General features: G+C 42.4%; 2 protein-coding genes across 5 annotated transcripts; both read left to right on the top strand.

Moving 5' to 3' along the window:
- Nucleotides 1–14,320: 14,320 nt before the first annotated feature.
- On the top strand, nt 14,321–25,851 carry LOC121287362 (perilipin-3-like). 4 transcript variants are annotated; one of them, XM_041205165.1, is made up of 8 exons: nt 14,321–14,423; nt 14,772–14,859; nt 16,073–16,268; nt 17,707–17,789; nt 18,319–18,604; nt 20,006–20,193; nt 22,782–22,919; nt 24,385–25,851. In XM_041205165.1, the coding sequence occupies exons 2-8, from the start codon at nt 14,788–14,790 to the stop codon at nt 24,745–24,747; spliced, it is 1,326 nt and encodes a 441-aa protein (XP_041061099.1). In that variant the 5' UTR covers nt 14,321–14,423; nt 14,772–14,787; the 3' UTR covers nt 24,748–25,851. The 4 variants fall into 4 exon arrangements, with proteins under 4 accessions (XP_041061099.1, XP_041061102.1, XP_041061101.1 ...); XM_041205167.1 differs by having other exon boundaries at nt 14,384–14,402; XM_041205166.1 differs by lacking the exon at nt 14,321–14,423 and adding an exon at nt 14,432–14,617.
- Nucleotides 25,852–44,201: 18,350 nt separating this feature from the next.
- LOC121287579 (perilipin-2-like) lies at nt 44,202–48,571 on the top strand. Its single transcript, XM_041205508.1, has 7 exons — nt 44,202–44,261; nt 45,129–45,330; nt 45,956–46,029; nt 46,421–46,655; nt 46,912–47,099; nt 47,413–47,541; nt 48,215–48,571. Exons 1-7 carry the CDS (start codon nt 44,202–44,204, stop codon nt 48,569–48,571), a joined length of 1,245 nt encoding a protein of 414 aa, XP_041061442.1.
- The last annotated feature ends 23,518 nt before the right edge of the window (nt 48,572–72,089 follow it).

The following is a 72,089-nucleotide window of genomic DNA, read 5'->3' as shown; positions in this document are numbered from 1 at the left end:
CTTGGGATGTGGCGGGAGCTTGGGATGTGGCGGGAGCTTGGGATGTGGCGGGAGCTTGGGATGTGGCGGGAGCTTGGGATGTGGCGGGAGCTTGGGATGTGGCGGGAGCTTGGGATGTGGCGGGAGCTTGGGATGTGGCGGGAGCTTGGGATGTGGCGGGAGCTTGGGATGTGGCGGGAGCTTGGGATGTGGCGGGAGCTTGGGATGTGGCGGGAGCTTGGGATGTGGCGGGAGCTTGGGATGTGGCGGGAGCTTGGGATGTGGCGGGAGCTTGGGATGTGGCGGGAGCTTGGGATGTGGCGGGAGCTTGGGATGTGGCGGGAGCTTGGGATGTGGCGGGAGCTTGGGATGTGGCGGGAGCTTGGGATGTGGCGGGAGCTTGGGATGTGGCGGGAGCTTGGGATGTGGCGGGAGCTTGGGATGTGGCGGGAGCTTGGGATGTGGCGGGAGCTTGGGATGTGGCGGGAGCTTGGGATGTGGCGGGAGCTTGGGATGTGGCGGGAGCTTGGGATGTGGCGGGAGCTTGGGATGTGGCGGGAGCTTGGGATGTGGCGGGAGCTTGGGATGTGGCGGGAGCTTGGGATGTGGCGGGAGCTTGGGATGTGGCGGGAGCTTGGGATGTGGCGGGAGCTTGGGATGTGGCGGGAGCTTGGGATGTGGCGGGAGCTTGGGATGTGGCGGGAGCTTGGGATGTGGCGGGAGCTTGGGATGTGGCGGGAGCTTGGGATGTGGCGGGAGCTTGGGATGTGGCGGGAGCTTGGGATGTGGCGGGAGCTTGGGATGTGGCGGGAGCTTGGGATGTGGCGGGAGCTTGGGATGTGGCGGGGAGCTTGGGATGTGGCGGGAGCTTGGGATGTGGCGGGAGCTTGGGATGTGGCGGGAGCTTGGGATGTGGCGGGAGCTTGGGATGTGGCGGGAGCTTGGGATGTGGCGGGAGCTTGGGATGTGGCGGGAGCTTGGGATGTGGCGGGAGCTTGGGATGTGGCGGGAGCTTGGGATGTGGCGGGAGCTTGGGATGTGGCGGGAGCTTGGGATGTGGCGGGAGCTTGGGATGTGGCGGGAGCTTGGGATGTGGCGGGAGCTTGGGATGTGGCGGGAGCTTGGGATGTGGCGGGAGCTTGGGATGTGGCGGGAGCTTGGGATGTGGCGGGAGCTTGGGATGTGGCGGGAGCTTGGGATGTGGCGGGAGCTTGGGATGTGGCGGGAGCTTGGGATGTGGCGGGAGCTTGGGATGTGGCGGGAGCTTGGGATGTGGCGGGAGCTTGGGATGTGGCGGGAGCTTGGGATGTGGCGGGAGCTTGGGATGTGGCGGGAGCTTGGGATGTGGCGGGAGCTTGGGATGTGGCGGGAGCTTGGGATGTGGCGGGAGCTTGGGATGTGGCGGGAGCTTGGGATGTGGCGGGAGCTTGGGATGTGGCGGGAGCTTGGGATGTGGCGGGAGCTTGGGATGTGGCGGGAGCTTGGGATGTGGCGGGAGCTTGGGATGTGGCGGGAGCTTGGGATGTGGCGGGAGCTTGGGATGTGGCGGGAGCTTGGGATGTGGCGGGAGCTTGGGATGTGGCGGGAGCTTGGGATGTGGCCTCTCATTCCAAAACTCAGTACATGATCTTGGGAGGCAGATCCAGAAATTTAAGTAATTTCTGGATATGGATGACCATTCTGACAGTATGTGACCTAAAGTAGGTCATGTGGTGATTTCAGAAGCTCATCTGTTGCAACCTTTGTCATTTTAACTGTCTGGTTCAGTCTTTGGTTGAACAGGGAATGCTTTGTGGTGGGGATCCTAAACAATAGCTTCAGCCTTTCTCCTGTAGCTGGATAAGAACATTCCTCTGGTACTGGAGGGCAGATGGTCTCCAACATGACTTAAAGGGGTTGAGAGGTAGTAATCAGATGGAACTGGGTGGTTCCAATGTACATGTGGAATTAGATATTTATTGGATGATGTAGCATGTACAATTGGAGATGGCAAGAATACATTTTGGATTCCAGAAGTGCATTGAAAGAGAAGCCATTGCAGATTTTTCTGGCTCCGGCTAGATAAGAATGAAACCAAGCAAGTTTCACCTGAGGAAAGATGTTGTAGAATAATGGGGGTTAATCTGGTTCATTTTAGGGGTGGGGAACTCAAACATGGGAGGTGAGAGCAAGATCAGCACATTAGGAACTGACAACATCCTCTGACTTAAGGCAATTGCAGTTAGAGATGAGGCTATGGTTTGAGGGGTCAAGGGTGGGGCTTTAGTAAGGAATTATAACTAGAGATGCTCTGGAGAAAGCAAAGCAAACCAGTTTTGAGGTTCAGAATTTTTAATGTGAATCAACTTGATTTGACAGCTCTCTTCCTGATCCTGTAATTTGAAATGTGCTTTTTTTTTATTCCTAAATAGTCTTCCCTAAACTGGCTCTCATTATTAAACTGGCTGTAGCAAATAATTTGCAAGTACTTTCTCCCTGTCTTCAAAGGAAAGTTTATAGGATAAAACTAAATGTTTTTAAATATTGCAGCATCTTGAATCTCAGTCACTGGCCATGACTCAGAATTTCTCTGACCAGCTCCAAACCATCTGCCGAACCCTGGCTTCAAATGTTCGTGGTCTGCCTCAGAGTATTGAGGATCAAATGCAGCACGTCAGTAAGTTAGCAGAAGAGATCTATGGCTCACTTTCATCAGCAACCGCCTTCCAAGATCTGTCAACACAATTCCTGACCCAGAGTAAAGAGCAAATGCAGAAGATCCAAGAGGCAATGGATGGGGTGATGGACTATCTGTGTCACAACACCCCCCTTAACTGGCTAGTAGGACCCTTTATCCCACAGCTGACTGAAAATCAGGAGGCTGTGGTCAACTTGAAATGAAGCAATCTGAGGTGTCCCAATAAATTTGGGTTTTCCTTCCATATGGACATTTATTGAATTGTATATTTGTTTTTCCAATTTTCTGGGTATGAATATACTTACAATATCTGCTGTCTTGAATAAGGATAGTTCTGATTAGGAATAGTTTAAGACTAATTTGAATTCTGTCATAACAACAGGATTATTACCACTATAATGCTGCTTGACTTGAATACTTCTATGTACTTTCCAGTTATAATAAACAAATGCATACAGAACAAATTAGTCTAAGCCATTCCGTATCAGTCAATTTTTCCTAATTCCCCTGCTCATATTTTCTGGTTACATGCTGCTGCAAGTAAAATCATTTGCCTTGTATTAATCTTTCCTCCCTTCAATCCTGGACCTATCCTTTCACAAGGACTGAGTCTTCGGCAACTGTTTCTCTATTTCGAGATCATGGTGATCAGGATATAAACGTTTTTGTTCTTTAAGCTAAGTTTGACCAACCCAGCTCTTGCAGATACATTAAATGTTAGTTTCAATGTCAGGTTTTATGAACTGACCATCACTCGAGTAATGACCATAACTAGCTTGCTAGTGTGCATCTGGAGTACCGGCAATAGCATTCCAAGTGTCAGGTAATCCTTGACTGGGCTTATTGATTCATTTGGTATTGAACAAATTGAGATCAGGATGCCACCCTGATGACTAATGCTCTCTTAAAACAATCTGCCTTTCTCACTTCAGCCATTTGTTATATTCTTTTAAAATTTCCTAGGATATTTGAACCCCTTTGTTTCCATTTAATTGTCTTTCAAATGTAGATGAATTCATGCCATAGTCTTGGAAATGGCAACAAGTGTCATTATTCCCATTGTCCCTGTGCTGGTGCTTAGTTCAATGCCTTTTTTTTTTTTTGCTACCTTGCAGGTTCCTCAATTATCTGCCCAATCCCTTTAAAATTAATAATGGAATCAGTTTCCTCCACTCCTGGTACAGCATCCAAATCCTGGAAAGATTTCTCCTCATCCACTCCAGCTCCTTCGCTAAGCATTTTAAAACTAACTTCTAGGTTCTATTTTCTGTGACCAGTGAGTCAATAACCAATGTTAAACTGTCTATTAGTTCCCCTCTAACTACTTCATTACAGAAGACTCTCATTCCCTAGTCAGATTTCCCTGTGCTGTTTTGAGGCTTTACATCTTTTTCTGAAGTGTTTCCCCAGATTCACTCAATATTCCAGCCAAGGCCTAACTAGTGATTTTAATCGGTTCTCTGATTTCTGCTTTTATATGCATCCCTCTTAGTCCATGTTAACTTTAGCCACATCAAACTTAACTATGCCACCTTTTTCAAGGATGTGTATATGGACACTAAGAGCTTTGATCATCTAGCTTTTAAGTTGTGCTGTGTTAAGTCCATGCAAACTGCATCATTTCCCACATTTCCAATTTCCATTGACTTTGTCTCTACTTTGTTTTCACCATCCTGTCTAATTATCCTCATCATTCTCCACCCACATTGCTAAGTTTCATAACTCCTCCTGTAGGTACTATCTGAGAGGGTGTTGGTGACATGGAACTCCATTGGATTGGTCCATGATTATGCTTGGCAATATACTGCTGTGGTTTGCTATTGCCTTCTCCAGTTTAGCTAGCCAGGAAACACTTACTCTTACTATCTGCTATCAGGTGTGTTGTAAGGATTTATGACTCATAATGTGACCAAACAGGTTGATTATGAGCATGTCTTTTGTGCCCATCAACTCCTGCAATGGGACTTGAACCTGGAGCTTCTGGCCCAGAAGTAGGGACTGCCACCATTGTGCCACATGACCTCTACCATCTCATCACCTGCAATCTTTATAATACTAGGTCACTTATTTTAAAAAATCAAATATAATGGAACCAAAGCTGACTCTTGGGATACTCCACTCCAAAACATCTCCCAGCCTGGAAAGCATCCATCCTCCACTGTAGAAACATGCGCTGGGAGGCTTGTTAGTCAAACGAAACAAATTTTATTTACACAAGATCTTCTGTGGCTGCTTCTATCTAACCTGCCCCCCTCAACCATTTTCTAGGGATATTAATTAGCACATTCATTTAGATAATATCACCAACTTTAACACCTGTGGTCTTTTGTTCTATTGTTGTTGACATCTTTTGATATATGCTTCTATCACTGCTTGTTTGTCCCTACAACCACAGCCCCCTCCACTTCTCTCTCTCTCTCCGCACACACCCCCCCCACCCCCACACACACCTTAAACCAGCTTATATTTCAACTTTCTTGGACTCGAACTCAAGTTCTGTCGAAGGGTCATGAGGACTCGAAACGTCAACTCTTCTTCTCCGCTGATGCTGCCAGACCTGCTGAGTTTTTCCAGGTAATTCTGTTTTTGTTTTGGATGTCCTCCCCTAGAATTCATTCCACAATGCTAGTAACACATTGGTTGAACAAATCATATTCCTACTCGGTCAAATTGATCTTCGTGACAGTCATCACAACCACCATCCTCTGCTCCCTATCAATGAACCATTTCCTTTCCATTCTGCCACTTCCCCTTAATTCCATTGCCTTCCATTTCTTTAATGAATCTCCTGTGTGGCACTTTCCAAAAATTCATTCATACATACAACATCTACGGTACCTTGATCAACTTTCTTTTTACCACATCAAAGAATTAATTCAAGTTTGTCACAGAATTTTTTGTTAACAAATCTATGCTGGCTTTCCTTGATTAATACCCTGTCTTAGCAATGTCCCTCCATGAAGGTATTCCTTTGGGTCCTTAATTGGCCCAATGTTTTCCTAGTTAACTGCATGTTATCTATTTATAAATTCTTTAGGGTTCAATTTAGTGTTGTCCAATAATCTTTTCTCATAACCTCTTTTTGTCTTCCATTTTAATCTTTTCAATGCCCTGTCTTAGCCTCAACTGTTCAATTTGTACATTAATGACATGCCTCCAACCCAGTCCTGGAAGTTTATCTATGCAGGTGACACCTGTAGTGGCATACAGACTCGGACTCTTCCTGAGCTAGAATACACACTAAATGACAGCATTGCAAAGCTGGCTGACTCCTGCAAGACATGGTTCCTAAAGCCGAATACCAGTAAACAGCCTCTAGCATTTTCTGCCTTCACAAGAAAAATCACCCTGAATGGCTATATGCCCATGCTGTTTATCCAGACATCACCCTTGATGGAAGCCTCATATACAGACAGCACCTCATCAAGACTGCAGGAAAAATTTGTGTGTGTATGTGTGTGTGTCATAAGAGGCTAAGCCAAACAGCGTGTTTATTTTTCCCAAAGGTTACTGATAATTCATGTACTAAAGTTTTATAATATGAGAAAAGTAAAGTTGCTAAGACATCTTGGAACAATGAAATTACGTTAAAAAGGGTGAAACGTCTTTAAAGGTTATGTGTGAGGCAAGAAGGAATTCTAAGGTCTAACAAATATGAAAAGGCTCAACCTCTAGGTATCAAGTTGCTTTCTACAAGAACCAAAGCTAAGAAAACTCACTGTGACTATTACTGTCCAGGATATTGTCTGCTTTGCCTGGGTCTGTTGAAATCCATTTTGTTTTACTGTTGCCTTAACAGAGGTGTAACTGGAAGTCAGATTAATTAGGGGAGTTATGAGTTATCATAGTAGTAATTTGTAGGCCAATGTTATGTGCTTAAAATCCTTCCTTCTATTAATAAATGTTTAACTTATTTTTGTAAAAAGGCCTCAAAGACTCAGTGGACTTATTACTACTGAATTCAAGGCACACATCTCAAAGTACAAATTGCAAAAACAGTTGTGGCAGTTGTTTCAAGTTTCCCTCTGGGATTTGAGCAGTTCAGCATTTACCATCCACTGTGCCATAACACCACCTTGGTAATTAACTGGCTGGTATCTCAGGGGGAATCACAAGCCCAGATCAAAAGACCTCTGTTCTTGCCATCACAAACTCAACTACAGAATGCTACATCCCAGTGTGGTACCAATCCACCCAGACCAAATTTATTGATGTGCAGTTCACTCAACAATGCGCACCATCATAGGTACTCTTCAGCCAACTCACCCCCTCTGGCTCTAAGTCCTGACCAACATTGTCCCCCCACCCACATCAGGAGGGTAATTGTGGTGTATCCACACCACAGGGACTGCAGCAGTTCAAGGAGGCAACTCACCACCATCTTCTCAAGGACAATTAGGGATGGGCAATAAATGCTGGCCTGGCCAGTGATGCCCACATCCCATAAATGAATAAAAAAAAACACCTGCCCTTATTCAATGACCTTCTCAACCCACCAAGCTTCCCTCATAGCACCCAATATGTTTATATCCACCATGATGAGTAACAGCTGAGGACCTATGACAGGAGGATTCGCAGGAGAAAACATCCACCAGAAACCATTCTCTCATCATAGACCCCACAGCTCGTCCAACCAGCTTTGATCTCCCATGTCAACAATGGGCCCTTTTAAACCATTTCCAGGCTGGCCAAGGCCTCTGTGCAACCACCTAACATCACTGGGGTCACCAAGACCAACCAGGCTGCAGCTGTGGTGCAGTCCAAACAATGACTCACATTGTCAAGGAGTGTCCACTGACCAAAATTGAAGTTGGGCTTAAAGAATTCTATATAGCCACTGACAAAGCTATTGTCTGGCTCTGCAAAGATGCACACACTAAATAAAAGTAAATAAACGCCCTCCTGTACTTTCTGTAATGTTCCAGGTTATTAATTGAATCCTACTCCAGACTTTTGTCTTAAATTTCCTTCTTCTGTTTTATCTTTAATTTCCTTTACATCCAGGGACACTTTACCTTTTCCCTTCTGAGGGTTATACCTAGTTTGTACCCAAACCATCTCTTCCTTGAAAGCCCTTTACTTCATTATTGCTTTAACCTGCAATCACCTTTTCCAATCTACCTTATTAGGGACCTTCTTAAGTTAGCTCTTCCCCTCTTGAACATTTTTACCTTCAATATTTTCTGGCTTCTTTCTGTTTTGACTTTAACCTGAATTATGTTATGGTTATTGTTAGCTAGGTGATCTCCTACTGTAACATACAACAGTACACTTTCCAACATATTCCAATTTCCCTACTTCATTTCCCAGAACCAGATTCAACACTGCTTCCTTTCATAATAAAAACAGAAAATGCTAGAAAAACTCAGCAGTTCTGGCAGCATCTGTAGAGAAAGAAACAGAGTTAACATTTCGCGTCCATATGACTTCTTCAGAGCTCTGTTTTTATTTCAGATTTCCAACATCCACAATATTTTGCATTTATTTTACTGCTTCCTTCCTTGTTGGATTGTTGGTAAATTGATTTAGAGAAAGTTCATCTGTACACAAATCAGAATTTCCTCTCCTTCCTTAATCTTAGTGCTATGTTTTTCCCAGTCTATATAGGGAAATTAAAGCTTCCTAATGTTACTAATCTAATTTTTAATACATGCCTTTAAAGTTTATTAACAAATTTGTGCATTGATCTCTTTCTCACTGTTTGGGAGTCCTATAAAAAACTTCTCAACAATGTAACTGTTCCTTTTCTGTTCCTCAACTCAAGCCTGTTCAGACCTAGAACCATTTAGTAAATCATTTCTATTCTTCACAAAAACAGCTTTCTGATTAATACTGGGGGCATTGTTGCTATTGAAGATTCTATTCAGAATGCACCTCATTACCATTATTGTCACAGACACCAACACAGCAGCTTTGGGTGCACATCCGCAATATAGGCCAGAAATTATTGTGGTGATAATAGATGAATGCTCTACACCTTCTACTGATTTTTCTTTGTTGACTTTTTTAAACAAGTTAACCCATCTGTTAGAATAACAGATGGAGAAAGGTAATACCAGTGCATTAAGCAATCATCTATTGCTAACAGTATCAACTACGGTTGAAATGCTGATCCGCATCTGAGAAGTAAAATCAGGTGAAAATTTGGGTGTGGCCCTTCATGAGAATTCAGTTCTAAGGTTTTGTTTTAGTGATATTGACTCATCCTTATCCCTTCTGAAGCCACTGAAAAATTCAAGTTACTTATTTAAAACAGTCAATTCAGCATTTCTCTAACTTGTCTAATCACAATTATGGGCTGCCATGAGGTCAGCGACAGGAGCTCATGCAACAGTGAGGCAGTTTTGTTTTGTGTATAAAGAATGCAATACAGTTCATAACTACACATCTGTCCCAAAAGATATCCGTTTAAAAATTATAATGGCATATCTGGGGTTAGATTTGCTGGGCCCAGTGAAGTTGTACTTTAGGTCCCTACATCTCCTTTCACTTTCAACATATCTGCATCTTTTCCAGGAGAAATTATATTTGGCTTGAAAGGTGGAATCACCATATGCTCTAAAATGTCTGAAAATACACCAAATAAAATATGAAAATCACAATTTTATGAAGATGCCATCAGCACTCAAATTTCAGATTCTAAATCTGTCAATATCACAAATAGCAATTTCTCAGGTACTTTATTTGTTTCCTTCTTCAATAAAATTATGGAATATTGGTATATTGGATTATTGGTATATTGTAATATTGGTATACCTGCAACTACAAGCCTGTGTCCCATTGCACTTTTAGTCTGACTTCATGTTTCCATGAATCACTGTTTTTGGACTGTCAGCTTTTGTCATTTTTCTAGATTGACATTATTTTTGGACTGCTGAGTCCTGGTCTGCTTTGTCAGTTTGTCATGCTTCCCTTTCACCTATCTATTGTGAGCATAGGAAATAAGAGCAGGAACAGAGCAAACAGAGCCTTGAGCCATGTCACCATTCAATAAGAACATGGCTGATCTTCTACCTCAACGCCTCTGTCCTGCTCTATCCCCATATCTGATATTTTCCCTATTCTTTTAGCCTTTCACACACTGTGGGCGGTATTTAATTGAAGTGATGGGAGGGGAGATCTCTGGCTGGAGAGCCATCAAGAGCCCACGTTGCCTCTTTTCGGAAGGCCTGCTTCATGAAGTACCAATAAGGCACTTAACTGGACAGCAGCCGGCCTTCCCCCAATGCAATGACCCTTGAAGCAGAGGTCCCACCTGCTGAAAGCTGCCAGCCAATCAGAGGCTGGCACTATGCCCACCCAAGGCCTTGGTTAGCCAAGGGACACAGGAATATGCGACTGATGGCACAAGGGGTTTTGCAGGATGGAGGTCACAGGTTGGGGTTCACAGGGGGAGGAGGGTCAGCAACAAGGGCAGGAGGTGGCTGTCAGCAGGCTCCATCCCCACCCACCCCCTACCACCACCATCCTGATGCTGGATCCGCTGATCAGGCAGGCATTGAGTGCTTGACAATAAGGATCAACTCCCCAGCACCCCCACCCCAGTGCCCTCACACTTTTTGGGTGTTTCCCACTCAATGCCGGCTGAGGTAGGCTAGGGCATTGTGCAGGAGCAGAGCATACAGAGCCTTGAGCCTTGTGCAAGTGGGCATTGAACTAGTACTTTACAGCCTTCCGGACTGAATATTGAATTCAACAACTTTAGGTCTTGAGCTCCCACCCCCTTTCTGTTTCTTCCCCCTTCCTTTTGTTTTTTCCAATAATTTATATAGATTTTTCTTTTCCCACCTATTTCCATTATTTTTAAATATTTTTAAATCCTTTATGCTCCCCCCACCCCCACTAGATCTATACCTTGAGTGCCCTACCATCCATTCTTAATTAGCACATTCGTTTAGATAATATCACCAACTTTAACACCTAAGTGTTCTTTTGTTCTGTTGTCTGTGACATCTTTTGATGATCTGCTTCTATTACTGCTTGTTTGTCCCTACAGCCACACCAACCCCCTCCACTTCTCTCCCCCCACCCAAACCCCACCCCCACCCCCCAAAACACCTTAAACCAGCTTATATTTCACCCCTTTCTTGGATTCACTCAAGTTCTATCGAAGGGTCATGAGGACTCGAAACGTCAACTCTTTTCTTCTCCGCCAATGCTGCCAGACCTGCTGAGTTTTTCCAGGTAATTCTGTTTTCATTGAACTAGTTTGTTATCTCTCTAGGTGCTGCTGGACTTGCTGAGTTTTTCCAGCATTTTGTGATCTTGTTTCAGGTTTCCAGCAACTGCAGTATTTTGTTTTTAGACAGTTAAAAAGCAATTTTAGGACTAATATTTGGAAGTTCTTCACACAGAATGGTCAACACATCAACAGACTCCCACTCCAGTCAAATACACTGGAATATGTTAAGAAGTCAGTTACTGCAGTAAGGAAAGATGATATCTTGGAGGGGGCATCGAATGAAGCTCTGTTGGTAGAGCTTAGGAATAAAAAAGGGGCAGCCACATTGTTAGGTGTTTATTATAGACCCCCAGACAGTCAGCGGGAAATTGAGGAGCAAATATGTGCATGATTTGCAGAGGTATATAAAAACAATAACAATAGGGTAATTATATTAGGTGATTTCAACTTTCCCAACATTAATTGGGATAGACATGGAGTGGATTTCTTGAAACTTTTGAAACTTGAGGATTTTTTAAGTCAATATGTAGAGGGTCCAACAAAGGACGGCGCAGTGCTGGACCTAATTCTGGGGACAGGTGGCTGAGATGGTGGTGGGAGAGCATTTTAGTGATAGCGACCACAACATGGTATATCACCACCGTCAACACCCCTTTGCACTTTTGTCTATGAAATTTTTGGCAGTCCCTTCTTGGCCTCCACCTATCACTGGCCCCCTATTGAGCTCTCCTGTCCCACCCTCTTCTATCAGCTTATATTTCATCTCATTTCTATATGTCTTAGTTCTGATGAAGGGTCATACAGACTCGAAACGTCAACTGTATCCCTCTCCGCAGATGCTGTCAGACCTGCTGAGTTTTTCCAGGTGTTTTTGTTTTTGTTCTAGATTTCCAGCATCCATAGTATTTTGCTTTTATATTATGGTACAATTTAAGCTTCTTATGGACAAAGAAATAGACAAGTTGCAAAAAAATGTTTTGGATTGGGGGAGAGCGGATTTTAGTAAAATAAGGCAGGATCTGGCCAAGGTAGACTGGGTACAGCTATTTGTGGGGAAATCTACAGAAGAGCAGTGCGGGGAGTTCAAAAAGGAAATGGGGAGGGTACAGGATCAACATGTTCCCTCTAGGATGATAGGGAGGAGTAACAAGCCCAGAGAACCATGGATGACCAGAGAAGGAAAAAAGAGGCTTTCAGCAGGTACAAGGGAAGCAAATTAGTGGAGTACAGGAAGTGCAGGGTGGAGCTTAAGAAAGCAATTAGGAGAGCAAAGAGGGGATATGAGAAAGCTCTGGCTGGTAAAAGTAAGGAAAATCCCAAGATATGCCAATGGGAAGAGGATAACCAGGGAAAGAGTAGGGCCCATAAGGGACCAAGGGGGCAATCTACGGTTGGAGCCAGAGGACATCAGTAGAGTATTGAACAAATACTTCGCATCCGTCTTCATCCAAGAAAATGAGGATGAAGGTTTCAAACTCAGGGAGAGAGACTGTGAAGTTCTTGAGTAAATTGATATAGGGAATGACAAGGTATATTGGTAGGCTTAAAAGTGGACAAATCTCCAGGTCCCGATGATTTGTGTCCCACACTGCTGAGAGAGGCAAGGGAGGAGATCGTAGGGGCTCTGACCCAAATTTTTAATTTCTCTCTGGCTACGGGGGAGGTGCCAGAAGATTGGAGAACAGCTAATGTGGTTCCGCTGTTTAAGAAGGGTTGCAGAGATAAGCCTGGGAACTACAGGCCAGTGAGTCTCACATCAGTGGTAGGGAAACTATTGGAGAAAATTCTGCAGGAGAGAATCTATCTCCACTTGGAGAGGCAAGGTTTGATCAGGGATAGTCAACATGGCTTTGTCAGAAGGAGGTCATGCCTAACAAATTTGATTGACCTTTTTGAGGAGGTGACCAGGTGTGTAGATGAGGGTAGTGCAGTTGATGTAGTTTATATGGATTTCAGCAAAGCCTTTGACAAGGTCCCACATGGGAGACTTATAAAGAAGGCAAATGCATATGGGATACAGGGTAATTTGATAAGTTGGATTCAAAATTGGCTTAGTTGTAGGAGGCAGAGGGTGATGACAGAAGGATGCTTTAGTGACTGGAAGCCAGTGTCCAGTGGCGTACCACAGGGATCTGTGCTCGGTCCCCTATTATTTGTCATTTATATAAACAACATAGATGACTATGTGGGGGGTAGGATTAGTAAGTTTGCGGATGACACAAAGATTCGCCGGGTGGTTAACAGTGAGGTTGAGTGTCTTGGGCTGCAGGAAGATATAGACGGGATGGTCAAATGGGCAGATAAGTGGCAGATGGAATTTAACCCCGAAAAGTGTGATACACTTTGGAAGGAGTAATTTGACAAGGAAGTATTCAATGAATGGCATGACACTAGGAAGTTCTGAGGAACAAAGGGACCTTGGTGTGTGAAGGTGGAGGGGCATGTTAGTGGGGTGGTGAAAAAGGCAATCAATCAAGGTATTGATTACAAAAGTAGGGAGGTCATGCTGGAGTTGTGTGGAACCTTGGTGAGGCAATAGCTGGAATACAAGGTGCAGTTCTGGTCGCCACATTATAGGAAGGATGTGATTGCACTGGAGGGGGTGCAGAGGAGATTCACCAGGATGTTGCCTGGGATGAAACATTTAAGTTATGAAGAGAGGTTGGATAGACTTGGGTTGTTTTCGTTGGAGCCGAGAAGACTGAGGGGTGACCTGATCAGTGTGTACAAAATTATTTGGGGCATGGACAGGATGGATAGGGAGCAGCTGTTCCCCTTAGTTGAAGGGTCAGTCACAAGGGGACATAAGTTCAAGGTGAGGGGCAGGAGGTTTAGGGGGGATATGAGGAAAAACTTTTTTACCCAGAGGGTGGTGACGGTCTGGAATGCACTGCCTGGGAGTGTGGTGGAGGCAGGTTGCCTCACATCCTTTAAAAAGTACCTGGATGAGCACTTGGCACGTCATATCTTTCAAGGCTATAGGCCAAGTGCTGGTAAATGGGATTAGGTAGGTAGGTCAGGGTTTCTCACGTGTCGGTGCAGACTCGATGGGCCGAAGGGCCTTTTCAGTACACTGTGATTCTGTGAATATTTTAAGAACCAATTGGATGGTGCCGATTAAGGACAGACTAAATGAGTGAACTGAGTCAAATAGTCTTCTTTGGTCCATCATTATCTTGCGATCTTACGACTGTGCACTTGTGGTCAGCTGATTAAAAACATTACTGTTTAGTTATACTTTAATATTTTACATAACCACAATATTTCATCAAACTCTTCCAGGGTCATTTGAAGTAATCTCGCCCCGCCCCGCCCCGCCCCGCCCTCACCCCGCACTCCTGTCACATCCAGACTCGGCTCAGCCCTTGACATGGTTGAAATGAACCAAACTCCGCCTCTGAAGTCTTTGATTTGTCCATGCCTCAATCAATTTCATTCTTTCAATGTTGATTGCTCAGAGCTTTTGACAAGCATTCAGTGTGCCCCGCCCGGATAGCGTCAAAAGGGGTTTAGAATTTACCATCCCGTACTAGGAACTAAACTGTAGAGGGTGTAAAGAGCAGTGTAAGGTTTTGAGCGAAGTTGGTAAGTTAAGATTAAACTTTTTGCCTATTTTCCAAAACTTTGATTATTTTATTTAGTAGGTTTCTGATGCGTTTTTGTTCGAAAGTGTTTCAAAGTAACCTCCACTGTTGTAAGAATCTTCTCTGGTGTGTTTTGACGCAGGCAGACTTTTAAACGTTCTACTGAAGAGTTTCTGGGATTCCGCCCAACTTTTAGAAAGCTGGTCAATGAACTCGTCACTGTAAAAGTTGTTCAGAATCTGTCCTTGGTCTCTCTTTTACTCGGGCATTATCCCAGCCTCGGCAGCCCTGGATATCAGCCCGTGAGAGTTAAACTAACTGATTTTTATTCCTAATTTCTTTCCACCAGACTTGGTCGATTTGTTATGGCGTCAGAAGTAGCCGAAAATGTTGAGGTCTCCAACCCACCGGAGCACCAGGAGAACGGAGAACAACAGGTACTTTAACTATTCCCTGTGGCAGCAAGTATGGATGGGTGTGTTTCTAGCTTTCTAACTTGGTAACTAATACTCTATAGTTACTAACTACCGCAATCTAAAGAGAAATCCTCCCATTGTGCAGTGTAAGATGATGACCTGTTTAGCACGAGTTTAGGGCCTGTGGTCGGGGAATTACTTTCTGTTCTAATGGGAAATATTACTCACCGACTCAAGCACTCGGTGTTGTGACCTTTGGCCTATTTTGCAACAAACTTAACTTTCATTGCCTTGAAATAGCTGCAAAATTCGAGTCAGAGCTTCTATTGCAAAAGGGAAACTATATATTTTTTTTAAAAACTAAGCAGCCGCGCATTTATAACTTAATGTTCATTTAAAAGGGGCCAATTTACACCCCCCCCCCCCCCCCAACTCGATTCACCAAAACACTTGGCCCTCTCCCAACTGTTCAGTTCTTTTATCCTTGTTTATTCCTGGTGCTTTAACAGGCCAAAAGAACCATTTTTTATTAAGGTTATTTATTGTTGTAACTATTAATGATTCAAAACGGACGGATGAGGGAAGCTGATGTTGTCTAGTGTTCCATTTTGGGATTGCAGCTCTAGACAGAAGCTACACCCTATCAAAATTAGATGGGGATAGGACAGGAGTAGGATAAGATATGTGAAACAGGATGGATATTTGATTGGAATGATGACTTGCTCGTAATTGGCAAGTACTGACCCATAATGAAATCTCGAAGCTTATTGCTGAAAATGCTCAGTATGTCTGGCAGCATCTGTGGTGAGAGATTTTAAAAAGTTGATGTTTTGAGGTCAGTAACCTTTTTCTGCCTGAACTAACCCAAAGTAGTTGGGCTGAATGGCCAGTTTCCATATTGTAACTTTTATTTCTTATCTGGTCTAACAAGAGATACTGAACAGTACCTAAAGTGGTTGCTGTAAGTTATGGATAGAACTATGCTGAACTAGACAAAGTATCTGAGATGCTCACTAAACATACAAATTGATATACTAAAATCCTTGCATAATCTTTTAGGATGATTGTGCAATCTTTCTATTTTGTAAGCATTTCCTTACACTGGGTATGGGAAGTTGCTATAGAAGTCCAGCTATTCTTTCTGGAACTATACTGGGAAGTTTCTTTTGTCCCTTGCTTCATTGGAATTTTTTTACTGTGCAATGATCTGGTGATTCCATGACTTGTGTTTCAGAATGTGGTGGACAGGGTGACCAATCTGCCTCTTGTGAGCTCCGCCTATGACATGGTATCAGCTGCATACAACAGCACCAAGGAGAACCATCCATATGTGAAGACTGTTTGTGATGTTGCTGAGCAGGGAGTGAAGACCATCTCTGCTGTGGCTGTCAGTGGTGCCAAACCAATTATAGACAAGCTGGAGCCTCAAAGTAAGATTGGAGCATACAGTAGTTTAGTTGCCTGAAATTTAAAGGCTAAGATTTGCCTCAATGGTGCCTGTACATTAAAAATAAAATAATTGAATATTTTGCTTTGGGACCCCCTGGACACAAGGAACCTTTTTTCTGAAATGTAAGCTTGTTCATCAAGCCTACCTATTCAGCAAATGAAAGTTAAGCTTGGTGCCTGGTGATAATTAAAAGGAACTAGAATTCTCCTAAATAAGTGCAAAATCATTTTTAAAGTTTTTCAAAATCAGGTAAAGAATCAGTTAGTTGCCAGGTATTATTAAGCTACAATTTCTAACTGTCACATGGCTCCACCCAAATAGAGGATTAAGTATTCATGTGTGAATTCTGCTCTAATCTGAAGTCTGCCCTGAAGCAATTGTTTTATATTGTATTCTACCTGCCCTTCAGAAGATTGAAATGAAGGCATGTTCAGGTATGCATCCCTAACTTTCAGATGAAAACATTAATCTGAGGACCCAGACCTATTGGGTGGCTGTAAAAGATTTTTTTTTTAAAAGCAAGATGCCCAGTAGTTATCCCTCAACTAACATCGCTAAACTGATTTAGTCACCTTGGGACTTTATACAGGTTTGTTGCTGTATTTCCCTATATTACAAGTGACTATTTTTGTTGTTCTGCCAAGAATACTAAAGTAGCATATCATATCTGCTGCTAAAGACTAGGAATTATTGCATCATAAAGGAAAAGTGGGAAGTTATTTTCTCAATCTCTAGAAGGTACAAACTGACAGGTTTTCATATTGAAGATTCAGTTTCACAAATGGTAAATAAAAGCTACAGAATTCTTGTGCATTACCAGTAGTTGTACTAATGAACTGAGCTTTATTCAGAAGCTCTGCCTTCCTGCTTTAAAGATCCTTCTAGTAGTTGAGAATGTTTACATCCAGGGACTCCTGTACTATATATTTAAAGCTAGCATTCAAAAGAATCCTGGGCACTTTAAGCTTTGCTTAGTACAGCCCTTGCTGTGGATAGTCTCACAACTTAAGCTCAACAAGGAGTTGTTGTGGCCCTCTTGGCTCTAATGCACTTGGGAGTGAAGCCTGCATTTTGATTCCCAAATTTGGCTACTTTTGCACTTTGTCACTACAGCCTTGTTTAAGTAGTGTGACGTTTATCAAAGCAAATAGAGGTAATTGATTGTAGGTATTTACTATTGTGGATTAGTATAGTAAAATATGAACATGTAATACTATTTTTGATAAGCAAACAAAGGTTAAAAATCTCTACAATTTTTATTAAACTATTTATTTAAAGTGTAAAATAAATACTGAGACTCAAGTTCTCAGCCTTTCAATAACTTTGTGGCTAAAGCTAAACTTCTAGGATGGGCCAATTGGCTCAATGTGGCCAATTTACAATTGTTTGCCTCTAAGCAAAGGTTCTTTTGTGCTCAGTTGCAGCAGCTAATGAATATGCCTGTAAAGGCTTGGATAAACTGGAAGAGAAGCTTCCAATCCTTCAACAGTCCACACCCCAGGTAAGGAAATCATCTATAAAATAACCCTGCAGATGGTATCTAGCTTTCAAAAAGGATTGTAATTTACCAATAGGAATACTGCACTTCCAATCTACTGAAGCCATCTTTTACTATAGTGGCTAGTGAAACCACTAAGTTGTAACTTCATATTTAATTGCCTGTTTAGATGGTGTCTCAAACTATTTTTTTAGAAAGCCCTATTTTTTAAATTTCCCCTTGCCTTAACTTTTTTGAACACAACCTAATAGTAACTATTGGATTCTCTACAAATTGAAATAATGGCTGACAATTCCATAATTTTGTTAATGTCTGGGCTTGTGTGTGGAGGAAATTAATTCTAGAAGTCAATTTGACAGATTCACCAGCTGCATCTGTGTGCACGTTTTTGAAATCGCCTCATCTATGGATTAGAGAGCTAGACAATGAGAATGCAAGTGCTCGTCCAGAACCTGATGTTTGTGCTGTTTGGTTTGACTAGTATTACAAAAAAAATGTACTGAGTTGTCATCTTTTCCCTTTATAAATACAGGTTGTTGCTGATACCAGAGAACTGGTTTCATCCACAATAACAGGAGCCAAAGATGCAGTCTCCAACACAGTGACTGGAGCTAAAAATACAGTGACTGGGGTAGTGGACATGGCGAAGGGGGCAGTGCATGGTGGCATTGAAAAGACCAAGACAGTGATGGTTGAAGGAGTTAACACTGTCATGGCATCCAGAGTAGGGCAGATGGTTGTCACTGGTGTGGACAGTGCACTCAATAAATCTGAAGAGATGGTTGATCATTATCTTCCAATGACTGAGGAAGAACTAGGTGAGAGGATCTAATTTACTGCCTCCTCCTTAGTAATGGGATGTTTTTGTATCAGCTTTAATGCCATAAACCTTAAGAGGTCAAGTTGGATCTTGCATGTCAGTGATCATTCTATATACTGTCAACCTTGAGCATGTATGCCATTGAAATTTTAAAGATATGTTCTGCAGACTTCTACTCTTGAGAAAAAAGTTCATTAGTGTTCAGAACATGGCTTGTAAGCAGTACTTGTAAACAAAAGCAATACATCGCTTGTTAACATTTATCCCACTAACCATTCATTTCTTGCTTTCCCCCTACTCTATGCTCTAGTCAAATGGTTTAATGCTGAACTGTCCAAAAGGAAAATGGGTGTTATAAAGCTCAGTTACATTCACTTTTGCATGGGGAAAGTTTGTGCTTACTTTGGGAATAAGTGACTCTCGTCCTCACAATGTCCTTTAATGGCCAGGAGCACAGTCTTCTGTATAGGCGGTTTGACACTGCAAAGTATTCAATGGTTCCAACAGTGGTTAATTCTACCTTCAGAAGTTGTCATTGTAAATGCAGGTTTGACTAAGTACATAAGAACATACGAACTAGGAGCAGGAGTAGGCAATTCAGCCCCTCGAGCCTGCCCTGCCATTCATTACAATCATGGCTGATCTCATTTCAGCCTCAACTCCTCCAATTTCCTGCCCTCTCCCCATAACCTTTCAACCCGTTACTAATTAAAAATCTGTGTCTCTCCTCCAATTTATTCACCGTCTCAGCATCCACTGCGCTGAGGTAGTGAATTGCACAGATTCAGACCCTTTTGAGAAAAGTAATTCCTCCTCATCTCTGATTTAAATCTACCACCCCTTAGCCTAAAACTATGGCCTCCCGTTCTAGAATGTCCCAGAAGGGGAAACATCTGCTCCACGTCTATTTTGTCTATCCCCTTTAGCATCTTGTATACCTCAACTAGATCTCTCATCCTTCTAAACCCTAGCAAGTATAGGCCTAAACTGCTCGATCTCTCCTTATAAGACAAGCCCCACATCTCTGGAATCAATCTAATGAACCTCCCCTGAACCACTTCCCAGTGCAACTACATCCTTCCTCAAGTAAGGGGACCAAAACTGCACAGTACTTCAGGTGTGGTCTCACCAATGCCTTGTACAGTTGCAACAGCACTTCACTATTTTTATACTCCCGTCCTTTAGAAATAAATGCCAAAATTCCATTTGCCTTCCTTTATTACCTGCTTTCAGCGATTCATGCACGAGGACACCCAGATCCTTCTGCACTGAAGCTTTATGCAAACTGTTTGATTTGAGAACCTTGAATCAGATCTGAGGGTGAAAGGAAGTTGATCAAACTTGAATGTAAAACCTGTCTTGAGTAATAGCCTTGATTGGAAATCCTCATGTGTTTCAGCAAAACTGGCTACTTCTGTTGAGGGCTTTGAAGTGGCCCCAGCACAAGAGCAGAGTTACTACGTGCGCCTGGGATCTTTATCTTCAAAAATTCGTCATAGAGCATATCAACACTCCATATCCAAGATGCAGAAGGCCAGAAAAAACAGCCAAGACACCATGGCTCAGCTTCACAACACGATGGATCTGGTAAGAATACATGCTACTGGTGATCCTTGTGTTGCTGGGTGGTTTTGACATGGACTGGAGCCTATTCTTTGTCTCTGCAAGAATCTGCAATCAGTCCAAATGTGTCCTGTAGTTTTTAATCTACATGGATATCTTCAGTATGACCAGTCTCTTGTATCATGGACATTGTCCCCCTTTTTAACATGCGCAAGAGATGATGGCTGGACTAAGACTTATTAAGGGCTCCTTCACCTACCTCTAAGGAAGGAATGTGCCCCTCTTACAAAGTTGATGCCAACTTTGAAGGAATGTGCTCCTCTTACAAAGTTAATGCCAACTTTGATTCAATGTGATATTTTTGTCAATAGACAGCTGAATGGAGTGTCAATAGCACTTCTGTACACAATACATCAACTTTAAAACTTGACTTACTTGTATGGCAATTGTCCAATCTAGTCCCTCCGCCAGCTAAGATTCTTATTATCAACATCCAGGTCCAAACTGGCCACTGACTTGATTAGTAAATGCTCCAATTGATGGCCCTGTTGCCACTTGATGTCTCCAGCTGTAAGTCAAAGCTACTACCCCAGGTTCTGAATTATCCTTTGAGCTGTGGCTTGGAGCATATCAGTGCACTCCATACACTATGCAGAAGACCAGATAAAGTGGTTAAGGCATGTCTCTGCTTCAACATGATGCATTTGGTAATAATGCTATGTCGTTTTGAATCATTATATGAAATGGGCATGATTCCATCCCAAGAAGCATTCTTCATTTGCAGCAAACTTGTTTATTTTTATATACAAGAGATCACTGGCTGCTCTAGCAGAATGTGCCTCCCTCCATCTAGAATGTCCCTGATCATAATAACTAGGTTCATAGGGCAAGCTATTGAGCTCAGCGGCAGGGGGTGGGGGGGGGGGGGCGGTGGCGCACGACCCCAACCCAGCTAAGCTTAAAATGACATGTGATGACATCAGGTGAGTGTCCTAACATTATCACTTAATACCGCAAAATTTTGTTCGGCCGGTGTGCTGCCGACTCTGGTGCACACCCACCACCAATTAAAAGGCCTATTAAAGTAATTAAATTCAAATTTACACTGCCCATCCAATCTTGCAGTTGGCAGACAGGCAAACACACCAAGCAGCCTTGCACTTTAGTAAATCTTATCCATGGGCAGGATGAACTTTTCTAAAGCCAATAGAAATAAAAGATTTTACACCTGAATTAAAAACAGTGTCCCTGCTCATGTGACAGTCACGTGAGGGAACATGTTTTATGACATTTTTATTTTGGTTATTTTTTAAACAGTGCTTCATTTCCCCCAAGGCAGCTCTGTGCCTCTTTCGCGCATGTGCATAAAAATCATGCCAGGCCCACTCACCACCCTCCCCTGTCTGCACAGGTAGCGCTGAGCACTGCCACTCTCATTCCACGCTGGGCAGGCCTTAATTGGCCCGCCTGCATAAAATCAGTGCGTTGTCAATTGCAGGTGGTGGTCAGCTTCCTGACCACCCCTGTCGAGCATCCCAGCCAAAGGCAATATCCTGGCCGTGGTGTGTAACATAATTAAATAGGAGCTGGGGTCTAGCAACTTCTGGAGAGAGTTTAACTGTAAACATCTCAAGTCAATGACTTTTTCATCTTTTCTAATAAAGTCATTGACCTGAACACTTCTTTCTCTCATCCAAATTGGCTACACTAATTCTAACATATATGGACTGAATTTTCCAGCCCCCCTTAGTTTGGTGGAGGGGTGCCTGGGTATCAAAGCTGCGCCCTAATGCAGATCTGTCACCAGGGAAGTCTCTGAAGGGTGAGTGGGGATGTAGATCAGCTGCCTGCTAGATGAATGAAGGCAAGCAGCCAATTTTAAAATACTTAAACCCCAGGCTTGCCAATGTTTTTTTTATTTCTGGCAGTGGAGCAGCACCTCATTGCCACCACTAACCCCCACCCCATGGGGGGGTGGTTGTCAATGCAATGGAAGCAGCCTCCTGCTGCAGGTGGGGTAGTGGGTGTTACATCTGGGGGAAATTGAGACTCCTGCTCAGAAGTGGACTGGCAGCACCAACGGCCCAATGCTGCTCCTGGAGGGGTTCTCCTCATCAATGAGGCCTACTAGTTGGGCCCCTCTGAATTGCTTGTTTATGCCTCCTGAGGGTATCCCTTTTTTCTCTTGAGGCCTCCTCTGTCGCCAACCTGTCTCGGCAGTACCCATCTCTTCCCTTCGGGGCTGCTGAAGCTCTGGAGCAGCTGTCGCTATGATTTTTAACCAGCAGCATCAGGGCCCACCTGCCATCTTTAAGGCAACAAGTGCAAAGGTGGCCTCCAGCTGCCACAGGGGGGAAATAATGCTGATCAAGCTGGCTCCCAGCAAGTGCAAGCTCAGGGCCCAGTGTCGGAGTCCTGAAGCAATGGGATAAATCCTGCCCAATATTTTTTAACTTGTTAGCCTTCAATTCTAAAAGACTGGCTGGCAATGCACTTCAAGAAAAGCTCAATTTGCACTGAAATGGATAATGGAGAGATTGCACTGGGAGCTTTTAGTCTGCCGGTCAGTTCAATTTTTCAGCATTTTATCACTGGCTATATTTTTTCATCAGATTGAATTGGCAAAGAAAGGAGTAGATACAGCAAATCAGAAGTTGCATGAGGTTCAGGCCAAACTGCATCAGACCTGGGTTGACTGGCAAAAGAAACAGCCAAAAGAGCAAGTGGAAGAAGAGGCTCAGAAACCAGAGGTAAAGATTAATTTTTACTCTGGGGTCAGCAGGTGGAGGTTTGGGCAGCTATTGTACAGAACTTTGCTGCCAAGGGAGGGAAATTAGTTCAGGCTCTTTTGATTCATATAGTCACTGCTTTGCAATCCCTGTGTTATACTCAAAAGGATAAATCTCTTCACTTCAAAGCTATTAAAATTTAAAGAATGCTTATATCTTCCAGGCTAGTTCAGTAATGGAGTGACGGTGCAATACTTGAACTGCCATAATGTGAGCCTTAGGAGACACAGTCCCTGTAAGTGTTGCTCTGACAGATAGCAAAACTTGGCTTCGTGCTAAGCCCAAGAGGTATTTCTCCTAAGCTGGTGGCATATTGAGATATACAGCCACTCTGGTATCCTAATTTGTGAATAGGTTATTGAACATCTGAATTTTTTTTTGACACTTCTCTTTTAAACTTTCAATCTCTCCCCTCCTGAAAATAGACGGTCAGCCAGCACACCTTGTCCAAGAAGCCACTTGTGCTTGGACGGTCCAGCCAGTGGGCTTTTTGACCTAATGGGAAGGGCCTTGTAGCTGGATTTAACAGACCTATGTGACTTTTGATAAAATTATGGATGTTTACCACTGGCAAGAGTATTGCAGATCCTTTTTATGCCTCCAAGTTGGGTGGGTGATGGGCTGCTGCCACCTTGAACTGCTGCAGCCCTTTGTAGGGATGGTGTGACTTGGAGGTGATGTTCATGACATTGCTGCTCTTGTTGTTCTTGCTGGTGGAGGGGATGGGTGGTTCTACCAGAGTAAGTTTGGTGGAAATGCTGCTGTATATTGGAGATGGATATTAATCCATGGCAGGAAATGCATAAGTTACTCCTCTGGCCTAGAAGTTGTTTACTTTTCTTGGCTGCCTGATTGAATGGAATATCCAATTGGTTGCACTAGCTCCTGCTTTCTTCGTAGGTGGCACAGGGGACCCAATCTCTTGGCTTCTTATAGCCAGGTGTTTATTACTAGGCCAGTTTAGTCATTATTACTGTTGTCTCACATCTCAAGGTGATTTTGATAGGAAAATTCATCAATGATGGAGGTAGCCCAGTTTTTTTCTTGTCATGGAGGTGGCCGTCCCCTGCTCCTTCTAAAGTATGATCTACTTGCCTCTTGTCAGGCAAAGCCTGGATATTTTTTAGACAAGAAACCTAGATAGTGATCATGATTGGAACACCAGCTTTTCTTCCAGTTTCCTCCTGCACCGACCCCACCCCTAAATAAGCTGCTGAGTCAAATTGTTACTGAGACAACCACAAGTGTAGCAAAGACAAGTAACCTAACCAGGCAACTTTTGTAATGTGAATTAACAAACAAGATTGTATTGTATTTGGTAGAAATGCTGTTCTGCAGTTTGAGTTTTACTCTAGAAAGCTTGAGACCTAAATGGTCTTTAGACAACACCAAAAGGTGACCAAATTCTAATTTTTTTATGTTGCAGCAATTTGAATCCCAAACCCTAACCATGACTCGCAGTCTCACCCAGCAACTACAGACTACCTGCCTGACCTTGGCTTCAAATGTACACGGCCTCCCTCAGCACATTCAAGACAAAGTACAGCAGATCCGCAAAACAGCAGAGACCATCCACACCTCTTTCTCCTCTGCCAGTTCATTTGGTGACCTCTCTGGGCAGCTCCTGGCGCAAAGCAGAGAGCAAATGCTGAAGATCCGGGAATCCATGGATGGGGTAATGGACTATGTGCTTCACAACACTCCTCTCAACTGGATGGTGGGTCCCTTTGCCCCACAGTTGACTGAACACCCTCAATCAGAGCAGATGATTGAAATGGATAAAGAATAGATGCGGCCTTTCTGTAGCTATATACTGAGTTGTTACTCTGCAGGGTCAAACTTGTATTAGGTTTGGTATTTGAGCCTTAAATTAACCTTGCTGTTTTGACTAAATTTTATATTTGTCTTGCATAACCTTCCTCAAACAGTAACTTTTTGTCTTTGCCTGATATCTCTAATACATCTAATTACATAATCCCATCAGGACCACACAAGTAACTTGTAATCTAGCTCTCTTGACTGGAGATGAATACTGAAGGAAAATGCTCAGTGGACCAAGTCGCATCTCTGGGGTGGGGGGAGAATGGTGAAAAATGTCAAGTCCAATACCTTGAACTATTTTCATTTAGAACTGGTTCTATGTGGGTCTGCACAACTTAATCATGAAAGGTGAAATTCCAGTTGGAATCCACTTTAAGATTAATTATGCAGACATGACATCTACAACCTAAAATCTTCAGTTTCTCTCTCCAGTTGCTATCTGTTATATTGTTTTATTTCTGCTACATTAATGCTGTAAACTCCTGGTGCTGCTGAGTCCTAAATTTGCACATTCAGGAAATTTTGGCTTTCGGTATCGTGCCAAACTTCAGTTAATCTTCTACCCAATAGTATAATTTTATTCTAGTCCTGAACCTGCGTGAGAATGGACAATGTTAGTCTAGGATTAATGTTGATCAGATTAATGTTTTGGAACAGTTACCTGCATCCTCCAGGCTATGCAAGATTCAAGACTTGTTAAATACTTCAAACAATTAGTGACAGTACTGGTTGGAAAATTTGACCATTTGTATTGGAGTAGCATTATGTAAAAGAGCTTGACTTTTTTTTGCAGTTTTTCTTCTTGTGATCCATGACTGAAGCTTTCTAAAGTGGAATGAAAAGAGGCTGTTTTGATTGATGCCCTACTTTTGTATAGATACAATTAATCTGATTTTTAAAACATGCTTTCATTTCTAATTGAGCATACATGTGGTTGTGATACTTTCCCATAGTGTCACCAATCTAAAATGGGCACAGGAAGGATTAAATAATATCACAAAGTTTGTTTATAGCAAGTGGAACAGATCTGCATTGTTTGTATGATTCTTTGCAATAAAACTTTGTAATTCAACCTTTGGTTTATTCTGATATTCTTGTCATGTGGTGATGCTACAGTTAAGTGCATGCTTAGTTACAAAATCCAAAAGTTTAGATACTATGTAAATGCTAGATCTTTCTTCAGTATAGTTTCTTTTGGATGTTGGATATCATCAATATACTTCATAGTCATGTTTGGTGTAATCACTAATGTAGGAAATATGGATCATACCAATGTGTGGTGAGATCCTGCAATGTCATAGCGATGAGACCAATCTGTTACTGTTGGTTGAATACTCTTCCAAATAGTGCCATGGAACTTTATTTTTAAAACACCTTTGGCTTAAACATAATTCAAAAGATGACAGCCAGTGTAGTACAGTACTCCACATCAGACAAGTTGTTTCCATTTCTGGAATGGTTCTTGAATCCACAACCTTCTAACTCCCAAAGCTGCAAACAGAGCTACAACTGCCCTTGTATTTTCTGCTTGGATTTCAGTGTCCAAGAAACATAACTGCATTGTAAAACATAATTAAATTACTAATTGTGATCAAAATTTACAAATTTGATTTCCTTTGCTACAGGTTTTTATTTGTTGCTGGTTAATAAACATGCAGATTTCATTTTTATTCATTTCGTGGGATGTGGGTGTCACTGGCTAGGCCAGCATTTGTTGTCCATCCCTAATTTCCCTTGAAGGCAGTGGTGAGCCATCCTCATGAGCTGCTGTAGTCTATATGGTGTTATGATATGGCAGGTGGTATTTGCCAGGCTGACTAAATCCCAAAGGGAAACTTGCCCATGCTGTCTCAATTGTATTTAATATGAAAAGGCTTGTGCAGTGAAATCAGAAATAAAGAGTCCTTTACCACCTTTAGAGATTTTTAAAGATTAAAATAAAACATTTTTTCTTAAATGATAAAGGTAAAGTTACATTTAGTTTTATAACCATTGTCACCAGATTCCTACTTAACTAAATCCCAACTACATAGCCCTTTCAGCAACAGCCCAGATAGATTCTTAATCTATAAAACATCCAGCAATATTATCACAAGCACCCACTGTTGCTGTAAGGGAGGTTTTCAGTGATTTCTCCCTCTTGCTTGAAATGGAATTGCATAGCTTTTAATAAAACCTTGTTTTCTGGAACAGCAAATTTCTCCAGGATGGATAGGGGGTTTCCCCCACCCCGCCTACCCCCCCCCCCCCCCCCCCCCCCCCCCCCCCCCCACCCATGTCTGTTTCAAACAGTGCACCTTTCCAGGTCTCTCATAGTTACTCCCCACACAGCTTTCCATCTTTCTTTAAATATATTTCTCCATTTTTTTGACCTGTAATAATGATCCCATTGTTTCAACCTTTCTTTGGAAATTAGATTTTTATCTTTCATGTTGTCATTAGGGCCACCACCTTTGGGGGGGGAAAATACATTTCATAACTTTGCCTTATTTATTTTGCCAGCTGTAAATGTTTTATGTCCCTTTTGAAAATCAAGCAACTTCTCAACTAATCTGAAAATGCAAATTCCATTCACGCTGAGGCTCCATCCTAGTTTATCCATCTGTTTCAAATACCTATTTACATCTAATCTGTTTTGATGATTCAAACCTTGCGGTCTGATTGTTGACAGTTCAATTAAACTAGAGATGGAGAGAGATGCACACTCTTTTCTCCACCGCCCCCACCCCCAAAACAAAAAAGTCTGCATTAAAGTATCCCACAGTAATAATAGGGGAAAAAATTATATTCCCTTTTACAATGGTGTAGATACACCCACAATGCTGTTATGAAGGGCAGTCCAGGTTTTGACCCAGTTGTATTGAAGGGTTGATGCGATAGTTCTAAATCATGGTGGGGTGTGGCTTGGAGAGGAGTTTGTGGTGTTCCCATGTGCCTGCTACCCTTGATCTCCTAGGTGGTAGATGTTGCTGTCAAGAGGGTTGACTCTGTCACCTAACTTGGTTTGTCAGCAAACCTGGATATATGGCTCTATTCCTTGAACTGAGTCATTTATAAATATACTAAAAAGCTGAGACCCCAGTACAGATCCCTGGGGGACACCACTAATCATATCCTGCCAATTAGAATACGTACACGTTATCCCTACTGTCTCTTACCTCCTACTCTGAACAAAATTAGAGTACAAGAGATTGGAACTAAGTCTTGTTGCAAGAATTTTTTTAAAGAAAAAGATACAATTTCTAATGCCTTCTTTTCTGGCTGGATTTTCAATAAACTGTAATCCTATTAAGACAATGGAAAGACTGCCAGCTTAAAAATTAACTTGCATTTTCCCTCAAATGGAATGAAAAGGAACAGACTCTCGAAACCACCCCCACTTCCCTGGAGGGTGAAATATCCCATTTCCTGTTGACTGTTAAGCTACTTCTCTTCAAAAGTTTGAGATGAGACTTCAAAAAATGTAATGACCTGTTCTCGATAATTGTTTACAATAACTGCAGCAGACATGGCAATCAAATTACCCTGAAATATACACCCAGCATAGCTTTTTAAGAACATTTTTACCAAGTCAGAGCAGAGACCGGGACGATATACTGGAAGACTGTAAGAGTTGTCTCTGTCTGTCTATCTCGCTCTCTCTCTCAGAAGTATTGAGTATCGACACTGCAGAGTAACCATCCTGAGAAGAGGAATCTACTGCAAATTAAGGTCTTTTGGGAACAGAAGGTGGAAATTTGCTCCATACAACTAAACCTAGGAAAACCAATGAACAAAATGGCCACAATGTGGAATCCGCACATCAAGACTAGCCAAAGAACAGTTAACCATGTATTTCTTTGCTTGTTTATTTACTTCACAAACTGTAATTAATTTTTAAGCCTATCATCATTATTCTACCATCTGTATGTGTGTGAACGAGATTCCTGATTTACCTAGTTTGTTTTAATTCAGGAAGTAAGATCAATAAGCTTATCCTGTTCTTTAATTTACACTCAGAAAACCTGTCTGATTAATTCTTTATGACCAGAAAGTGTACATAATAGGACTCCAATCGTATTGGCAAAGCACGTCTTCACTAAATTCACAGATAACCATGTTATAGCCAGACCTGGAATGGTAAATTGGGGGAGTCGATTTTTACGTCTCCTCGCGTGGCCATAACAGTCTTTTCTGTGGAGCCTTGTTGAATGCCTTCTGGAAGTCCATATGAATCATATCCAGTGAAACTTCCTTATCTAAGATGAGTTATCTCCTCAAAAAACTATTTTGTTAAGACAGGACTAACCCTTTCAAATCCATGTTGGTTCTGTCCATTCAGTATCATGACACTGAATGTGTCAAGATGTCATAAAATCTCCTTTTTATTTACAGGTGTGGCTGTTTTTGTACTGGGCAATGAACTTCAATTTTTGAATGCAACAGATTGCAAAAGGGTTCCAGGGCTATAGGAATTTGTAATTGGCCATGATGATCTGCATCTGTTTTCAAATCCCACATTATTTTAACTGGCAGCTTGCATCTTCTCCGAAGAATGGGATGTTAGAGGCATTGAAATTTTCTTCTGGCATCACAGATGGTATCCCAAGGTCTTGATGCCATTTCTCAGTCTAACTCTAAAACATTTTATATTGCATAAGCCAAATTCACTACACTGTGGGCATTTTACCTTTTTGTGTGCAAACTTTTGTCTGACACTTCAAGTCATTTGGATCCAATCATAAAACAACTCATAACTTCAAAAAACAGAATGGACAAGTAAAGAGTGAGGGAAACAGGTAGAATAACTTCCAATAAGGAACCACTCAGGGCATGAACATTGAACATTAAACCAATGAAAGGCTGAACTTATTAAATTACCCCAGATAATTCTGAAAATCTTTTTGACTACCTTTTTTAGTTCTTTGTGAAATGAAATACTGTCAGTAGAGTAACAAAGACTTGTAAAATTATTACATTTATGAGAAAATTAATAAATTGATGCATACAATCATATTTCTATGTTTGAAATGCCTGTAATTGAAGGTCTGAGTTTCTGCAGATTCTCAAACCATTCACTATTAGCCAATGGGATTGACGCCAGAAGACTATATCTGCCAGCAGCTGATGTATTCTTACTTCAGGCATGAGGAAAAATGTCACCCAAAACACATTTGTCTCACCCCTTGACCTTCTACAGTTAAGGGAATACAATTCTCATCTATTATTATAAAACAAAGGATACTATTTTAAAGAGTGTGTAGGAGCAGAGAGACCTGGGTGTATATGTATGTAAGTCATTAAGGGTGGCAGAACAGGTTGAGAAAGCTGTTTCTAAAGCATACAGTGTTCTACGCTTCATTAATGGGGCATAGAGTACAAGAGCAGGGAGATTTTGATGAACTTATATGAGACACTGGTTAGACTTCAGCTGAAGTATTGTGTACAGTTCTGGGTGTCACACTAAAGGAAGGATGTGAACGCATTGGAGAAAGTGCAGAAGAGGTTTATGAGAATGGTTCCAAGGGTGAGGCAATTCAGTTATGAGGAAAGATTGGAGAAGTTGGGACTGTTTTCCTTGGAGAACCAGGCTTCGCTCAGTGGTAGCAATGTTGCCTCTGAGTCAGAAGGTGATAGTTTTAATCCATAGTCTAGAAGCTGGAGCACACATGGCCCAAATCTTCCAGTTTCCAGATCGTCAGGCCAGGAACGTAGTCAGGAGCTAAGTGTGAAGACTCTACGGAAGTCCCGACGCACGGACATGCTGGATAGATCCGCAGGAATTTCAAAGTTCTGGCAAGGAATTGCTCTGATGTTTCCTCCGACAGTTGTGAGATTTGAAATGCACCCTGTTGCATACACATAGCTCTTTTATAATGCCAAACAGCCAAATTGCATGAAAAAGTTGGTAAAAATTCACATATCTTTTTTAAGCATCTTGGAGAGTTACAGATCATTTGAACATCCTATTAAACATTAAAAAAAAAATTCACCAACCTTCTGGAATGCTGCATTGCAGCTGCTGCCACTCCCTATCACTTTTTAAATCTGCTTCCCTGATCTTATGACCAGCAATGGAGTTGTCTAGTGAAATCTGTATAATTCCCTGTGCAACTTCTGGGCATCTAGCCCATGTCTCTGTGGTTATGTAGACATAACATCGCAGGCGTCCCTTTCCTCAACAACCAAAAGGCTTAATGTAAAGACTGATCTCAGCACCACTATGGCTGCCCTCAAACTCAGAGATCTCACCTTGCTGCTCCATTTTTTCACACTCTTCCCCCTCTTCTCATGCAGCTACCATACTGCCTTGGTGTGAACCATTCGCCTGTGTCCCTTCCAGGTCACCCTTTTCAGGAACCTCGAATGCTACCAACAATTCACTTCATTTGATGTGTCTATGGACACCTGTGGAACGGCCAGAGGAAAAGGTTCACCGCTATGTTTTGCCACATGAATTAACTCTCCTCCTGATGGTTTAAGCATTCAGCTGATGGCACCTTTGCTCATCCCCACATCTGATCATCATGTGGTTGGAAATACCAAATAGGGGCCCAGCCAATTCCTTCCACTCTGTCAGCTCCTTCGTGAATGTCACACCATACTGCCCCAGCACCCCGTCTGGTCAACAAATACTCCAGCTTTAGGGACCAGTTTTGCCTAAAGAAAGAAATGAAAATTAAAAAGTACATGCTCCTGGCTTTGCTGTACTGTCTTGTGACACATTTTACAACCGTGGAGACTGCTTGTAAGCTGTACCCAAAGTGGGTGTTGTGGGGGAGGTGGGGTGCAATGTGATTATTGATAAAACTAATCAAAGCCAGAATAATCTCCAAGATACCTCATAAAATTGGTAAACCAAAATAACATCTCATGCCCTTTCTGTATTTTCAACTCAAAAACCGGGATTTTAAGTTTAATAAAATAATTTCTATATATATATATATATATATATACCCTGGCAGAATGCACTAAATCATTACATTTTTTCTGGCATTGCTCCAGCGCTAATGGCATGCTCCTATTTGTTCTCACTGCCTGCGCTACTTTCTTCCAGGGTAAGTTGATCACTTTCCTCAGTAGTTCTGTTTTTCCACTTCCTAGGCTGCATTGACGTCTCACTTGCACCTCATGGATAATAGTCAACCTTTCATCCTGAAAATTTTGATATAATTTCTTCTGGATACAATTCTCTGCAATGATCATTTCTACATGCAAATACATAAACAGGCTACACTTAGAATGAATGGCCCATAACTTCCTGGTTGGGTCTGTGGAGGGGTTGGGGGTGTTGAACAAGGCTGGGCCTATGGTGTTGGGGGGAATTGGGTTAGGTCGGGTCAGGCCGGGCTTGGGCAGGTTGTTGTTGGGTGGGTGATTGGGTGGGGGGGGGGGGGGGTTCGGGCCAGCAGGTGGAGGTCAAGTCAGGCCTGGGGAGGGGGGGTCAGACAGGGGTTGAGTCCTTTAGGGAGGGTTGGGTTGAGGGATAGACAGTGGGTTTGGGGAATCATATCTGGGGGCTACACCAAAGATGTGCTGGGGAACCCACCCTCCCCCGCCAACCCCCCGAGGTGCTGGGAAGTTTAAACTTCCTTTGGGCAAGTGCCCTGCACTGGGAACCATCCAATAATGCAATTTAAATCACAAACTTCTGATGGTTCCTACTGTCAAACAGCAGTAGTTACCTAGAAGAATTAAAACCACCTAGCTTCTCAGTAGGTATGACCCACCCCAACCCCCATGGGATACCCCCCACTATACCCCTGACAAGCCTCCCGGGACTCCCTCCACACACCCTCGACTCACCCCACCCCCACATGGGATTCCCCAAACCTACCATCTACCTTCAGCCCTCGACCCAACCCTCCCTAAAGGATTCAACCCCTGACTGACACCCCACCCCAGGCCTGATCTGACCTCCAACTGCTGGCCCGGCCCCCCAACAACCCGCCCAAGCCCAGCCTGACTCGACCCAACCCAACCGCCCCCAACACCACAGGCTCAGCCTTGTCCAACACCCCCCAACCCATTCACAGGCCCAACCTGTCCTGACCTGACCTGTCCCCCAGGCCTGATCCAGCCTGACAACCCCTCTCCCCAGCCTTACACCATGCCCCCGCACCCCCCAGCCCGACCCAACCCAACCCAACCCAAACTGATCTGAACACCCCCACATCCCAACCCAACCACACCCCCATGTCCGACTCCTCCCACTACCCCCCCACCCCCCCCCACCACCCCAAGCCCGACACCTCCCCAGGCCCAACCCGACCCGACACCTACCCAGGCCCAACTCTCAAAGGCTCTACTCGACCCCGCCGCCAGCCCCACCGGCCCAACCTGGCCCCCTGGAACAGCCCACTCCCCCAGGATAGACCCATTCCCACCGCCCAAAATCCTACCCACTTACCTTCCCCCTGGCTTGTCAAAATACCTGTACCTTTAAGTTTACCTGGTTTACAGCAGGTAGTGTCATATAAAAGGAGGTGTGGCTTACTTACCTTCGACTGAGCTGCCCTCAGGACTCGGGAACCCACTCTGCTGGAGCGATCCCTCCTGGCCTGAGTCAGGAGATTGGGTGCATTTTAAGGTAAGAAACTAGGAGCAGAGTGGCAATCTAACCCAACTGCCACTTCACCGGAAGTTACAACCCATTAAATGTCATTAAATGATTAAAAGAAATTAAAGAAATGCAATGCATAAAAAATGCTGGTGAAGTTTAAATCACTTACTCTACTTTTCGAACTCCAACTGCTGCCTGACTTTAATGGGTGTTCCCTGCTCTTGATACATCACAGGGTACAGGGCCTTGCCTCCTCTACGCTACACTTTGCCGCGCTGGAGAGTCCTTAGGAAGACCACCCAATGAAGTGTGGCCTGAGAAAATGTGGGCAGCTAGTGTTGTAAACGTTGTTTGGTGTCTCACTAAGAGGTCTGAGGCTTGTATGGAGTTATGAGCAATGTATAATTTTAGGTTGAATCTATATATGTATTTGTATGTTAATAAAGGCAACAGTGATTTCAGTTTCATTTAGGTTTTGTTATGAACATTGGTGCCTGAGAGTCTGAATAGATTGTGACTAAAATGTTTCAGGTCTTTTGGGTTTGTTTGTATATGTACATTTTAAATGAAGTCTTACAGGCCGTAAAGTTAAAGAGATGGTTAAAAGGGCTTGAAAGTTCAGTGATTCTGGGGAAAAGCACAAAGTACAAAAGCTTTACCATTGCCTAGTGACAGTGATCCAGGGACACATACACAGAAAAGACAAGAGCTGAGAGAGGGAGTGTTCAGTGTCTATCAGAGAGAGAAGACACGGATTTTAAGCTGTCTGAGAAGAAAAACTACAACACAATAGTGAACTGAATAATCAGTTATAGAATGCAGCAAAGTGATCAGTTTAGCAGAGGTGGAAGACTGAGTTTAGGGAACTCATTTGTTCACTCTGCAGTTGAAGAAACAGTGAGTTTAGAGTGTAGTTTCTGGGTGTCTCAGGAAGAGATAAGAGTTGGATGAGAAGCATTAAATGAACACTCAGGAATTCACTGGAAGAAACCCGTTTGCAACTGTGCCAATCCCAAACAAGAAGCCTTTGTGTCAAGCTAGTGCCAACTAACCACTTACTAGAGACCTCTAATAATTGAATTTCATCATTTAGGTTATTCAAGTCCATTTTCAAGTGTTCTACTTCCTGTGAGCAACATTCCAGTGTTCTCATCAATTCTCGTTTGTCACTAACAAATTCCTCTTTCATATGTGAAAGTTGCTTCTGTATGCTGATCAGTTTTCCCTTAGCAGAATCTAATTCCCTTGTGCTGTCTTTTAAGCTCACATTCAATAATTGCACTTCCGTTAATTGTTTCTGAGACTCTTCACACTCTTTTGTGAGAACTTGTGCTTTGCCTTGCTATTCTAGGTTCTTGATTTTCATTTTGTCATATGTATCTTTTGAAATGTAATGTTTTTCCAAGTTTTCTTCCAAATGTCCATCTGTTTTCTTCAACTGCAGCATCTTCATTGTACCCCTTTACTTCCTTCTGGAATATAGAACATTGCTGAGTTTTCCCTGCCGGCTGGTTCTTCAGTTCTTTCAGAGTGACATTAAGCTCATTTAGCTTCTCTTCGTAATTTTCCAGAGGAACAAACTTCAACCTGAGGGATCCTTGTGGCATGTGAAGGTCCTTCCATGGGTTATCCTTTTCTTTGGAAAGCTCAATTGCTTCATCTTGAGCTTTCTTGTAATTCAACAGAGCTTCCTCAACTTCGTACTGCTGTTCCTCCATTCTGCTGTTCAAGGCAGTCTTCATTTCTTCATGTGCTGAAGGGTTATTTCCTCTTTCTGAATTTGATCTTGAAGGACAATTATCTGTTCTTTCAACTGTTTATTTTCTTGTTTAGCTCTTGCCTTCACACTCTGTGCTTCAGTGCATTACTTTGTCATTATTGATAGTTCCAATGCAGCTTTTTCCGAAGTAATATAAAACTTCATTTTTAACTCCTCATGTTTTTCCATGTATTGGTTCTTGAAAATGTTTCTCAAGACTGTAACTTCTTTGAGTATACTTTCTGCCTACATTTCTGTCTTGTGTACTTCTGGTTTAGTTTTCCCAACTCCCACTTTGACTTGCCAACAACAGAATTCAGAGTAATTATTTACTCCTTATAACTTTGTGATAATTCAGAAATTTGTTTGTTCAGATCCTGAACAGTTTGGTTCAGTGAAAACTTTAGCTTATCATGTGTTTTCAAAGGTATACTCAGCTTGAATCTTATGTTTCAAATCTTCCAATTCAGCTTTGATATAAACTTTTTCCACCCTTATTTCATTTTCCTTTTTCAGGGTTTGTTTTTTTTGGGGTTCATCAGATAGTGTTCCTTCATTCACAGTTAGCTGCTTGCTCCACACTGTCACTTGCCTTTGCAGTTCAGGAAGTGTGCCAGGGTTTCCAAAAGGATATATTTTTAAGACTTCTGGAAAGTTCTCTGCCTCTCTGGCGCTCTTGTGTGGTTTGTTTGGGTAATGTTTTTTTCCTCTTTCATAGCTTTCCGGGGTGGGGTGGGGGGGAGGGGGGGGGGGGCAGTTTCTATTGCTCTTTTTGAGTTCCGTGTGCTCCACAACTTGCTGCTTAAAATATTCATCAAAGGCTTGTGATATCTCATCAAAGCTGGCTGCAGATTCCTCAATGCCTTGCATGAGGATTACTCAATCTGCAAATACACCAAGCAAGTATAAAAACATATTAACTTGTATTTCTTCTGATTTCCTACTTAATACTAATGTACTCCTGTAATCTAAAAAAATTTCTTCTCCAAAATGCCCAATTTTGGGTCTGGTCTGCCTTAGTCTAAATTGATCTGGTAATGTATATTTTCTATCCGTGGCTATCTTTTCATGCAGGCAAATACAGGTTTAAATGTTGTTGCCCTTTTAAGAATGGCTGTGCAGTTACCATATTTTTTCTTCTGCTCTTTGTTCTTCTTGCATTTGTTGGGTTTCAGCAGGTGCCCTGAATGAGGAGGGGTGAAATGATATCCCTATTCTCTCTCTCTCTCTCCAGATCTGACCTTAACAGGGTTTTTTTGTGGTGTGCTTTGCCAATGCTGCAGGAGTCCATTATTTACGCTTTCAGATTGTAAACAATCAGTCAGGCAGGTTTTCTTAGGTTAATCAAAGAGCAAGGTAAATTTATTGAAACTATTTCCCAAATTTAAAAAAAATAGGTAAATTACAGTCATTATTCATATGTCACACATATTCTCTGGGTCCACACGTACATTAGTACAAATGGCAGAACAAGAGAATAGCATAAGGATTTTGTACAGTTCATGAAGAACATAAAACAAAAGAGTATATGGTTAACAGTCCTTTGGCTGGTCTCAATGCAGTATTCCACATTGCAGCTATTTTGTACAGTTGTCTTCCTGTGTATAGTTGTATGGAGCCCATTTCCACATTTTATTCCTGAAAGATCTCAGTTTGCAGTAGATTTCTCTTCTCAGTCTGGTTACTTACAAATCCGGGCACAATACTAATGAAAGGTAGGGAGAGGGCAAATAGCTTCAGCAGCCTGTTTCAGTGCCGCATTCTGATTTCTCTCTTGCTTCGTAAGATCCATCCCTTAAATTACCCTGCTGGCTGTATATTCCAGGGAAATTCTATTAGAACATACCTGCTGCAATCATTGTTTTTTCATTCTCATCCCAGAAACTTTTGAAAAGTTTCAGGTTAGTGTAAAGCCAACAGGAGGTGGGGTCCTTTATGCTCCTAGGGTTCAGTGTCTTTTCTTTTTCATCCCACTTGGTGGAATGCAAGCTTGTTTATTGTAACTGTCTGGCAGTCTCCATTGTCTTAAGGTAAATTCAATTTATTTTTAAAAATCCAGCCAGGTAAAGAAAAATTAGAAATTGTATCTTTAAAAAAAGCACATCCTATAACAATATAGATCATTGTTATTCAGTTGATTCAAACTGATCTTAAACAGAAAATCTCTATTAGTGTTGATAGACATTTACAAGTATGCATAATGGTAAAATATTTTGGGTAACAATGCAGAAAACAAAAACTATTCTGAAAGTGTGGCCCATACTGTAATTCAAACTGAAAAATTCTCCCTTTTTCTCTTGAAACATAAATTCTTGATGGGATAATGTTCCACATTAGTCAGCTGCTCACGAATATCATCAGAAGGTGATCATCCTTCTTGTCAGAACCTAGAGAGTGAATATTTACAGATTATTGCATAGGGCAACAGAGTTGATCTTGTGAAGGATGCCATCCTTTTACAAGACCCTCCTCAGACAGCATCCACATGCACACTAATGATACACAGCACTAGCTCGCCAGCATCTCTCATGACCTCTCCATTCACTCTGTGCTGTCATACTGCTTTTGCAACATCCAGACATAGATGAATCACAATTTCTTTTTATTCTTTCATGGGAGTTGGGTATCACTGGCAAGTCCAGCATTTGTTGCCCATCCCTAAATACCCTTGAACAGAGTGGCTTGCTAGGCGATTTCAGATGCCAGTTAAGAGTGAACCACGTTGCTGTGGTTCTAGGGTCACATTAAGGCCAGACCAGGTAAGGACAGCAGACTTCCTTCCTCAAAGGGCATTAGTGAACCAGATAGGTTTTTATGATAATAAAAATAGCTTCATGGTCACTATTGCTGAGTCTCATTTTCCATTCCAGAATTAATAATTAATTGAATTTAAATCCAACCAGCTGCCATGGTAGATTTAGAACCATGTCCCAGAGCACTAACCCGGATTTTGGATTATTAGTCTAGTGACATTATAATTAGGCCACCATCTCCCCCATTGAACATTGGGAAGACTGACGCGATTGTCTTCAGCTTCATCACAAACTCCATACTCGTGTCACCAACTCAATTCCCTTCCCTGGTTCACTGTCTCCAGTTAAATCTGCCTCTTTACAACCTTGGATCCCCAGTCAACTCCACACTGAGTTGGGGCTCCCAATTCTCTCAATGTCCCTGCTTTAGTTCATCCTTCACTGAAACTCTTATCTATATCTTTCTATCTATATAATTCAGCAGGGGAAGGACACAGAATGTTAGCAGAATAGGGACACATCATAATACAGTAAAACAATCATGTCAGAGAGAGTACAGCTGCAATAAGCTTCAAGGGACTAAGGCAAGGCTGGATGGCCTCTACTTTAATGCCAGGACTATTACAGGTAAAACAGATGAGTTAAGGGTGAGGATTGGCACATGTAATTGTGATATAGTAGCAATCACTGAGACGTGGTTGAGGGAAGGGCAGGATTGGCAGCTCAACATTCCGGGATATAGTATCTTCATGCGAGACAGGGGAGGGGGTAAAAAAGGAGAAGGTGTTGCATTATTAGTTAAGGAGTCAGTTATTGCAGTAAGGAGAGATGATATCTTGGAGGGGGCATCGAATGAAGCTTTGCAGGTAGAGCTTAGGAATAATATAGGGGCAACCACATTATTAGGTGTTTATTATAGACCAGCAGATAGTCAGCAGGAAATTGAGGAGCAAATATGTGAACAATTTGTGGAGGTGTGTAAAAACAATAACAATAGGGTAATTATATTTGGTGATTTCAACTTTCCAACGTTAATTGGAACAGACATAGTGTTGAGGGCTTGGATGGTGTGGATTTCTTGAAATGTGTACAGGAGAAATTTTTAGGTCAATATGTAGAGGATCCAACAAGGGATTGTTGGACCTAATTCTGGGCTGGCTGAGGTGGTGGTGGGCAAGCATTTTAGCGATAGTGACCACAACATGGTACAGTTTAAATTTGTTATGGATAAAGAAATTGACAAGTTGCAAAAAAATGCTTTGGACTGGGGGAGAGTGGATTTTAGTAAAATAAGGCAGGATCTGGCCAAGGTAGACTGGGAACAGTTACTTGTGGGGAAATCTACAGAGGAACAGTGGGAGGTGTTCAAAAAGGAAATGGGGAAGGTACAGGCAACATGTTCCCTCTGGGGTGATAGGAAGGAGTAACTAGCCCAGAGAACCATGGATGACCAGAGATATTCAGGTTACGATGAGAAGGAAAAGAGAGGCTTTTAGCAAATACAATGGAAGCAAATCAGCAGAAGCATTAGTGGAGTACAGACAGGGCAGGGTGGAGCTTAAGAAAGCAATTAGGAGAGCAAAGAGGGGATATGAGAAAACTCTGGCTGGTAAAAGTAGGGAAAATCCCAAGATATTCTATAAGTATATCAATGGGAAGAGGATAACCAGGGAAAGAGTAGGGCCCATAAGGGACCAAGGGGGCATTCTATGGGTGGAGGCAGAGGACACCGCTAGAGTGTTGAATGAATACTTCACGTACGTCTTCACCCAGGAGAATGAGGATGAAGGTATCGAACTCGGCGAGAGAGACTGCAAAGTTCTTAAGCAAATTGATATAGGGAATGACAAGGTATTGGCAGGCTTAAAAGTGGACAAATCTCCAGGTCTGTGTACCAGACTGCTGAGGGAGTCAAGGGAGGAGATCGTAGGGGCTCTGACCCAAATTTTGAATTCCTCTCTGGCCACGGGGGAGGTGCCAGAGGACTGGAGAACAGCTAATGTGGTTCTGCTATTTAAGAAGGGTTGTAGAGCTAAGCCAGGGAACTATAGGCCAGTGAGTCTCACGTCAGTGGTAGGGAAACTATTGCAGAAAGTTCTGAAGGAGAGTATCTATCTCCATCTGGAGAGGCAATATTTGATCAGGGATAGTCAGCATGGCTTTATCAGAGGGAGGTCATGCCTAACAAATTTGATTGACCTTTTTGAGGAGGTGACCAGGTGTGTAGATGGGGGTAGTGTAGTTGATGTAGTTTGTATGGATTTCAGCAAAGCCTTTGACAAGGTCCCACATGGGAGACTTATAAAGAAGGCAAATGCACATGGCTTACAGGGTAATTTGATAAGGTGGATTCAAAATTGGCTTAGTTGTAGGAGGCAGAGGGTGATGACAGAAGGATGTTTAGTGACTGGAAGCCAATGCCCAGTAGTGTACCACAGGGATCTGTGCTCGGTCATCTATTATTTGTCATTTATATAAACGACAAGGATGACTATGTGGGGGTAGGATTAGTAAGTTTGCGGATGACACAAAGATTCGCCGGGTGGTTAACAGTGAGGTTGAGTGTCTTTGGCCACAGGAAGATATAGACGGGATGGTCAAATGGGCAGATAAGTGGCAGATGGAATTTAACCCTGAAAAGTGTGAGGTGATATACTTTGGAAGGAGTAATTTGACAAGGAAGTATTCAATGAACAGCATGACACTAGGAAGTTCTGAGGAACAAAGGGATCTTGGCTCGTGTGTCCATAGATCTCTGAAGGTGGAGGGGTATGTTAGTAGGGTTGTGAAAAAGGAATATGGGACACTTGCCTTTATCATTCGAGGCATTGATTACAAAAGTAGGGAGGTCATGTTGGAGTTGTATAGAACCTTGGTGAGGCCACAGCTGGAGTACTGTGTGCAGTTCTGGTCGCCACATTATAAGAAGGATGTGATTGCACTGGAGGGGGTGCAGAGGAGATTCACCAAGATGTTGCCTGGGATGAAACATTTAAGTTATGAAGAGAGGTTGGATAGACTTGGGTTGTTTTCGTTGGAGCCGGGAAGATTGAGGGGTGACCTGATCGAGGTGTACAAGATTATGAGGGGCATGGACAGGGTGGATAGAGAGCAGCTGTTCCCCTTAGTTGAAGGGTCAGTCACAAGGGGATATAAGTTCAAGGTGAGGGGCAGGAGGTTTATGGGGGATGTGAGGAAAAGCTTTTTTACCCAGAGGGTGGTGACAGTCTAAAATGCACTGCCTCGGTGGTGGCGGGTTGCCTCACATCCTTTAAAAAGTGCCTGGATGAGCACTTGGCACGTCATATCTTTCAAGGCTATGGGCCAAGTGCTGGTAAATGGGATTAGGTAGGTAGGTCAGGTGTTTCTCTTGTGTTGGTGCAGACTCGATGGGCCAAAGGGCCTCTTCTGCACTGTGTGATTCTGTGTGATTCTGTGATTTCTCAAATTCAAATTTGACCATTCTAGCATTGGCCTCCCATACTTCACCCTCCATAAATTTCAGTTTTTTAAATTTTTCCATAGGATGTGGGCTTCGCTGGTTAGCCCAGCATTTATTGCCCATCCTGAATTGCCCTTGAGAAGGTGGTGGTGAGCTGCCTTCATGAATTGCTGCAGTCCACATGTTGTAGCGACACCCAGAGTGCTGTTAGGAAGGGAGATCCATGATTTTGACCCAGCAACAGTGAAGGAACCACGATACACCTTCAAGTCAGGATGGTGTGCGTCTTGGAGGGGAACTTGCAGATGGTGATGTTCCCATGTGTCTGCCCTTGTTCTTCTAGGTATTAGAGGTTGCAGGTTTGGAAGGTGCTATCGAAGGAGCCTTAGTGATTGCTGCAGTGCATCTTGTAGATGGTACACACTGCTGCTACTATGTGAGATGGTGGACGGAGTGAATGTTTAAGCAGTGGATGGGATACCAAACAAGCAGGCTTTGTCCTGGATGGTGTCAAGCTACCTGAGTGTTGTGGGAGCTGCATTCATCCAGGCAAGTGGAGAGTATTCCATCACTCACCTGACTTGTGCCTTGTAGATGGTAGACAGGCTTTGGGGAGTCAGGAGGTGATTTACTCTCTGCAGAATTCCCAGCCTTTGACCTGCTCTTGTAGCCACAGTATTTATGTGGCTAGTCCAGTTCAGGGTCCCCAGGATGTTGATGGAGAGGGATTCAGTGATGGTAATGCCATTGAATGTTAAGGAGCAATGGTTAGATTGTCTCTTGTTGGAGATGGGCATTGCCTGACACTTGTTACTTGCTATTTGTCAGCCAAGCCTGGATATTGTCCAGGCCTTGCTACATTTGGAAATGGACTGCTTCAGTATCCGAGGAGTCACGAATGGAGCTGAACATTGTGCAATCCTCCATGAACATCCCCACTTCTAAACTTATGATAGAAGGAAGGTCATTGATGAACCAGTTGAAGATGGTTGGGACATTAACCTGAGGAATTCCTGTAATGATGTCCTGGGACTGAGAAGATAGATCTCCAACAATCACAACCATCTTCCTTTGTGCTAGGTATGACTCCAACCAGCGGAGAGTTTTCCCCCAGATTCCTATTGACTCCAGTTTTGCTAGGGCTTCTTGTTGCCACACTCAGTCAAATGCTGCCTTGATGTCAAGGGCAGTCACTCTCACCTCACCTCTGGGGTTCAGCTCTTTTGTCTGTAGGCTGTAATGAGGTCAGGAGCTGAATAACCCTGGTGGACCCCAAACAGAATGTTGGTGAGCAGGTTATTGCTAAATAATGCCACTTGAAAGCACTGTTGATGACACTTTCCACATTTTGCTGATGATCAAGAGTAGCCAGATAGGGCGGTAATTGGCCGGGTTGGATTTGTCCTGCTTTTTGCGTACAGAACATACCTAGGCAATTTTTCACATTGCTGGCTAGATGTCAATGCTGTAGCTGTATTGCAATAGCTTGATTATGAGCATGGCTAGTTCTGGAGCACAAATCCTCAGTACTATTGCCGGAATATTGTCAGAGGCCATAGCCTTTGCAGTATCCAGGACCTTCAGCCCTTTCTTGATATCAGTCTTGGCTGAAGACTGGCATCTGTGATACTGGGGACCTCAGGAAGCCGAGATGGATCATCCACTTGGCACTACTGACTGAAGATTGTTGAGAATGCTTCAGCCTTACCTTTTGTACTGATGGCTGGGCTCCCCCATGATTGAGGATGGGAATATTTGTGGAGACTCCTCCTCCTCCTATTTAGTTGTTTAATTGTCCACCACCATTCACGAATGGATGTGGCAGAATTGCAGAGCTTAGGTCTGACCCATTGGTTGTTTCTGTCTACCATAGGCTGCTTACACTGTTTGGCATGCAGGTGGTCCTGTCTTGTAGCTTCACCTCATTTTTAGGTATGCCTGGTGCTGCTCCTGGCATGCTCTCCTGCACTCTTCATTGATCCTCTGGCTTGATGATAATGGTAGAGTGGGGGAAGATGCCAGGCCATGAGGTTATAGATTGTGGTTGTATACAATTCGGCTGCTGCTCATGGCCCACAGCATCTCATGGATGCCCAGTTTTGAGTTGCTGGATCTAGGTGTTTATCATACTTTCCCTGTCACCATGAGCAGATTATCTCATGGTACTGAATAGACAGCAGGAGTGGGAGTCTTGGGTCATTGCTGTCCTTCCTCCTTAGCCCATTGATAGAATTGTCCCATAGCACCATAGCCAACATGGACTAACAGGCATCAAATCTGAGAACTTACTAACAGTGTGGCACAGTACCACAGTAAAAGCAGTATTCTTATTTATAGCAAGAGATTTTCACCTCACACTTTTCATAACTCTTCATTTTCACTTGCTTGAAATGCCTCTTAAAAATCCATTGAATTTTATTGGAACTGCCTGTGTGTGATTAGTGTGTGATTAAAAAACCCTGCTTCTAAAGCTCACTACAATTAGAACATGTAATTGGTTGACTCAAAAGAGTTACAATTAGAACATGCTGTCAGGTTGTTCCATTTTGTGAATTTCTATTGGTTCATTTCACAAAGCGCCTCCTCAAGCTGATGGCATCAGTTGTATAAATGCATTGCCTATGGCACTAACAGGAGAGTAAGCAAGTTGGAAGTAAGGTAACTGTGAAAGGTAGTTGTAATATTGCTAAATTTTTGTTAGAGCAATGCTTAGTCTTTGTAAGTTGTACTCATCATTCTGATCAGATATTAAGTAAATTGTGTATCAGTTTTGTTAGTTTAATTTTCCAGGTCTCCACTGTATTCCTGCCTTTTTTAGGAGGATCTTTGTTGATACTACTGTTTCTCTAGTAGTTTTAGAGGATTGCTGTTGTAGAAAACTTAAGAGACATGTTTATCTTTCTAAGTAGGATTTTTGCAACTCATCATGGCAACAACAGAAAATATTGCCAACACTGTAAAGGGCCAAGAAAATGGAAACCAACAGGTACAGCCTGTATGGAGAATATTTGATTTAAATCTATAATAGCTTTTTAAAAACTTATAAAGTGAGGAAACCCAGAGCTTTACTTGACAACTAACTATACTAGCAAAATTACAATGTTTCAATAATGCCTAATTCTTTATACTAGTTCTCTTGACTTTCTTTCCCCCAACATGTATGAGATGATTTGTATAAAGCCACTATCTAATCTGTTAACTATATACAATGATGGCTACTAATGACAACATGGTGTCTTAGTTGGGTATGATTTGGTTCCATTGGTAGTGCTACAGTATTTGGCTTGATTACCCAATCACTAAGGCCACCTGTAGTTAAACTCTTTTGGGAAGCAACTACAGCTGTGTAATTAGCTTGGCCTAAATAGCCAAGTGGTTATGGTACTGGGCTTGTAATCCCAAGATCAAGAATTCAAATCTCACAATGGCAAACTATGAAACAATGTAACTTCATCTGAATAGGAACAGATGGAAATGTGTTTGTACTCAAAAAGAGTTACAGCTGTGTAATTAACTAGCTAATGCATTTTCATTATCAGTTGGACATCAGAGCTAAAATATAGTGGGCTTGGCTATTGGAGGCCAGTTAGTTTTAAATGGTGTAAAATGACAGACTTTATTTAATCTCTTATTTCTACCCTGTTTTGAGAATTATGTTTTGGGTCTCTGTAGAAGCTAAACTTTTTTCCTGGCAAAAAGCATCTGATTTTATGTCCCAGTTAGTTGCCTGCTAAATATTTGAAATAATAAACCAGTTAAAATGTGGAGATGGAGGATCAGTTATAAATATCTGATGTAAACAGACGCTTAGTATCTAACAAACTATATATTCTATGATTTTAATCCATTTCAGAATGTGGTTGATCGAATGACAAGTCTGCCGCTTGTGAGTTCTGCCTGTGACCAAGTATCTACTGTATACATGAGCTCTCCTTCATATGTGAGCTCGCCTTCTGTGAAGGCCATCTGTGATATGGCTGAGCAGGGAGTGAAGACCATAGCTACTGTAGCTGCCAGTGGTACTAATCCAATTATAGATGACCTGGAACTTCAATGTAAGATGACTCTCTTGCATTTTGGTTTTAAAAATGCTAGGGTTGCTGTCCAACAAAACAATGAATGATGCATAGTGTGCCATTGCTAGGAGTAAATGCAATCTAGAAGTAATGAGCAGTTGCTGACTATGCACCATGAAGTATTCTTGTCATTGAATTCTACCTGCAATATATGCAATTGTTACTACTTGGATGATTTTCCTGACTAGAAAAGCTCCCAGACAATTTGATTAGATCTAGCTTGAACTATTGGGTCATAATCCTCCTGCCATCTGAGTAGGGCAGGCTTCATGAGTCTGCTGGCCTTCCTGCCTGTAATGTATTTTTGATTAAGGATCTATTCACTCTGGCTACACCCACACCTCACTGCTTAGTTTACTTAACTAGAGAAGCAGGCTATTTAATGTGTTTTTACTTATAAAAACAGATTTTTCTAGATATGAAAATCAGCAATACATGGACTTCATTCTGTCCCAATTTCCATCCTAATATGAACTTTTGAGCAGTGTGGAATGTTCAGAACTAGTGCTAACTAGATGAAGACAATTCTTTACTGTTCCTGGAATAGTGTAATTTTTCTAAAGTGAATGAATTGTAAACACTTTACCCTTGTTCTACGCTCCAGTTGAAATCGCTAATGAATATGCCTGCAATAAGTTGAAGGAGAGCCTTCCTAGCCTTCATCAGGCTACAGACCAGGTTAGTGCTGTATAGATTGTCATGGTTGGGAGGAGATCCTCAATAAGGAGTTCAAAATATAGCATAATCAGTCACAACTAGCACTTTTAGTATCATTCTATATTGGATCATTTCAAATTTATCAGCTTTTTAGTCCTCTTTTGAGGAATCCCAGGCAAGTACTCCTGGTCTATAGAACCTTGTCAACTGTGGACACTTGAATAGGCAAATAGCCTCCATTAAAAGATGGCACCTTAATGTAATACTGTAACCTAAATTTTAAGTTCTGAAATCTGAACCTATTGTAATTCAAATGTTCTTGATCAGCTAAAAGTAAATATTTGAAATGGAATCTTTGTAATAGAAAGGGAATAACATGTAAACTTGGCCTGTAACTGTCCTGCTTTAACAGGTCCTTACTGAAACAAAAGAGCTTGTGACATCTAAAATAGCTGATGTAAAATCTGTGATGGGGGTTGTAGACATGACGACAACTGCAGTACAAGGCAACCTGGAAAAAACTAAAGCAGTTGTGGCTGAAGGTACCAGTGCTGTGGGTCAACATGTAGCTACTGGCATGGATATTTCACTCATCAAATCTGAGGAGATGGTTGATCACTATCTTCCTATGACCAAGGAAGAACTAGGTAACTATAAACATAACTGGCATTGTTGTTTGACCACGTTTATCTACTGGCTTCAGTGAGCCTCTGATAGTAAAAGTAATGAATACAGCATAACTTTCCAGAACAAGACCTTGCTTAGGACAACCATTCAGGTTTCCCTGTTATCTTCTATTGGCTTTACAATACCTCGGTAGCTGAATTCCCTTGGGAGTGGGAGGAATTGGTATTCTTCTTAAGTAACTTAGAATCTCAGGATAGTAATTTTAATATTTTTCAGCTAAAGTGGCTGTTTCCACTGAAGCCTCTGATTCTGCATCAGTACAAGAACAGAGTTATTATGTACGCTTGGGATCTTTATCTTCTAAAGTTCGTAATCGTGCATACCAGTATTCCATCAGCAAGATGCAGCAAGCTAAGCAGAATGGCCAGGAGACCCTTTCTCATCTCTACAGTCTTGTAGATCTGGTAAGGAAATAACTGATTTCTAGGTGCCATTTTGGCTGTACTCTAAAAATTGTATTTGGCTCAACATCACAAATTTGATTCCTGTTATTAGTCTCCAATCATTAGCTTGCACCCTAGACAAGCTTGCCTTATGGTTTGTGTATGCTATTGAGCAATAGTATACAATGATCAACATGCCTGAAAGATTGGCCTACTGATGTTCACATATCATCCTCAAACAATGACTTTGGTCACTAAAAAGTGCACATCTGGGAATATATTAACTCACCCTTATTGCAAGAATCTTGTCTAAATGTGAAATGTGTACTTCTAGATTGAAATGGCAAGAAAAGGTGTTGAATTGGCAAACATCAGACTACAGGATGTTCAAGCAACTTTGAATCCAACCCTGCTTGACTGGAGAAAGCAACAGCCTGATGGCCAAGCAAGAGAGATGCTTGAAGTAAGATTGCCAATATAGAAGGCAGGCTGATGTCAATTTATCCTTTACCATCCTTTCATCCTAACTACTGACTCAGGATGCCACTAGCTTTTTATGAAGGATTTTGGTGTATTCCACCCAGGCCATTCCCACATGCAGCAACTAAATCACACTGCTATTTAGCAGGCCTTATGTTGGCTGTGACTGGCTAAGGAACAGTAGCAGAGACAAATGTCAGGACAATTAGTTTATTAGAAGAATCTCTTTTTTGAGGCACAAGACTATAGGTGTTACTTAGTCCTAACCATGAGTTTTCTCCTTAAGATTCCTAGTAGTGATTCTCTGCATTGTGCAGTCTCCCACAATCCTTTAGACCTGAACACCAATACTATTGTCCTGCACCAGCACATGGTATAATGTGTTCATACTGTGTGGCATTAATTATTGGTACCAACTTGCATCTAGTTCAATCAAATGCAGTAGATGGCACTATTTTAAAAGCCAAGCCACTAGTGACTTGGCACACTAAATCCACATTTCAAGAAGTGGGAAATTCTGCAGCTTGAAAGCAATTTAACTTTGATTTAGTTATCCTTTTTTTCTGAGGTTTTTCCTCCACTCACCTGAGGACAAAATAACACTTGCTAAAATAGGTATAGATTAGAAACTTAAATTAATCTCCTTTTTATTCCAGCAAATTGAATCTGAAACACTGGCCCAGACTCGGAATTCCTCTGACCAGCTCCAAACCATCTGCCGAACTCTGGCTGCAAATGTTCGTGGTCTGCCTCAGAATATTGAGGATCAAATGCAGCACGTCTGTAAGTTAGCAGAGGAGATCTATGGCTCACTTTCATCAGCCAACTCCATCCAAGATCTGTCAACACAATTCCTGTCCCAGAGTAAAGAGCAAATGCAGAAGATCCATGAGGCAATGGATGGGGTGATGAACTATGTTCTTCACAACCCTTCCCCTAATTGGCTGGTGGGACCCTTTATCCCACAACTGACTGAATGTCAGGAGGCTCAGGGCTCAATTGAAATGCAGTAATCTGATACTGTGTAACTTAATGAGACTCCCTGCCAATATGAATGCTTAATCCTAACTGGCAAAGATGTTTCTCACTACCACTTTATTTCAAACTGTTGCATAGGTCAATTCTAGCTTTGATGGTTCAGGGCAATTTTATGCCCTTTGCAGTTGTAATTAATAACAAGTTGCATGTGTAACACTGGCTAATGGCACATTTTTGTAATTATTGTAATAAACAATTGCATATTAAAAATCAAACTCAGTGTAAATTGCTGATTTATTCTAGGTTGTAACAGTTAATGTACAGCTTTAGGGAATGACAGCCTACAGGTAGGCACATACTCCTGAGTTTTGTTAAATGCCACTCACACTGAAGTGATGTGGCCTCAGTCACTGACTAAATCTTTCTTACCTTTTGAATTCCCAAAATATTCAGCTGCTGATCTTTTTGGCCTAAAGTGGTCTCCTCAGTCTGACCTGAGAATACTAAGTGCTGTCCTATTTCCCTTTGTAATTTAGTACTAATTTTCACCCTACAGAATTCAGTTTAAAAGTTTTGTATTTTGCAATTATCAAATAATGCAGCCCTGAATAATTTTCCAGCTCATGGGTATCTCTGCTTCTCAGTACATAAATATAAAGAAGCTTTTGCAGCAGCATGTAAACATGTAAGTTGCCATGTCTGCACTTTTTTACAGGTAAAACTGATTAAATCAAAGCCAATGGAGAAATATTACCATTAGTGCAGTGCCACTAGAGGAACATTGCAGGGATGAAGAAAATGGTTAAATGACTCCTTTTAATTGTTTCTCAAATGCCACTTCTAGAACTAGCTTTGTTACTATGACACAAGTAATTTGTAATGGAATTGATTTAGTTGATGTTGGGATGGTGCCTTAATGACAGCATTTTGACATTAGTGATCATAATTCACTGTTAGTAAGCTTGTGATTTAGCAAATTTGACCCAGTCAGTTGGGGGCTTGGAGAAAAGTGAGCTTGAATGAATTGACAAGCTGGGCAATGTTGTAGGTCTAGAGGAGAGGAAATTAAAGATACAACAAATACAAGAAAGGAAAATCCAAGATCTCATTCTGAATAGAACAAGAGTAACAGTATAATTAAAAGCCAAATATGACCTGCATGCAGAGGAAAGTGTTGGTATGGCTCTTGAATCTTTGGGCATCCTTTGACAAATATCAGATATAAGATGGATAAAATAGAAAATTTAAGGGTTTTAATAGCCTGGGATATACAAGGGAGGAAATAGTAATGGCTTATTTTCCAATCCTCCCTGGCTAAGGTGTGGTGAGCACATTATTTAAAAATAAGAGGGACAATATTGATCTTAGGCACAATTAAGGACTAACTTTACTAGGTTGAAGGTAATGCATCTGGTATACTCTACATGGTTGGGGGGGGGGGCGGTGGTTTAAGCAAGGCTTGTGATGAGGCCCCATGCAGCAGACTCTTCAAGAAGAAATAGCCCATAGGATGAAAGGGGAACTGGTTTTAAAACATATTCAGGTGTTGCCAGAATGCTGTTTCCAATAGGGTTTGGAAATGGAGCCCTTGCTTTCAATGGTATATATCAATTTGGATTTGGCCTTGTCCTCTAAGCTTCTAGCATCCCTACATTGAGATATATGCAGATAAAATTGACTTTGACAGTGTAGAAAGCTGTAGATGTAGACAGAACAATAACCAATAGAATTCAGTCTGGAGAAGTGAGGTAATGCACTTGAGGACAAATCTAGAACACTAGATTCTAGAGGAACAAAGGGAACTTTATGCCTGTCAGGAAGATTAATTCCAATAACATTGAAGTAGATTAACAGTTGTCTGACTTGATTGAATTGAAGGCTTAACAAAAGATAAGCTTGATTTGAAATGTTAAGTAGGGAAATGGGTGTAAAAGGAACACTTGCATTTTTTTGAATGAACCAGACTAAATTGATAGTAAAATATTTTCACCTAGCCAGGAGGTTTGTATTTTCCCAAAGATTACCTCTAGTAATTTCAGTACTAATTTTACTAGTAATGTCTGACAGTGAAGCAAGGGGAAAATATGGATAAAGGAGTTGTGCAAGGAAAGGTATTTCAAGATTTAAAATGTGAAAAGCCTCCAGCATCTAAGCCTCAAGCTGCTATCTACAAAGAACAGAATGCACTTTGAATTTAACTGTTTCAGGGCATTGTTACTTTGCCTGGATCTTAACATCTGTCTTACTGTTGCCTTAAAGTACAGTAACTAATTTAGGAATTATTTGTGGATCTGTTTTATTAAAAGGCTTAACTTGGGTTTCTTACCAATAAGCTTCTGCCTTATTACTCAACTCAAGGCTCACATCTCAACTGTTTTGCAATTTGTATAACTTAATTGTTTGTGTCCCTTTGGGATTTAAGCAGATCAGCATTTACCATTGTCCATAGATCTTTGAAGATAGTAGGACAGGAATGTAGTTTAAGATATGTAGGATTTTTTTCTTTCATGGGATCTAGGCATCACAGGTTAGACCAGCATTTATTGCCTGTGGTGGTGAGCTACCATGTATCACTGCTGATATATAGAATATAAGCAGGGATGTTATGGTAAAACAAAATTACCTGGAAAACTCAGGTCTGGCAGCATCAGTGGAGAAGAAAAGAGTTGACGTTGAGTCCTCATGACCCTTCGAAGGGTCATGAGGACTTGAAACATCAACTCTTTTCTTCTCCACCGATGCTGCCAGACCTGAGTTTTCCAGGTAATTTTGTTTTTGTTTTGGATTTCCAGTATCTGCAGTTTTTGTTTTTATCTGTTATGGTAGAACTCTAGTTGCTCTACAGCTAGAGTAGTGAAGGGAACTGGATTACTAAATTTGTAGGAAGGATGTGTGGGCTACAAGTGACATTTAACAAGATGTCAAGAATGGAGAAATTTTGTGCAGACAGAACCTAAAAGGGTTAAAGCATTTAGTGTCCTTGGCCCTATTAATAGGGGCATAGAGAAAGAGCAAGGAGGTTATGCCTTTTATGAAACACTGGTTTAGCCTCAACTAGAGTATTGTTTCAATATTAAAGCCTTCATCTAAATTGTTTCTAAGTGGCACCTTACTAAATTTAACAAATTGAGTTATTTCAGAGCTTGTCAGCAGTCTTCATGGTCAGCACAGCTACTAAATTAATAATGGCATTTATATTGGTCATATGCCCACTGGCTTCACCAGCAAAATCTCCAATTTTCTGACTTGACATTTAAGATATTGACAGCTGAAATTTTCTTTATCTGCAATGATACATTTTAGTATTGAATCTGTACTATTCATCCCAGAATTTTTTCTAAACATTGGACATCAGTGTATTCTGGCAGATGATCACAACACTTAAGTGCATTGCATCCAAGATAGGTTTGGTTTAAAGCAAAAGTCATTCATCAGTGCTATTGCAACTCTTATTGGAGATGATGCTGAGGAAAGGTGTTAATACTTCCACTGAGCAGTGTAGGACCTGGGCCTTGCATTTAATGGAGCAGAAATTAGGTTCTCAAGTGTAATTGAAGTATTTACTATCACCCTGGCAACTGGTATTTGCATAATGTCTTGCTGGCAGAGTCCCTTAACAAATGGAAAAGTTTGTTTGGAAATAATCCTCCAAGCTCTGCCTGTTCTATCTTTGCACTTAGCCATGTGGTTTCTCACCAACTTACTAACATTCCTGTGGTTATGTACAAGCAGAACAAATCCTGGGGCAACAGCTGGCTGCTCTAAATAGAAGCCTCTATTCATCATTTAGAGCTGTAAATTTGGTTATTTGTACTTCTGTGTACCCTGCAATTTTGTCCTAGCTGGCTTATTCAAACTTAAATCTCTAAAATAAAACAGCAACTGTTTTGTAAATTGCCCTAAATATATTAGCTGTAATCACCATTCCATCTCCATTCTAAGGAAATGGAGATAGCCCTACTCTTGAAGCAATGGGATCTTCCAATTATTTAACAAGCAGCTAGTTTTAACAACTCATCTGAAAGTCAACACTCCCACCCATCTTCCATAGCACTCCCTCCTATTCAAGTTGTGGAGTGAGACTTCAGTTTAGCTTCTCAATCTTGCCAATTCTTTGACGAACAGATGTGCAACTAAACCTTTTAACAGAAGGCAAGCTTTCAGTCTTAGATTAAATAAAACTTATTGCTCAACCATGAACTTGTGTTGAATTAACTTTTGCTTTTAACATTAACCCATGGGTTGACAGTGGCATTTAAAATGACAGATCAAATGAGGACAGCTAAGTCCAAAATTCCTTTGAAAGGATTAAAATAGTTGATGTTGACATTTAAGTTGCTAGATGATTGTATGTATCAAACATCCACAACTAGTTCTGAAGGTTAGTTATGTTACAGAACTTCAATTCACATTAATGGAACCTTAACTCTCAGCCATAGCATTGAACATTAATCTCTTTGCTGCAGTTTCCATATATTGGACCTTAATACACTAACTCCTAATCTGATGGAGGTGAAATCTTGAATTTGTTGCAACCGTACTTTCATGTTCAGTAAGTCTTTGTACCATAACTTTCCAGCTAAACTACAAGAGTAAATTTGAGATTATAATGCAAATGATCAACTAAAAGTCATCATAGTGTGTGCTTTCAGTTATGTTGGAACATAGGGATCAAAGCGAGCTGTACTTTAGGTAACTGTTAATTCTCAATCCTTGCAGTTTTGAAAGGTATTAGAATAAATATTTCTCTTTTGCTGCCTTTGCCCAAAACCACTAGTGGGTAGGTGGAGTAGCAATGACTATCAAATTACAGCATTAATTTAAAAAAAATCACAGGCTACATTTCAACTCTGATGTAGACAGGGCAGTGTCCATGCTCCTCCAGATTTTTTTAAACTGAGTCATACTAGAGTTGGTTTCAAATTTACTAAATTCTTCAGCCATATCTTGTGACACCAGATCCACAGTATTCAAACCAGCATCTAAGGGGTGCTAGTTACACCCTCTGCTCTTAACATAAGGGAGAGGCTTGAAGTGCACTGGTGTAAAGAGTATATCGCCTTCATTAGCCTATCCTTCATGTTCTGTGCAGAGAACTGCTGGGTGAATATCTAAATTTAAGGCCAGGGTCTTTTGGAGCAGAATTTGTGCTAGTTCCAGCTTTGCACTTGATAGGCATATGGAGTATCACTCAGCTGAATGTTTCCAGAGTGCATGTGCCCTGCATAATTATTTTGAACAGCTGCTCTTCCCATAAGTTTTACATTGGCCTTTCACATAGGAATTTGTTGCAGAGTGCCTACTTCTGGCTCCAGACCAAATAATTATAGGAACAAAGACAAACTAAATTTAAATGTCCTTTCAACCCCACTGTCAATCCATTTCATAAAACAATATAGCACAGGAGTGTCTGCTTTGGTTTAGTTCTGCCCTTATTTCCATTAAACCCAATGTTTTTTAATAAATTCCTTCAACTATTAATCCAATGCACTCTTGGATGTTGCTGTTGACTCTGATTCTGCTGCTATTTGAGGTAGTGCATTCCACTTTCATGCTGCCATTGGTGTTCTCAGCAATCACATTAAACCAGAAGATGGTTACTGACCCTTTTACAACTGAAAAGTTTTTCTTAAAATTGTTATGCTTTACTCTGAACACAGTTGCACTATGGAGGGGCAAGTTGGTAAACTAAATGACATGAGCAAAGGGACACTTATAAAGTGAAGCATATGCTGTTTATTCACATAAGCAACAAAGCATCAACACGTGTGCTTCTCAAACCAGAACCCATTCTAAGCTACTGATTGCTTTGTAGTGTGGGCTAAATTGTCAATTGGGGTAATGTAATCACATAATCAATCTGCTCACCTTTTTAAAGGTGTATTGCACCTCAGATTACCACACCTCTTCCCCCTTTACTTGAAGATACAAATTCCAATTGTTACAATATATATTTAATATTTACAAATTCAGCCCCTCTGGGGGCTCCTTCAAAATGTCAAATGTCATAGTTCTAAAACTTTGGATGGTTTGTCTGAGGCCTTCTTTCACCACCGCACCCCCCCCCACCCACCACCACCTCAGGAGTCATCTGGCTGCTAGGTGCTCTAGTAGGAGCCTGAAAATTTGTTTGTGACCCTCTCAGGCTCAACAGATCCTACAGGTACTTCCAAACCAAAGTGAGTTCCTTCCGTATGTGGTGTAGACTCAAACAGGGATGTTTGGCACATCCTCTCTTGTCGATCTGTTTCCTTTTTCTTGATGTGATCCATGTGTCTCCTAATTATCTGACCTTCACCCAATTTTGTGATAGTGCAGTGACAGGATCTCTTTCCTAACTTCACCTAATAGCCATTTTGGGCCCATTTCCAAAGTTCTCTGCAAAAACGTCTCCAATAGTGAAGTTTTGTTCACAACTATGGTAATCATGTCCATTTTACTGGGCCTCCTGCCTTCTATCTACCCACCACCCCCCACCCAACCACCCCCTGCCAAAATTTGGTCTTGAGATTCAAATATGGCCAGAGATATCTCCTCTTAAACTCTGCAGGGGCAATACCAGTGATCGTGTGTGGCATAGTCCTATAATCGAATTGGAAACATATTAATCTAGTCACAACAAAGTCACCATCCAGTTTTTTCATTCCAGGCTTAAAAGTCTTGATCACCCTTTCAGCCAACCTGTTGGATGCAGGGCTGTATGGTGATGTCTTAATATCTGTTATGACATTGAGACTTGCAAATCTTTAGAATTCCTTGCTGGTGAATGCCATTCCATTATCAGACACTATCATTTCCACTAGCCCCATTTATCCCAAAACTGATTCAATTCATCAATGGTAGTGGCAAATGTGGGTGATTTTATTTTCTATACATCCAATCACTTTGAGTGTCTATGATCAAGAGAAAATTGTGCTCAAAAAAGGCCTCGCGTCATCAACATGGAGGTGGACCCATAACCTCCTGGGCCATTTCCAGGGATGCAATGGAGCCAAAGGTGGCAATTTCTTTACCTGTTGGCACTTTATGCAGCTCTTGATTAAGGTTTCAATTTCTATATCCATCCTGGGCCACTGTCTGTAGCTCCACACCAACATTTTCATTCAAGAGATGCCGGGCTGAGCCCTCTGCAATTTGGTCAATAATGGCTTCCTTCCTCTTGGAGGTACAATAACTCTTATTCCCCACAGCAAGATGCTGTAACTCCTATTAAAATAAGGCTTAATTTTGTCGGCCTTTGGCTTGTTAGACCACCTTGTAAGACTTGTTCCCTTACGTGAGACAAAACTGGATCGCGGTCTGTCCACTCTCTTGGCATATACTGGTGATGAATCCAGAAAGGTCAAGAGCAAGACAAGTTCTTGGGAAATTGGGACGTTCACATCGTTGTCTTTTAGCGGTAATCGACTCAGTGCATCAGCATTTGCAATCTGGCTACCCAGCCAGTGGACAAAAGTACATTCGTAAGCAGCTAGAATCAGTGTCCACCTTTGGATGCATGCAGGGGCAATTGGGCGTATTGCCTTGCCTTCTAAAACAAGCCTAGTAGGGGCTTTTGGGCAGATACAATGGTAAGGTGGTGACCATGAATGTATTGATGGAACTCGGGGAGGTGATGGCTTAGTGCTGTGGTCGCTGGACTGGTGAGCCAGAGACCCAGGGTAATGCACTGGGGCCCTGGATTCAAATCCCTCCATGGCAGATGAAGTCTAATGATGACCATAAAACCATTGTCGATTGTTGTAAAAACCCATCTTGTTCACTAATATCCTTTTTAGGGAAAGAAATCTGTCATCTTTACCTGGTCTGGCCTTCACATGACTCCAGACCAACAGCAATGTGGTTGACTCTTAAATGCCCTCTGAAAAAGCTTAGCAAGCTACTCAGTTATAACAAAATACTACAAAATCACAAAAAAGGAATGAACCTGACGGACCACTCAGCTTCCGCCTAGGCACCAAAAACTACAACGGCAATCGCAGCCCTGTCAACTCTGCAAAGTCCTCCTTACTAATGTCTGGGGGCTAGTGCCAAAATTGGGAGAGGTGTCTCTCAGACGTGTCAAGCAACAGTCTGACATAGTCAGCCTCACAAGATCATATCTTACAGATAATGTCCCAGAAACCACCGTCACCATCCCTGGGTATGTCCTGTCCCACCAGCAGGACAGACCCAGTAGAGGTGATGTCACAGTGATATACAGTTGGAAGGGAGTCTACTCAACATTGACTCCAGCCCCCATAAAGTCTCATGGCATCAGGTCAAACATTGGCAAGGAATCCTCCTGCTGATTACTACGTACTGCCCTCCTTCAGCTGATGAATCTGTACTCCTCCATGTTGAACACCACTGGAGGAAGCACAGGGTGGAAAGGGAACAAAATGTACTCTGGTTGGGGGACTTCAATACTGACCGAACTGGCCAAGTCCTAAATGACATAGCTGCTAGACTGGGTTTGTGGCAGGTGGTGAGGGGACCAACAAGAGGGAAAAACATACTTGACCTCATCCTCACCAACCTACCTGCCACAGATGCATCTGTCCATGACAGTATTGATAGGAGCGACCACCTTACAGTCGTTGTGGAGACAAAGTCCCGGCTTCACATTGAGGATACCCTCCATCGTGTTGTGTGGCACTGCCACCATGCTAAACAGGATAGACTTCAAGCACATCTATAGCAACTCAAGGCATGAGGCTCTGTAGGCCATCAGTAGCAGCAGAATTGTACTCAAACACAATCTGTAACCTCATGGCCCGGCATGTCCCCCACTCTACCATTACCGTCAAGCCAGGGGATCAATCCTGGTTCAATGAAGAGTGAAGGAGGGCATGCCAGGAGCAGCACCAGGCACACCTAAAAGTGAGGTATCTTTTTTTTTCCAATAAATTATAAAGATTTTCCTTTTCCCACCTATTTCCATCATATAAAAAAAAAACCCCACTAGAGCTATACCTTGAGTGCCCTACCATCCATTCTTAATTAGCACATTCGTTTAGATAATATCACCAACTTTAACTTTAACACCTATGTGTTCTATTGTACTATTGTCGTTGACATCTTTTGATGATCTGCTTCTATCACTGAGATAAAAACAAAAAAACTGCGGATGCTGGAAAAACTCAGCAGGTCTGGCAGCATCGGCGGAGAAGAAAAGAGTTGATGTTTCGAGTCCTCATGACCCTTCGACAGAACTTGCGTTCGAGTCCAAGAAAGAGTTGAAATATAAGCTGGTTTAAGGTGTGTGTGTGGGGGGCGGAGAGATAGAGAGACAAAGAGGTGGAGGGGGGGGTGGGGGTGTGTGGTTGTAGGGACAAACAAGCAGTGATAGAAGCAGATCATCAAAAGATGTCAACGACAATAGTACAATAGAACACATAGGTGTTAAAATTAAAGTTGGTGATATTATCTAAACGAATGTGCTAATTAATAATGGATGGTAGGGCACTCAAGGTATAGCTCTAGTGGGTTTTTTTTTATATATATATAATGGAAATAGGTGGGAAAAGGAAAATCTTTATAATTTATTGGAAAAAAAAAGGGAAGGGGGAAACAGAAAGGGGGTGGGGATGAGGGAGGGAGCTTACGACCTAAAGTTGTTGAATTCAATATTCAGTCCAGAAGGCTGTAAGTTCCCTAGTGGGAAGATGAGGTGTTGTTCCTCCAGTTTGCGTTGGGCTTCACTGGAACAATGCAGCAAGCCAAGGACAGACATGTGGGCAAGAGAGCAGGGTGGAGTGTTGAAATGGCAAGCGACAGGGAGGTTTGGGTCATTCTTGCGGACAGACCGCAGGTGTTCGGCAAAGCGGTCGCCCAGTTTACGTTTGGTCTCTCCAATGTAGAGGAGACCACATTGGGAGCAACGGATGCAGTAGACTAAGTTGGGGGAAATGCAAGTGAAATGCTGCTTCACTTGAAAGGAGTGTTTGGGTCCTTGGACGGTGAGGAGAGAGGAAGTGAAGGGGCAGGTGTTGCATTTTTTGCGTGGGCATGGGGTGGTGCCATAGGAGAGGGTTGAGGAGTAGGGGGTGATGGAGGAGTGGACCAGGGTGTCCCGGAGGGAGCAATCCCTACGGAATGCCGATAAGGGGGGTGAAGGGAAGATGTGTTTGGTGGTGGCATGATAGAAACATGATAGGGTCCCCCTTGTCCTCACTTATCACCCCACCAGCCTCCGCATTCAAAGGATCATCCTCCGCCATTTCCGCCAACTCCAGCATGATGCCACCACCAAACACATCTTCCCTTCACCCCCCTTATCGGCATTCCGTAGGGATCGCTCCCTCCGGGACACCCTGGTCCACTCCTCCATCACCCCCTACTCCTCAACCCCCTCCTATGGCACCACCCCATGCCCACGCAAAAAATGCAACACCTGCCCCTTCACTTCCTCTCTCCTCACCGTCCAAGGGCCCAAACACTCCTTTCAAGTGAAGCAGCATTTCACTTGCATTTCCCCCAACTTAGTCTACTGCATCCGTTGCTCCCAATGTAGTCTTCTCTACATTGGAGAGACCAAACGTAAACTGGGCGACCGCTTTGCAGAACACCTGCGGTCTGTCCGCAAGAATGACCCAAACCTCCCTGTCGCTTGCCATTTCAACACTCCACCCTGCTCTCTTGCCCACATGTCTGTCCTTGGCTTGCTGCATTGTTCCAGTGAAGCCCAACGCAAACTGGAGGAACAACACCTCATCTTCCGACTAGGGACTTTACAGCCTTCTGGACTGAATATTGAATTCAACAACTTTAGGTCGTAAGCTCCCTCCCCCATCCCCACCCCCTTTCTGTTTCCCCCTTCCCTTTTTTTTTTCCAATAAATTATAAAGATTTTCCTTTTCCCACCTATTTCCATTATATATATAAAAAAAAACCCACTAGAGCTATACCTTGAGTGCCCTACCATCCATTCTTAATTAGCACATTCGTTTAGATAATATCACCAACTTTAACTTTAACACCTATGTGTTCTATTGTACTATTGTCGTTGACATCTTTTGATGATCTGCTTCTATCACTGCTTGTTTGTCCGTACAACCACACACCCCCACCCCCCCCTCCACCTCTTTGTCTCTCTATCTCTCCGCCCCCCACACACACACCTTAAACCAGCTTATATTTCAACTCTTTCTTGGACTCGAACGCAAGTTCTGTCGAAGGGTCATGAGGACTCGAAACGTCAACTCTTTTCTTCTCCGCCGATGCTGCCAGACCTGCTGAGTTTTTCCAGGTAATTCTGTTTTTGTTTTGCTTCTATCACTGCTTGTTTGTCCCTACAACCACACCCCCCCCCCCACCTCTCTGTCTCTCTATCTCTCCGCCCCCTACACACACACCTTAAACCAGCTTATATTTCAACTCTTTCTTGGACGCGAACGCAAGTTCTGTCGAAGGGTCATGAGGACTCGAAACATCAACTCTTTTCTTCTCCGCCGATGCTGCCAGACCTGCTGAGTTTTTCCAGGTAATTCTGTTTTTGTTTTTGTTGTGGTGAAGCTATAACACAGGACTACTTGCATGCCAAACAGCATACATAGTAAGTGATAGGGCTAAGCGAACCCACAACCAATGGATCAGATCTAAGCTCTGCAGCCCTGCCACATCCAGTCGTGAATGGACAATTAAACAACTCACTGGAGGAGGAGGTTCCACAAATATCCCTATCCTCAATGATGAAGGAGCCCAGCACATCAGTGCAAAAGATAAGACTGAAGCATTTGCTACAATCTTCAGCCAGAAGTGCCGAGTGGATGACTATCTCGACCTCCTCTGGAGATCCCCAGCATCACAGATGCCAGTCTTCAGCCAATTCGATTCACTCCATGTGATATCAAGAAATGACTAAAGGCACTGGATACTGCAAAGGTTATGGGCCTTGACGATATTCCAGCAATAGTACTGAAGACTTGTGCTCCAGATTTTGACGCACCCCCTAGCCAAGCTGCTCCAGTACAGCTACAGCACTGGCATTTACCTGGCTATGTGGAATATTGCCCAGATATGTCCTGTACACACAAAGCAGGACAAATCCAATCTGACCAATTACCGCCCCATCAGTCTACTCTCAATCATCTGTAATGGAAGGGGTCATCAACAGTGCTATCAAGCGGCACTTGCTTAGCAATAACCTGCTCACTGAAGCCCAGTTTGGGTTCCACCAGGGTCACTCAGCTCCTGACTCATTATCTCCTTGGTTCAAACATAGACAAAAGAGCTGAACTCCCGAGGTGAGGTGAGAGTGACTGCACTTGACATCAAGGCAGCATTTGACAGAATGTGGCATCAAGGAGCCCTAGCAAAACTGGGGTCAACGGGAATCAGGGGGAAAACTCTCTGCTGGTTGGAGTTATACCTAACACAAAGGAAGTTGGTTGTGGATGTTGGAGGTCAGTCATCTCAGCTCCAGGATATCACTGCAGGAGTTCCTCAGGGTAGTGTCCTCAGCCCAACCATCTTCAGCTGCTTCATCGATGACCTTCCACCATAAGGTCAGAAGTAGGGATGTTCACTGTTTAGCACAATGTTTAGCACCATTCATGACTCCTTGGGTACTGAAGCAGTCCATGTCCAAATGCAGCAATACCTGGACAATATACAGGCTTGGGCTGACAAGTGGCGAATAACATTCACACCACACAAGTGTCAAGCAATGACCAACTCCAACAAGAGAGAATCCAACCATCGCCGCTTGATGTTGAATGGCATTACCATCACTGAATCCCGCACTATCAACATCCTGGCGGTTACCATTGACCAGAAACTGAACTGGACTAGCCATATAAATACTGTGGCTACAAGAGCAGGTCAGAGGCTAGGAATAGTGTGATGAGTAACCCACCTCCTGACTCCCCAAAGCCTGCCCACCATCTACAAGGCACAGGTCAGGAGTGTGATGGAATACTTGCTTGCCTAGATGAGTGCAGCTCCCACAAGACTCAAGAAGCTTGACACCATCCAGGACAAAGCAGTCCACTTGATTGGTACCATATCCACAAATATTCACTCCCTTCACCTCTGACGCACACTAGCAGCAGTGTGCACCATCTACAAGATGCACTGCAGGAATTCACCAAGGCTCCTGAGATAGCACCTTCCAAACCCATGACCACTACCACCACAAGGGCAGCAGATAGATGGGAGCACCACCACCTGGAGGTTCCCCTCCAAGTCACTCACCATCCTGACTTGGAAATATATTGCCATTCCTTCACTGTCACTGGGTCAAAATCCTGGAACTCCCTTCTTAAGAGCACCGTGGGTGTACCTACACCACTTGGACTGCAGCGGTTCAAGAAGGCAACTCACCACCACCTTCTCAATAGCAACTAGGGATGGGCAATAAATGCTGGCCCAGCCAGCGAAGCCAACATCCCACGAATGAATAAAAAAGACTTCTTAATGCCAAATGTAATGATAGGCCTTCTTTCTCAATATGCGAGTATCTTCGCTCTGCCATGGTGAGTGTTCTTGATACATAACTAATGGGCCGCTTGGAGCCATCCTCCATCCGGTGAGAGAGCACTGCCCCTACTCCATAAGGGGATGCATTGCAGGTTAAAATTAATTCTTTCTTGAGGTCAAAATGTACCAACAGGGCCGCTGAATGTAGTACCTGCTTTATCATTGTAAAAACCTCTTGTTGCGGAGCTTGCCAAAACTACCTGTGGTTTCTCTTGAGCAACCCATATAATGGAACCAGTACTGTTTACAAATTTGGGAGAAAATGGCCAGAATAGTTAATAATTCCCAAGAAGGCCTTGAGTTCTGTAACATTTTTCAGTGCAGGTGCCTCACGAATGGCTCTTACCTTACCTTTTCTTCTACTGGGTGAAGGCCCTATGAATCGACCTTATGGCCCAGATAAACTACATCTTTTGCTTGGAAGGTACATTTTTCTTGTTTCAAACATACTCCTGCTTGTGAGAAATGCTTCAACACCTCTTCCAGGTTAGCCAGGTGTTCTTCATTAGTTAGTTCTGTTACTAGGACATCATTTAGATGTTTGAATGTATGTTCCCCTATAACGGACATGGATGCCCCTGTATCCACCACCATTCGAATGGGTTTCTCATTGACTTTCACTGTCACATAGATTGGCTCTGTTTTACCCATTTTAAGTTGTATAATGAGTAAATACAGTAAATATATGACTCTGTATTTTCTGGTTCCTCAGTTAGGTGAATGTCATGATTTCTACCTTTTTGCATGAAGGTTTGTCTTAATTTGTCTTGACAATGTCCCATAATGTGTCCATTACGATGGCAAAAGAAACTTTCAATTCTTTTAAACTGTTGTCCGTTTGCAGACTGTCTGGTTCCATTTCTGCCGTTGTTATTCTAGGTTTTCTGTTAAACCATTGCTTTTCACTGGTCTGTTAATCGCAGCTGTTTCCGGTCTTTCCACTGAGCCCTGCGCTTTCACGCCATTCCTAACCGGTGTTTCCCTCCTAACGCGAAGGACAGTGCCATTTTGTGTTTCCTTGATTGCTTCTGAATCCCTAACTATGCTCTCCATTGCGACGCCAACTCCAGCACCTTGCTGAAGTCTAAATTCGTTTCTGACAACAACCTTCTTTGAATGGCACCTTCATTATTCCCATACACTAATCGGTCTCCTAACACATCGTTTATCGATGTCCTGAACTCACAGTGCTCTGTCAGTTGTTTTAAGGCTGCTACATAGCAAGTGACTGTCTCTCCTGGGGTGCGACACCTCAAACTGAATTTAAAATGCTGCATTGTTACCAAGGATTTCGGCTGAAAGTGGCTTTTCACAAGATTCACCAACTCATCTGGGGCGTTGGGTGCCGTTAGACTACAAATTAAGCCATATGTTTTACTGCCACATGTCAATTAGAGGATCGCCCTCCTCTTCTCCTCCCCCGATCTGTCGTCGGCCAAAAAGAAGAACGCAAGGCGTTCAATGTAATGTGACCAGTCATCAGTGGTCTGACCAAACGGTTTGACATGGCCAAACTATGGCATAGGGAGATTACTCCGACGGCTACAATGAAGGCTGTACTTACAAGCACCTGCAAAGTACAGCTGATTTGCTTCAGTTTCATTTTGACGGCTTGCCGCGGTGTGGTCAACTGGTTGCATTTTGCTTTGTTGCCAGTTATGTTCTTACTATTGGTTCGCTTTGCTCAGCAAACATGGTTGCACACTTATCGACGGAGGGGTGAGTTGGTAAACTAAATGATGTGGACAAACAGACTGTTGTAAAGTGAAGCACGTGCTGTTTATTCACATAAGCAACAGAGCACAAACACGTGTGCTTCTCAAACCAGAACCCATCCTAAACTACTGATCAATAATGTAGCCCATGCTATACAGCAATTGGGTAACACAATCATGTGATAAATCTGCTCACATTCTCTTAAAGGTGTATTGCACCTCAAATTACCACAAAAACCTTTTGTGATTTTGAACACTTCTACCAAGTCTCATCCTTCTCTGCTCCAGGGAGAACTACCTAATCTCTCCATATAACTGAAGTCTCTCATCCCTGATTACATTCTAGTAAATCTGTTCTGCACCCTCTTCAAGGCCTCAGCATTCTTCCTAAAGTGGTATGCCCAGAACTGAACTACCTGAGATCTAACCAGTGTTTTAGAAAGGTGTAGCTAACTTGCAGTTGTACTCTTTCTATGTTCAAGCCAAAGATTCCATATGTTTTTTTTAAGTTTTCTTAACTTGTCCCGCCACCGTCAAAAATTTGTGTACATTTACCCCTGAGTCTCTCCTTCACTGCATCATTCCCTTTTAAAATTACTGTTTGGTTTATATTGCCTGTCTTCATTCTTCCTATCAAAATGCATCACTTCACACCAATTTTCATCTGTCATCTCTACTTCACCAGCATCTTTTAATATCTGCTTCATTGCATATTATATTTGTGTATTGTATCGGCAAACCTTGAAATTGTGCCCTTTATATTGAGGTGCCCAACAATAAGATATATCAAAAAACATAGCAGTCCTAATACCAACCATTGCGGAACGTTACTGTATACTTCCCTCCATCTGAAAAACTATTCACCACCACTCTGATTTCTGTCCCCTTGTATAAATACTGCCACTGTTCCTTTTAGTCCCATGGGCTTTAATAACAAGTCTATTATGTAGTACTTTATCAAATGCCTTTAAACACTCCTAACTCCATGCAACCATACAACCTTCACCTACCTTTTCTGTTACTTCATCAATGAGCTCCATGATTAGTCAAACAAAACTTGCTTTTTAACAAATCCAAACTTACTCTCATTCCTCATACTTTTCTGAATACAAATAAATTTTGTCCTGGATTACTGTTTCTAAAACTTTCTGCACCATCAATATTAGGCTGGCTGGGGTCAGATCATTGCATTCCACACTGACCAGACAAAAAAGTAGACCCTTACCCACCCATGGTTTTTGAGGTCAGGCTTCAGAGTCTGGCCTCTCCCAGGAGCCTCTGACCCAGCAATCCGGCACATTTTCATCACAATGCAGCAGAGGCAAGGCCGTTTGACACTCGGAGTGCTGGGAATGTACACCAAAGGCTTCCAGCAGCTTGCATTGGATTTAAGAGTTAGGTGTGTGATTTAAATTTCTCCAGCAATTTTTTTAAGCATTACATTTTTTGCAACTGCTTTTAAACATTTAATGTTATTAAATAATTCTAAGTGTAGCCTGCTGAAAGGTTCTTTTTGCATGTGGAAGATGTCAGTGCAGTGTATCCTAATGCAAAAGGAGTCAGAATTTCATGGATGAAGAAATGAATATTCTTACCAATGAGGCGGAAGCGAGACGTAACTGCATCCTAGGAGATGGAAAAGTCAAACCGCCCAGGAAAGTGATAACCTTAGACTGGAAAAAGTAGTGCAGGCAACGAGCATGAATAGCACGTGCCATAGAGTGGATCAATGTAGGGGAAAAAATGTAATGATTTTGGTGCATTCTGCCAGGCATGTAATTTTCTTAAAGTTAAAATCCTAGTTTTTGAGTTGAAAATATTTTTTTTACCCTAATTTTATGAGGTGTCGTAAAATACAGCTTCTAGCTTGCTCTGACTTTTGAATAGCTTTATCTCTAATCACAACAACCACACCCACCCCCCTACAACTACCCCCACCCCACCCGTGTAAAACAAATAAGCTGCCTCCATTAGTGGTCAAACCTGTCACAAGACAGCACAGCAAAGTCTGGAGCTTAAATGTTTAAAAATTTCATTTCTTCTTTTAGGCAAACTTGGCCCATATCACCCAGGAGCACTTGTTGACCTGAGGAGGAGGGGTGGTCCTGTTACAGTGTTCAATGTGGAGCTGATGGAACAGAAGGAGTTGGCGAGGCCACAATTTGGCACTTCCACGATAACCAGTGGTGAGCCATATGTGAGGATAAGTGAAGGGGGTATCATCAACTGAATGCTTAAACCATCAGGAGGAGGAGAGTTAATTTATGTGACAAAAATAATTCTGATTTTCTTTTCCCTCTGGCAGATCCACAGGTGTTCATGGACACATCAGATGGTGATGGAGGTGTGTCGGCAGCAGCATCTGAGGTTCCTGAAAGGGATGATGTGGAATGGACTGAGGCAAACGTTTCACATCAAGGTAGTATGGTGGCTGCACTGGAGGAGGGAGGAGTGTCAGAAGGGTGAGACCTCAGAGCTTGAGGGTAGTCATAGTGGTGCTGAGACTTCTGTGTTAAAATTAAAGCTTCTGGTTTGTGAGGAAGGGGAGGCCTGTGATGTTATGGTTGCTGTTGAAGGACGGCGCTCAAAACATTCATAAAAACATAAAAAATAGGAAGCAGACTAGACCATTCGGCCCCTCGAGCCTGCTCCGCCATTCAATAAGATCACGGCTGACCTTGAGGGAGGTGAGGAGCCTGCAGTTTTGGAAGCAGAAGCTCCTCCGTCTCCATGGGCAACGTCAGGCCCATGCTGGTGATGAATAAATTGCAGATCCAAATGACCTGGCGTTCCTGGAGTTATATCATGACCAGCTTGAAGTTAGTGAAGGCATCTCGTCATTGTTAACTTGCTGCAGCAGACTTTGGTTTGGTTCAAAGTGTGCGTAACATAGAGACGGGCCTTAGGCAGGCATTTGCAGGTTCTTTGCCAGCTTCAGCAAAGAAACAATGAAACCCTGAATGAAATCAACCTGCTTCAACCTGGAGTGGTTGCACCTCCTGGCCAGCAGCTGCCCGGTGCAGAGACATCTGCTATTTGGATGTGCCTCTGGCACAGGAGCAGTCACATGATGGGAACGGGGGAGATGCAGAAGCAATTTAGGCCCGTCTCTCCATCACTCTCTCCTCTACCTCATTGCCGCCCCTTTTCTCAAGAGGATGATTTTTCTATTTTTTCCATTGCTTTGTGTTCTGTTCCTCATTTATTGCTCTATTCACCACTATCTTTGACTGCACAGTGTACTGTTCCATTTGACTCGATTGATTTTATTTTCTGTTATTTATTGCTATATTTATGCCTTTATTTATATGTGCGCTGTTCTAAGTTAGATTTGTTGTTTGAGTGATAGGTTATTCATAGTTCTAAGTATTATTATTATTCTATTATATTTAAGCATTCATGGTTTCTGATGCTCAAATAGCACTGGTAATAGTAATGTAAAGTTTTCTGAATTTTTATTCACATGAAGCTAATGAAAAGAGATACAAAATGTTAAGTATTTGAGAACACTTTGTTTGCATAACCTTTTACTTGAACAGCTGAAGTTTGCCTTTTTCAGCAGGTGTGATGGAGGCACATTTAGTGGAGGCATTCAAGATGGAATTAGATGATTGCTTGTTTCTGTTCAATGTGCACAGGCAGGAGAATGTGCAGAAGGCAGGAGAATGGCACTAGGTGAAATGCTCATTCGGAGCGCTGGTGCAGACAGGATGGGCCAAATTACCTCCTCCTTCTAGACTAATTCTGTGAACTAGTCTTTCAAGTGTTTGGCACTAAAACAAAGTCATTTGTTTAACTTTCAAATAACAGTTCTGTTGTCTTCTTTTGGGAGGGAGAGGGAAATTTTAAATTCTCAACATTCAACAGCAGTAGCAACAAGCTGACCTTTAGCTGCTCGGGCAGTGACTGCCCCTGGGGCCTCCTCACACGCTCCAGGAGGCATCTCTGTATATGGATCCATGTTGCATTCTTTCATCTCTTCCATTTCTAGTAATAAGTCATGCTCAGGGTGAAGGTCCAGCCCTTCCTGGAGGGTAAGTAGTACAATGCACAATATGCTACTGCAATCTTGGATTTTTCACAGGAGAGATACTGTAAACTGCTCCCTGACATGTCCAGGCAGCGGAAATGTGGCTTCAGCAACCTTAATGTCCTCTCTGCCACCGGACATGTTGAGCCATGTGCATCGTTTCCTGCACTGCATTGCTGGTCCTGCAATATAGTCTCATCAGTCATCTTCTCAGCAGGTAAACCTGTTACCCAGTGGTCATCCTGAACTTCGCACTGATGTACTCATGATCTGGTGCATCCTTGAATTTGCCAAGATGAATGAGTCATGAGGACTTCCCCAGTTATCTTCATTTCTTGGAGGATCTTCAAGTGGATGCCACATAGAATCATTAACAGGAAGGATTCACATTCATTGAATATAATGTATGAAATAGGCTCCTCTTTTGCTGCCCTCAGTGGAATATATGCTCCATCGATAGCTCTAGTCACATTTGGGGAAACTAGCAATCCTTTAGAATGTAACAGGTAGATGGTACATTCGCATTTTGGTGAATAAACCATTCAAAGACTGGGGGCAGAATTTTCTGCCTATCAGGTGGGTGGGCCCTACCCAATCTCTGGTGGGGGGGGAGCCGGTCCCCGCCGGAGAAAGCAGGCCCTGCCGCCATTTTATGTGGGCGGGCCAATTAAGGCCCACCCAGTGTGATGTCCGGTGGGAAGCGCTATGCGCTTCCTGTGCAGGTGGGGGTATTCCCCAAAAGCAAGAGTGTGCTCTTTTGCGCACGCGCACAAAAGAGCACACATATCCCCGAGGCTACATGCAGCCTCAGGGAGATCGCTGACACTTTAAAAAAGATTAAAAATAGAAATTTTTTTAAATCCTTAACATATCCCCCTCATGTGACAATGTCACATGAGATGGGACATGTTCATAAATTACAGTAAAACTTTATTAAACTGTTTAAAACCCTGCATGAAACCTCATCCTCAAACCTCAAACCTCTATTGCCCGCCAGGACTCCTAGCCTCCCCGCCAACCTTAAGGTTGGACGGGCAGGTCCTTTAATTGTTTCAATGATCCTGTCAATGGCCTCAATTGGCCATTGACAGGTCGGCGGGCGCCCAGCTGATTTTGCTGTGCCCCCCCCTTCCTGAAAATTTAAATGGGGCGGGATGATGTCAGGGGTTTCCCCCAACGTCATCCCGCATCATCTTATGTGTCGGCGAGCAGGCCTCGACCCCTGCTCACCGACGGCAAAATTCTGCCCTGGGGGTGAAATCTTGCACCTAGCTAGGAGACACCAAGCAATATGTTCATATTACTAATAAAACTGGTACTACAAAAGGGGTTTTATAGTTAGAAGAGGTGGAGTTCAAAGGGCCTGGTGATAGAATGAGAATTTGCATTTGAAGGGAAGGCTAGGTATATACAGAAAATAATTTTGTGTGTGTAGGTCAGAGGAGACATGTAGTACTAAGCCATCTGTAAGCCCTATAATGGTGCAAAGGAACCTAATTGAAAGGAACCTTATTTTGAATTAATAAGCTAAGATGTGCTTTGTCTGGTTAAGTCTATGGGTTATTGTTGCCTTGGGGAAGATTTACCTGGGAGTGATTAATTTGGGGATTTGTTTATTAGTTATTATGGTAGTAATTTGTATGTATGTGCTTACTTCCTTGTTAAATTAATAAATGTTTAATTAAATTTATGCTAAAAACCTCTCAAAGCTTGGTGGTTTCACTTCTGAATTCAGAGCTGCATCTCAAACATACCAATTGGAAATATAGATTATGACAGTTGTTTAAAGTTTCCCTCTGGGATTTTAAATAACTCAGCCTTTACCAACTGCTAGATCATAAAACCAATACATTGTCTAAATAGACTACAACCTGGGGTATCCCTGCAGTAAGATTTCCATTGTTCTCTAAAAGATGGCACAAGGGGGACACCAAAAGGCAAAGGCATATATTGATACAACCCTTTGTGGGTATTAATTGTGACAAATTCGCAAGAGGCATTATCCAACTCTAATTATTGATAAGCATGACTCAAGTCAAGCCTTGTGTATACTGTCCCTCCTGCCAGCTTGCCATACAGGTCTTCAATTTTTGGAATGGGGTGCCTGTCTAGCTTAGCTACTTTATTAATCGTCGGCTTGTAATTTCCACAATTTTGGACGCTTTGGCCGGGTTTAATGACGGGGACTATGGGTGCTGCTCATTCTGAGAACTGAACACGTTGTATAACACCCAGTTTCTCTAGTCTGTTCAGTTCAGTGTCGACTTTTCCTCGCAGGGCATATGGCACCAGTTTCACTTCATGAATTGAGGGGTTGCTTCTGGATCCACATGAATCTTGGCCTGCAGGCCCTGGATTTTCCCCAGTTCATCCTTAAAGACGGTGGCATACTTTCTAAGTAGCTCTGGTAGCCTATTTGCTCTAAACTGGAAAAGTTCAGCCCATTCTAACTTAATCTCCTTTAACAAATTTCACCCCCGGATGCTTGGCCCTTCACCTGCTACCATCATCAGGGTAGCTTTGCCGATTGGCTTCTATAACAAACAGTTACTCTGCTTATGCCTTTTACTTGAATGTCTTCACCCATATATGTTTTTAGCTGTTTCTTCTAAATTTAATTGATCTTCACTGTTATTCAAATATCTGAAGGTATGTCCTCCAATTACTGTAGTGGAAGCTCTCATGTCCAATTCCATTCTAACAGGTTTGCCATTTACTTTCACTGTGACAAACATCGGTTCTGTCTTTCCAACTTTCAGATTAAACAACGAGTTACTGTCAGAATTTGTTGTTTCAGGTTCTTCTACACTGTAGATTTCATTGAGCTTCTTCTTTTGTTTACAAGCCTGTTTGAATCTTTCCTTGCATTGCCTCTCTATATGTCCATTTCTGTGACAATAGTAGCGTTTGATTTTTTTAAACTGCCAATTGCTAAAAGACTGATTGTTTCCACCTCTATCAAAACTATTCTTCGATTTCACTGCTAAGTTATTTTTCTTTATCCTTTGGCTAGTGGGGTCTGTTTCCTGTTTCTCAGCAGAATCCTGTTTTTTCACACCTCTTTCGGTTGAGGTTTCCCACCCAATATGGAGAATGGCGCCATTTTGTGCAGCCTGTATTGCTTTTGAATCTCTTACTGCGCTTTCCATGGCCAGCACTATCCCTAGTGCCTTCTTGAAATTCAGATTCACTTCAGACAATAATCTTTTCTGAATAGTGTCCTCTTTCACACCACACACTAAACGATCTCTGAGCATATCGTTCAGTCACACTGAATTCAAAAAGTTTCATTAGCTGCTTCAAATTTGCCACATAGCATGCAATTGTCTCACCCAGTGGTCTATATTGCGAATTAAACCTGAAACTCTGCATCGTGACTGAGGGCTTGAGTTGAAAGTGACTCTTCATGAGGTCCACCAATGCAGCAAAATTCTTCAAACCTGGGGCACTGGGTGCCATCAAACTTCAAATCAAGCTGTAGGCTTTGCTCCCACAAGTACTCAAGAGGATCACTCGCCTCTTCTCTTCCCCCATAATCTCGTTCACTTGAGAAAAGGCCTCCTATGTATTGAGACCAATCATCTGTGCTGGTTAAAAGAATCAATTCTCCCAAATTGAAGCATTTTGAAAGGGGATAACTTCTTCAATTCTAACGGAGCTTGCTACTTACAATCACTAAGAAGGTACAGTGCCGATTTCTTTTTCATTTGATTTGTACTGTTCAATCCTGTTTTAATCTCATCACCAGTTTGTTGTTGGGGTGGCCAAGTTGTACTGTTAATGATAGAGTTGATCTGCACGCATTTCTTAGGTGGAAACATTAAGTTTATTGACATATAATCAGCAGCAACCACATGTGAGCTTTCAACTCCAACTCTACACTGTCTGCTGAAGGAGCCTGTGCTACTCTCCTATTAGTCACTACAGATCATGTGATCTTCCTTAACTAGTATTATTCTTAAAGGTACATTGTACACTAAATAAAACCAAAGGGCTCAATCTTTGTCTCAGCGAGTGGGGGTGGGGCCCACTCGCCAGGGCGTAAAATGACACGTGGTGACATTGGGCATGTGTCCCAACATCACAGCACATCATTCAGACTTTCAGTTTGGTGGGTGCGCACCCAAGTTAGCTGCGTGCCCGCTGAACTGTCAAAGGGCTACTAAGGCCATTTAATTTTCAACTAAAATTTTCAACCTTAAGGTTGGCGGGCAGGCAAAGAGCCCAGGCATCCTTCGCACTTTTCATGGAACCTCATCCACGGGTGGGATGAGGTTTCATGAATGATTTAAAGTTTTGACAAAAATTTTTATTGAAATTAATGCACATGTCCCAGCTCATGTGACA

Source organism: Carcharodon carcharias, chromosome 14 (genome assembly GCF_017639515.1).
Source record: "Carcharodon carcharias isolate sCarCar2 chromosome 14, sCarCar2.pri, whole genome shotgun sequence".
In the NCBI taxonomy this organism is placed as follows: Eukaryota; Metazoa; Chordata; class Chondrichthyes; order Lamniformes; family Lamnidae; genus Carcharodon; species Carcharodon carcharias.
This window is presented reverse-complemented; position numbering and strand designations above follow the sequence as displayed.

What these genes read in the sequence shown, in the direction of transcription:
- LOC121287362 (XM_041205165.1), top strand. Translation starts at nt 14,788, where the DNA reads ATGGCGTCAGAAGTAGCCGAAAATGTTGAGGTCTCCAACCCACCGGAG. An exon ending in AGGAGAACGGAGAACAACAG is followed by an intron (nt 14,860 to 16,072) that starts GTACTTTAACTA and finishes CTTGTGTTTCAG; the next exon opens with AATGTGGTGGACAGGGTGAC. An exon ending in TTCAACAGTCCACACCCCAG is followed by an intron (nt 17,790 to 18,318) that starts GTAAGGAAATCA and finishes TTATAAATACAG; the next exon opens with GTTGTTGCTGATACCAGAGA.
- LOC121287579 (XM_041205508.1), top strand. Translation starts at nt 44,202, where the DNA reads ATGGCAACAACAGAAAATATTGCCAACACTGTAAAGGGCCAAGAAAAT. An exon ending in AGATGACCTGGAACTTCAAT is followed by an intron (nt 45,331 to 45,955) that starts GTAAGATGACTC and finishes TCTACGCTCCAG; the next exon opens with TTGAAATCGCTAATGAATAT. An exon ending in TATGACCAAGGAAGAACTAG is followed by an intron (nt 46,656 to 46,911) that starts GTAACTATAAAC and finishes AATATTTTTCAG; the next exon opens with CTAAAGTGGCTGTTTCCACT.